Raw genomic sequence first — 72089 nt, 5'->3', positions numbered from 1 at the left:
ATATACAACACCTCCCCCCTACTACTAGCCAAATACTTAAGTGTGAAATCATTGGTCCAACCTAACTAATCACATCGATTAGGGATTCCTTGTGTTAGTTCCTACTTCGCCAACATTTACATTACATTCTGACAATAAACAGCATTGGCAGTAAGGAAACAATGTTTTTTTTATTTATTTTTTTATTTTTTTAAACTAGTGTCATATCTTCTCGTCACTGATTGGCCGGCACTTTTTGGGGTCAGATGGAAACGTTGGTGAGTTATGGTACGCTAGCCTCGTGAGACCATCCTGATCTCGCGAGCTTCAGGGTTTCACTCGCAATTCAGTCTGGATACTTTCCGTTAAAGAGAATTTGGAGCAGTTCACAAAACGAACGTCCAATCAGCGTTGGCTTTGAGGCGGGTTGAGGTGTGACGCAACGAACAACATGACGGCATCCACAGATGAGATGAGCATAGCTATCGCGCAAGTTTTATTCAAATTAGAAAGTATTCCTGGGTAAGCTGTGAAGCTATGAGTCTCAGCCATGCAGTTGGGAGGAATGAAAGACACAGACATCCTCCACGGCTGATTCCAGTTCACAATGGAGGAATATATTTTCTTCAGAAGTGTAGGGCCTACCGTGAAAACTTGATGGGAATTGTCGTTGATTAGGTTCATGTCACATACAAATGGTAAGTTAAAACATCTTAACGTTAGTCACGTTACCTAACTTATTTGTAGCCTATGTTAAACGAAGGCATTAGAAGAACACTTTGTTCATCTAATTGGTTGATTTGGCCCGTCGATAACCAACAAAGGTAGTGATAGACAGATGGTTTATCCAATCAGCTAACCAGTATTTCCGCCCCTTCCCAAAAGTTCTTCAATGAAAAGTTCCCAGATGGATATGCGGAGCAAATCCATCTGGCGGAGTCAGGTTAATGGTACGCTAGGCTAGTATCTGAAAGGAGATCTAGGTGGGCGTGGCCAGGCTAAGTCAGTTTGACAAGGAGCCCATTGACACGCATCTCGAAATCACAACACAACATAATGGAATTTGCATTTTGCATGAATTAATTGAACGTCACACACATGAGTGCTTCACACACACACACACACACACATGGTTGTGTGTCACACACACACACACATGATAGTGAAGCTTCACACACACACACGATTGTGCGTCACACACACACACACACGATTGTGCTTTACCTGTAGGCATAAGGCCCAACCTCAGTTACACGAGGCTTCTCCTCCCCACTCAGTACCCCCTGAGGGTTGGTGAGGTTGAAGAAGTAAATCATGAAAGTGGAGGAGGACGAGCTCTTCCTGATATCAAACAGCTCACTGTCTTCAGCCAAGGCCATTTTTATCTGCCCATATGGACAAAGGAATAAAAAAGGCAAAAATTAAATGACAAGTCATCGGATAACCTTGCGTTGCGCAAACTGTTATGTTTATTTGATAGACGCATTTGGAATCATTATCGCCTATACCTGAAAGGGAGCTATCGGCTAACTGCAATAACCCAGTTCCAGTTAAGAGAACTATTATACTAATCTAGGCTAACGGTGTCAAACTGGGTTATTGCACGCAGAGAGAAGAGAAGGGTATGTATCCTCTCATTTAACCCTGGGGATAATTCTTTTCAACGTTGTGAACACTTCTAAATGTTATGTTACGCTTTAGCGATTAATTATCAAAATAGACTAGCGGACCAATCTTTACTGCAGGGCAGGCCAGAATCTGTTGCTGACCTCTGGATGATGAATGTAACAGTAGCCAGCTGATGTGTTGGCAACAGACTCACCTGTTTCAACTTGCACTTGGTGACGTTGTCAATCTCCTCCTCCACCTGGCCGAGAGGAACAGCCAAAGACTTTATTACCATAGTCCTTAGTAGTATCAGATAGTATATTAGTATCAGGTTGGCTATAATAATTAGGGATGCACAGAATCCAAGATTCGGTTTCGGATTTGAATAAATCTTCAACTTTTTGATGGGATTATACAGTGACCCTGAGGTGCAAAACACAACCGCAAATAAAAAAACGTTTGTGTGGCTCGGTCTGGAGATACACACAAGCTAACATAATACATAAAAACATAAAAGGGCAGTAGTAATATTTAAAAAGTAATAATTATAACACATACAAATGGCAATACCAGTTTAAAAGTGTTTAGACAGTAATAATTAAAACACATAAAAATAGAATGATTATACTAGTCAAGCACCCAGTGAACAGCAGTGTGTGCAGTTCTGCCCGAAATAGATGCCCGATAATTGCCCAAGTGCATTGCGATATGGCCGCCGAGTGGAGGGACTTGCCTAACAGCACTTTGCTAATAGTTCTTTTTCGTAAGGGGTTACAGCTGACACACCGTCATCGCTGTATGATTTAAAAATACACGAGTGGACAGTGAATCTGTGGATATCAACTTTCTTTAGTGTATTGAAACCTACTGTATGGGAGTTTGTGAGACTATTTCCAGTTTTTGTAATGTCATTGTGATTTTGTTAATGTCATTGTGATTTGAAATTTGCAGTTGCGTTTTCTGATTTGCGGTTATGGTTTTCGATTTGCGGTTGTGATTTTGCACCTCAGGGCCGCCGTAGGTTAAGATGTGACATGTCAACAATAAAAATATCTACAAATTATCGTAAATCAGCTTTGTCAACAAATTTTACAACCCTAGCGATCAGATTATCATTATTCCATTTTGTGCACAGCCTGAACAATTTTGTGTGCAGGGACAGACTCACCTTTGACTCCACGACGGGCAGGAGCTGTTTCAGCTTTGCGGCTTTGTTCATCTCCTCCACCTTTGCGGCTTTGTTCATCTCCTCCACCTGAGAGAAAAAGGAAGAAAGGTCAAGGGTGAGAGGTCTGAGGTGAGAGGATAGTGAGCCCAAACACAAGACCCTCTCCAAAATGCCCTGATCTGTATGAGTATGGCCCAGCAGTCACATCCCATGGGAAAGCAATATTTGAAATGAGATCTCACCTGTTTTTCCTAATAAACCCTTAGGAGAAACAGGTGAGACCAGAATAGATTGATCGCGTGAGTATGGCCTAGTAGTCACATCCACATCTTTTTAATTTTTCATAATTAAAGGCACACTATGCAGGTTTTTTAGCTTAATATGCAAGTTTTTTAGCTTCATTTACCTTCATTTAACAACATTAGAGTCATTGGAATGGTTATATGACTTTTTTTGGGTTGAATGGTGGCCGTCTCGCTTCCCCCTAGCGCCTGTGAGCGGAAAAACCACCCTTGCAACTGTGGGCCGGCGGGCCGACGGCCTCAGAGTCAGGAAGTATAACGGGTGAAATGAATTGCTTTACTGCATTCAAATACACATACACGCCAGGCCCCGGCTAGAAAAAGGTAGCGATGGAGTTTCTCAGACATTCGTCATGACAGAACCAGCGAAAAAGAAGCAAAAACCGAGAAAACAGTAAGGAAATTGCCAATACTGCATAGTTTACCTTTAACACAAAACCAAACATAGAAAGAATAACGCTAGTCTTATATTTTACTGTTCTATTGCACTTAACACATTAGATAATCTGATAGCGTTCATCCTTGAGACCTTCTTTTCTGACGGGTAAACTAACATATAAACACTATTAGTCCATGAGCCACAGGGGGTCGTCACTACCACTTGGGGGGGCAAATTCTCACTATATTTTTCTGAAAGCTACATATCTCTGGAGTATAAAATGGTATGATAGCAAGTTGGATCTTGTAGCTTTGTGGCTGTACAGGCCTTCAAAGTTGACTTCTGATTTGAAAAAAAAGGAAATTCCGCCTATTGGCTTTTTTTTGTTAAACCACTCATAAGAGATATTCCAAGAGATCAAAACATCATGATTACCAATCACATATTACCTTTACATTCAAGGAATACCATATGAAAATTGTTCACATCACCACATGTACCCAGCTTAACATAAATGGGTGATTCTCCAACTACAGGCACTTTTGTGTCCTTGTGGTTGTTTTTGTGGAAAAATATAATATTTTTGTTTCAATCATGTCAATTTGCAAAGGCCAGATCACCAGCATCCTATAAAAAATTAATCATGCCTATATATTCTGATTTACTGCTCTTAGAGGGGCTTTTATCAGTGGATTTGGCTGTTTTGAGCTTGTCCCCAACCCAGACTTGTAACCTTTAAATGTTAAAATACACTAAAACAAATTAAACCTAGATGATTTTGTACCATGTTTGTTGCAAGAAAGAGTTAAATAAACACATACCATTTCAATTTCTAATGCAAATAATATATTTATACTATTTTTTAGGGAAAACATCAGTGTCCCTAGGTTTTCCGTCATTTCCACCACACAACCTATTTCCAGTAATATATACTTTTTTACCTAAAAATGTTTATTTGTTTACCAGGGGAAAACATAGTGTTACTAAAGAGGAAGGTTGATGGAAAATATCAGAGACATATGGTGATCAGAAACTGAAGAAAAATCATTGTAACCATCACTTGAGAATAGAATATTTTTATTCAACGTCATTTCCACCACAGCTGTAACTTTGTCAAAATATGCTAAATAAGTGAAAAAAAAGCATAGTTGTGTGTATTTTGGATACATTGTGCCCTATCTCCAAAAGTATCTGGGTATGGCAATGGAATGTGATTATATATGGCTGAAAACTGTGAGAATGTCATTTCCATCACAGTCATTTCCACCACAAATGAGGTCATTTCCACCACAAAGTCAGCAAGACAGTGATGCAATGTCATTTCCACTACAGTCCCCACAGTCATTTCCACCACAAAATGACCATCACAACATAGGTTTTAAGGGAATAAAACATAATTCCAGGTGACATAGACTTATACTATTTTCAGAAACTATAATCCATACTTCATTATTAATAGAAAAACATGGGAGTGACTTTAATAATGTATGTATACTTTAAATAAAGAGTATTTTTGATTATGAAAAACATAATTCATTGTACCGAGCAACTTCAAGCAATATACATTTAGTTCACAAAGTCTTAGGATTTGTTATGTGGTATGATTAGGTAGTCATAGACATGGTAACTGATATAATGTAACATAATAAATTATATTGTATAATCTGCAAATAAAGGACATAATTTGAGCTGTGGTGGAAATTACATTTTTCCTTTACGCTTTAGAAAACTGATGAAAAATAACAATATTCCATGTCATGCAATTGTGCCCAGTATCATACTTTGTTTCAAGACATATTAATGAGTGTATCAATGATTTTGAATGTGTGTTTGGAGATAATTAATTTTCTAAAAGTTAAAAGGCCAAAAGTGCCTGTAGTTGGAGAATCACCCAAATATTATAATTTTATAATAGTGAGAATTTGCCCCCCCAAGTGGTAGTGACACGCCCCTTTTTGGGCCTGTGGCTCATGGACTATATGATATAACATTGTATAACCAGTTGGCACAAAGCCATCAAAGCAAGTCATTGAAATAGTTAGTCGCTAAGGGACTGTACGATATTTACCGGGGGGGAGGGCCGGTCGTCAGGCGGGGGAGGGCCTAAGATAATTTTTTAAGCCTTAGGGGAAGGCCCAGGATAATTTTTTTGGCCTGGGGGGAGGGCCGAGGAAAATTATTTTTTCCTGATCCATGATATTTTTTCCCCCTGATCAATGATCCGTTTTCAATATTTTAAAAGGTTTGTAGGCCAAAACATGATTCACGTCTCTTTGACAGAGTGGGCGAGTCCAAAAAGTTGCAACGCTACCTGAATCTCCCACAACCCCCCTTGTAAGCTTACAGGTCACCCGCGGTTATGAGTCATAAATAAAATATTCGGGTCATTTGCGGGCGGGTCAGTTAAAATTAATTAAATATATTTTTTCTACAAATAGGCCTACTTAAAATATCACGAAAAGGCTAGCATCAATACAGTAAAGCATCAATACAGTAAAGTCAACAGTAAAGAAGCTGAAGACGCGAGTTAAAATAATAAAAACACCCCTTCAGGAAAAGCGATAGGCCTATAGGCTATGGGAAATATTGGGAAAAGTTCTTCATAAACCAGTTCTTACGCTAACGTTTTGACCAGCAATGTATCTCTCTTGCCTACCTTACCTCACCATTTCTGTTTTCGAAAGAAAGATGTATGTCCATGGCCTTCAAATCTTATCCTAGTGTTCTAATCCTTGGTGGTTGCGTGTGTGCTTGCGCTCTTATTTTCATTCTCTCTCCTGCGCAAACATTATGTGCATATACTGCGTGTAGTTCTACTGCATAAAGTTTCGCAAATAAATTAGTTTGTTTTACAGAAATGGCCTACTGTCACACTGCATGCAGGCTATAACCAAAAGCACACATTTTGTAAATAAGCGGGTCGGATTGCGGGTCGGGTATAATTTTGTCCTAATTAATATTCGCGGTCCGAGTTGCGGTCGGGTTGATTAAAATATCGGGCGACCGCGGGCCGCTTGTGACCAAACTCGCGCAACACTGTGTACCCGTGTGTGTGTAAGTGTGCTTATGACATTTGCTGGCCGTTTTAACCTTGTAAACGTCATTTTCCGACCAGATTGTGATTTGATTCACGTAGGGGGGAGGGCCTAGGAGAATGTTTTTGACCCGGGGGGAGGCCCCTGGAAAAAAAAAATTGACCAGGGGGGAGGGCCAGGCAGAACATTTTTAACCCGATCGTCTGGCGACCGGCCCTCCCCCCCCCCCGCTAAATATCGTACAGTCCCTAAACTGTACCCCTTAATGTTAGATCCCGGCTCTAGGGTGCTTACGTTAGAGATGTGCATGCTGTGAACACTGCTTTAGAGATGTGCATGCTGTGCACACTGCTTTAGAGACTCAACATGCAACTTTTTTCGCATTATTTTACTTAAATGTTCCCACACGTTCCCAGCTTCACTTCACCCTTTTCTTTTCACTCTTTTGTGCCATCATACTGTAACATACGTTCTTGAACATTTCGTTTGAGTAGCCAAAGACTTACCTAGTCCTTTCTGGTTAGCTATAATAATTAGGGCTGTCAAAATGAACGTTAATTGTCGCGATTAATTTTGAAATACATAACGTGTTACAAAATATTAACGCATTGTGTTTACCTATTTCCTTTGTGGGGGGCTGATGTCATGTAACGGAAGCCACAAAACCTGAAATCGCAAGCCTGAGTTTATTTTATTGTCTATAGGGTGAAGAAACCGAGGAACGTGAGGAGCTTGTAAGTGAAAAGTTTCATTTTAAAAAGTTGCGGAGGAACATTTCGCCAATAAATAGTAGTTTTACTGCAAACTGTTTTTTCACTCTTGTTAGAGAGTGTTTACAATGTCAAAATGCACCAACAGCATGTTACATAAAGATTATACTTTTTGGGTCCTCTCCATTAAGATCCAACTTGAACGTAGGCCTCAATTTAATTGAGAATGCGTCTGAGCGCGCATGAGAGGGAGAGAAAGTGGAGAGAGAGTGGCAGGATCCAGCTGGCGTGTCATTGTTGATGATAATTGATTTCTCCTTTTAAACATAAGAAACGTATAAAGGGAAATTATGAAGGCAACGAAGACGAGGTTAGAGGAGATTGCGGATTTACTGACCAGTGAAACAGTGAGAGCCAGGGCATTCCGACATAGGCTGCACTCACTGTGATTTGGAAAATGGATAAAAAGAGTTGTCTTTGTCTTTGTGTATTGGAACTGGTGAGTCTTGAAGACTTCAATAATTTGTTTACATCAAGCACATGATATGCCGATTGAAACGCATTCCACTCAGCTAGCTAGGTGGACTGGCCACCAGGCTCATAATTCACTTTTAATTGCAAACAGAACATATCTAGCTAGCATCATGTTGTTTACCAACTTAACATCATGCTTATCATTGTTAATATTGTGCTACATGTGGCACAAACAATGCTAGAGTTTGTGGACTAGCCATAGGCTATATTTGAATGGAGCTGATAAAAGATCATTATGAGAAGGTGTGGACACAATGGGTTTAAAGTGACAAACAAAATTACTGTGTCATTATTATGATTTAAATAATATAAAAGTGTTTTCCTTTACCTTTGTGGTTACTCATTCATTTTGTGATTTATGTTGTATTTAGTATGTGAAGGGAGAAGTGTTTTGTAATCGCGATTAATCTTGACTAGTTCATTTCAAAATATGAGATTAATTAGTTATTTTGTATAATTGTTTGACAGCCCTTATAATAATACAACGTGTCGACAGTGTAATCCTGCATCAAAAAAGCTTCATAATCAACGACTAATTATCAGATTAAAATTATTTCCTTTTTTGCGTGCCTTTAACAGTTTTAGGCTCACCTTTAACTTCATACGTGGCAGGAGCTGTTTCAGCTTGACCTCGGTGACATTGTCAATCTCCTCCACCTGGCCAAGAGGAACAGGGAGAAAGGTCAAAGGTCAAGAGGCCAGAGGTGACAGAGACAGTGAGCCTCAACACAAGACTGTCTCCAGAAGTATGGCCTCGCAGCCACATCCCATAGCAAAGCAACATTTGAAATGAGATCAATAAATGAGACTGGTAAGGGAAAAAAAGGAGTGCTTTGAGATGTTATGTTGAACAGGCCGAGACAAAAAATTGATTATTTTGCAGCTGAGAAAATAGCCCAAGAACGAGAGAACGCAAGAGAAAGTGTACGCCAACACAAGACTCTCTCCAAAAGACCCAATCAGCTTTGGCGGCCCGCAACGCACTTTAATCGGGACAGCTGACCATGTCATTAGGTTATCATTGGCAGCTCGCTATTTTTTTTCCTGCGATAGATGACGTTGCTGTTACAGACATCCCAAGTCTCCCGGAAGTTCCGGGAGTCTCCCGTATATTGATAGCGGCTCCCTGACGCCCGCAAATTAGATAAAATCTCCCGGAATCTAGAGTGAGCGATCAAGAGCGACCATTCGAGACCGCGTGTGCATCTGAGTGTAGCACGCACACGACGGGAGAGAGAGAGAGAGAGAGAGAGAGGTGGTGCGTGTGTGCCTGAGCGCATCCAAGAGAGAGAGAGCATCCTGATTGGCCTGTTTCGCTAAATCAACCAATCAGTTTTCAGTGTAGGCGGGCTTTAATTGATCTCTTTTCTCCCGAACTTAATTAATCAGTTCAGTGTATGAATAAGAGCGTCATAGCAGAGTCAGTGCCTCAAAAAAAACGAAAATGTAGGCTACCCTTGACTCATAAGAGTAAAAAATAATGATAGGCCTAGTCTTGTACGCTGCCCTGTTTGTAACAGTGACTTTAGCATTGCCCATGCCAGGTGAAATGATTGCAAAAGACATGTTGAGGTGAGTTTAAGTGCCAATTAATGTGCATATTATTCAGGCCTGTAGCCTAGATGGCTAGTTGCCAAGGCTACATGAAAACACCAAACTACCAAAATCTAAATATTTTATATCTATAGGCCTTCCTTATTTGGTGTAGGCCGACTGACTAGGCTAAAGTAGGCTAAAGGGGGGGGGGGGGGGGTCGTGATACCTCCCTGAAATGACTTTTTGCAGGTTGGGATGTCTGCTGTTAGCTTTACTGCAACTACTCTTTTTAGAGAATGTTTACAATGTCAGTGTCAAAACAGCAGGTTACATACGGATGATATGTTTGGGTCCTCTCCATTGCAGCGAATTTAACGTTATGCTACTCAATTTAACATTATGCTACTACATGTAACGTTATGCTACTCCATTATGCTACTACATTTAACATTATGCTACTCCATTATGCTACTACATTTAACGTTATGCTACTCCATTTAACATTATGCTACTCCGTTATGCTACTACGTTATGCTACTCCATTATGCTACTCCATTATGCTACTACATGTAATGTTATGCTACTCCATTTAACATTATTATTGTTGTAATATTGTAATAATGTTGTAATATTGTTGAGAATTGCTCTAAACTTAAACTGTTTACCATGTTGTTAGTCGCTTTGGCTAAAAATGTGTCAGCCAAATGTAATGTAATGTAATAATGTAATGTAATTATGCTACTCCATTATGCTACTCCATTTAATGTCATGCTACTACATGTAACGTTATGCTACTCCATTATGCTACTCCATTTAACATTATGCTACTCCATTATGCTACTACATTTAACGTTATGCTACTCCATTTAACATTATGCTACTCCATTCTGCTACTTCATTTAACGTTATGCTACTCCATTATGCTACTCCAATATGCTACTACATTTAACGTTATGCTACTCCATTATGCTACTTCATTTAACGTTATGCTACTCCATTATGCTACTCCAATATGCTACTACATTTAACGTTATGCTACTCCATTATGCTACTCCATTATGCTACTACATTTAACGTTATGCTACTCCATTTAACATTATGCTACTCCATTATGCTACTTCATTTAACGTTATGCTACTCCAATATGCTACTACATTTAACGTTATGCTACTCCATTATGCTACTTCATTTAACGTTATGCTACTCCATGATGCTACTCCAATATGCTACTACATTTAACGTTATGCTACTCCATTATGCTACTCCATTATGCTACTACATTTAACGTTATGCTACTCCATTTAACGTTATGCTACTCCATTCTGCTACTTCATTTAACGTTATGCTACTCCAATATGCTACTACATTTAACGTTATGCTACTCCATTATGCTACTTCATTTAACGTTATGCTACTCCATTATGCTACTCCAATATGCTACTACATTTAACGTTATGCTACTCCATTATGCTACTCCATTATGCTACTACATTTAACGTTATGCTACTCCATTTAACATTATGCTACTCCATTATGCTACTTCATTTAACGTTATGCTACTCCAATATGCTACTACATTTAACGTTATGCTACTCCATTATGCTACTTCATTTAACGTTATGCTACTCCATGATGCTACTCCAATATGCTACTACATTTAACGTTATGCTACTCCATTATGCTACTCCATTATGCTACTACATTTAACGTTATGCTACTCCATTTAACGTTATGCTACTCCATTCTGCTACTTCATTTAACGTTATGCTACTCCATTATGCTACTCCAATATGCTACTCCATTTAACGTTATGCTACTCCGTTATGCTACTACATTATGCTACTCCATTTAACGTTGTGCTACTACATTATGCTACTGCATTATGCTACTCCATTTAACATTATGCTACTCCATTATGCTACTACATGTAACGTTATGCTACTCCATTTAATGTTATGCTACTCCATTATGCTACTCCATTTAACGTTATGCTACTCCATTATGCTACTCCATTATGCTACTCTATTATGCTACTCCGTTATGCTACTACATGTAACGTTATGCTACTCCATTTAACATTATGCTACTCAATTTAACGTTATGCTACTCCATTTAATTGGGAATGCGTCTGAGCTCAGACGAGAGGGAGAGAGAGAGTGGCATGGTCCAGCTGGCTTGTCATTGTTGGTAATTGATATCTCCTTTTTAAAATAAGAAACTTTTAAAAGTAAATCATGAAGGCAACAGTAGTTCCACTACTGACAATTTATAAACTGTGTGTGTGTGTGTCCATCTTTGAAAGAATGAGAGTGTAGAATTCTGGGGTATTCTGAATGTATTCTGATTTGTTCATATGTTACTCCTGTGTGTGTGCCTGTGTCACAAGCACGTAGGATTACCATCAAACAATCGAAGGCCTGAAAATGAATGGCCCGAAAAAGATATTGTCTTGTTCTGTTCCAGGGTTGGTATTTTTCCATCTGATCAGAGCCGGTTTTGTGCAATTCTTGGTACCTTCCACGTTGGCATGATTTACGTTCGCATGTTTTAGCATAACAGGCTTTGTCTCAGGTTTGGACTTTGAGACAGATCGATGAAGCGGCTCGGGGAGCATCTTATGCCAAGACGCTCAGCACCAGCCTGCCTCTACTAACTACTGTTAGACTCTGCACAGTTTTACTGTTTGAGACTTATCCTGTGGTCTGTTGGTCATTGTTCTGCCATCTACAATAAATTCATCTGTCGAGCCTTATTGAGAGACCACCTTCAATACAGACATTTAGAACTGAAACACAACGCAATGATCGGGAATCCAACAGGATTCTATTTACAATAAGGGCAAAACAGTGTGCATTTATGAGCAAAATAGTGGCTGTGTGCATTGTGAGAGAAGGGGGGTGTGTGTGGGAGGAGAGAGAATGTGAGTGTTGTGGATGAGTGTATGTACCGTATTTTCCGGACTAAAAGTCACACTTTTTTTCATAGTTTGGCTGGTCCTGCGACTCAGGTGCAACATATATACAGTATATTTATATTAGGGCTGTCAATCGATTAAAAAAATTAATCTAATTAATTACATACTCTGTGATTAATTAATCTAAATTAATCGCATATATAATTTTTGCTGTGAAGGTATTTTAAATATTTAAATTCAAATGAATCATTGAATAATCAGCATTAGTGACATTAAAGTTCAAAAACTCTTTTATTATTATTTTCACTGTTCAAATAATTGCCATAATAATCTATGATATGACCTAATATGCTGAGGAAATAAATTCAAATGTGCTTCGGGAAGAAGTTTTTTTTTCACATACAAGGCATTTCAGGCCACAGATATAACCTAGGGGACACAATGAAAATTAATTAACACTCCCCTCAATGTCAACACTTATTTTTTTGCATTGATGTGCGACTATAGAGTTGATGAACTCCGGTGATATGCAAATTCCTTGCTGCAGACATTTTTTAAAAGTAAATGTTCCAATCAATGATCCAGGCAGCACATTTTCTTCTCTCTCCTTCATTTTACAGTCTAATTTTTACTGACTAGAACGGCTCGGGGTCAAAGGTCATACAGAATCGATTAATCTGCACTAATTTTTTTAATCAGTTATTTTTTCTCAAATTAATTAATCGAAATGAATCAGTTATTTTGACAGCCCTAATTTATATATATGTTTTTTTCCTCTTCATGACACATTTTTGGACTGGTGCAACTTATACTCTGGTGCGACTTATAGTCTGGAAAATACGGTACATTAGAAAAGTGTGTGTGTGTGTCTAGTGCCTCTCACCTCTCTGTGGTACATAACAGGTAGTAAGGTGGTCTTAAGATGTTCAGTGACACTATGGGTAAGTGGGAAAGAGGCGTCAACACTGACATTCATAATTCTGTTCTACCTTAAAAAGGTTTACCAGGAGACAAATGGAACTAGAAGAAGGAGAATGGGCGTAGGTCACATACCTCCCTACATAGGGTCCTCCTTACCGCTTATTTGCGGTATTTTACATACATTTTCAGAAAAAGATATTTTTTTAACTAGAAATAGCATATTTTAGCATATTTCTTTTTTGTAACAAAATATAAAAATAGTAGCTACATTTCAAATAAAAGCCTTTCGATTCTCTTTCCCTTCTGAACCCTGCATGCAATGTTTGTATACTTCTAATAAAAGTATTGAATACATTAAATTATGGTTGTTAAAGGTGCTCTACGCATTGTTACATATTTTTTGTCACATACTGCAAACATCACCTCACTGTCCGCTAGCTGCCCTGAGTGCCCTGAATACACTAACCTTTGGCCTTGTCGGGGCAGCCGTGGCCTACTGGTTAGCGCTTTAGACTTGTAGCCGGTTCGAACCCTGACCGACCAGTAGGAACAGCTGAAGCAAGCCCTTGAGAAAGGCACCTAACCCCTCACTGCTCCCCGAGCGCCGCTGTTGTAGCAGGTAGCTCACTGCACCGGGATTAGTGTGTGCTTCACCTCACTGTGTGTTCACTGTGTGCTGAGTTTGTTTCACTAATTCACCGATTGGGATAAATGCAGAGATCAAACGGGATCAAAAGAGTATATATACTTACTATACTTATACTAACAAAACTCATTGTCTATGGACAACCCAGGCTCCAAAAATGGCAACAAAAACAACTTGATCCAGCCTGGACCATAAAGACAGAAATAAATAAATGAAATAATACAAAATTGAACGAATTAATAAACGTTTCATGACAAAACTGTACATTCATCCAGGGGCGTCACTAGCCTGGAAAGTCTAGACCGTGGTAATCTAGAAAGATTGAGGCCCCTATTTTGTACCCTGGCGCATGGCGCAAAACTCATTTTCCACCTGGCGCAAAGTTTATTTTCTTATTTTGCACATCTATTTCTTAAACAATGTGCCCAGGGGTGTGGTAATCAACAACCTAGAGAGTGGCCTAGCGCATTGCCTAAAAATTGCTATTGTACACTAGCTAAAACACATTACGCCACTGACCAAGAGAAACCTGGTCAGAAGTCTATGGCGAGTTGTTTATATTAAGTTGTTATTTTAAGAGCACATTGTCAACAGTCATATTGGCGTCTGCACAACGCACCAGCCTTCTATCATCCATGAACGCGCACCGGCGCACGTCCATGAAAAACATTACAAATTACACAATTGCAATGGGAAACTGTGTTAATGGTAATTCACACATTATCGATCCATAGCTGACATTCATAGCTGTCAACCCTCCCGTTTTTTCTGGGTTTCTCACAGTTTAAAAACTTTTTTCCCGCTGTCTTCCTGTTTTAATATTTTTCCATAAAATATCCCGTATTTTAACAATCTCATAACATTAGCTCTACCATCGGACCTGTCAGTCTCTGTACTGGTGTCCTGTTCCTACCCCCTTGCCCTTCCAGCGAAATTTATGTTTTCAAAGCATCGTTTTGCTTGCTTGAAGGCGACAGAGACTAGTCGTGTCGTGAGAGCACGATTCACTGGCGCCTGCATAGTGTACGGCTGTAGCTGAAGGTATTAATTGAATGGTGTTACAAATTATTAATTAAATGGAGTCAGATTAAAAGAGTTTGTAATAATATCATTGCCATTTAACTCTTCACTCTATTTGTCCACACGTGACCAACAAGAGAGGTCCGACGTACTTCTCATCTACGTGAGAACCGCTGTGGGCCTGCTCTCTCTTTCAAGTGAGGATAGCTCGAATGTGTCTTAATGTTTCCGAGGCTATTTCTCGCTTTTCAAACTTCCCACAACTTCAAAATTTTACTACATATCATGAATGGTTCTCCCAAAAGGTGTTTAGATAGATTCTTGCTGGGCTATGTGCATGTCTGTTAACAACCCATTGCCATCATCGTGAAGCGTGTATGAAGCGGTTATTGAACTCTGCACTGTGAATGATTCTGCCATTTTTATAGCTAGAACAGAAGTTTTCCCATTTATATTATGTTTCTGTTGTGGAAAATGTTGTTTCACTAGGTTTTTATGTGGGTAAGGCCACTACACATCCGAATAAGTACCCTTAACGACCCACAGCCCACCAGTCTCCATAGGATAACATGGGGAAACTCGACCCCCTACCTGCTGGGCCAAATATATTTCATCTTTCTAAAACTGTTTTTTCATGTATAAGTATAAGTATAAGTATATATACTTTTTTGATCCCGTGAGGGAAATTTGGTCTCTGCATTTAACCCAATTGGTGAATTAGTGAAACACAAACAGCACACAGTGTACACACAGTGAGGTGAAGCACACACTAATCCCAGCGCAGTGAGCTGCCTGCAACAACAGCGGCGCTCGGGGAGCAGTGAGGGGTTAGGTGCCTTGCTCAAGGGCACTTCAGCCGCGGCCCACTGGTCGGGGTTCGAACCGGCAACCCTACGGTTACAAGTCCAGAGTGCTAACCAGTGGGCCACGGCTGCCCAAACAATCATGTGTCACCTCCATAAATTATTGTTTAAACACAGATATTTGTGTATTTACTTAAAATACATGGAGTTACAGTCTGGTCGGGACTGCCACTATAGCCTGTTTTGCTTTCCATGTAAACAAGCATGCAATATGAAAGTCTGGGATTGTGGAGAACACTAAATGGTCTAGGGCAATTCCACGGAAAATGGACTTTTTGTCACATCCATAACGCCAGTGAAATGCCTTGGCATTTGTATGATGTGAATGATAACATTCATGTTTTGTGCATTTTTTCTCATGTACATTCTTTAGTCAAAAATAGCAACTGCTCAAATTTCATGTAATCATTCATATCATACCATACCATCACATTTTATTGGCGTTATGGATGTTACAAAAAATGTAATTTTCCATGGAATTGCCCTCTACTGAATAAGCATGAAGTCGAACCTTTAAATGAAAAAAAATGTAACCGCTAACAAAGTTACTTTCGACCATCAAAACTTGTTTATCGCCTGTAATTAGTACTTTGGCTGCTTTAGCAGCTACCCAGCTAACTCGCGTCAGATAGCACTATGTTATTTCTGACCGACAGTATTTCGTGAACATGATGAACTGAGCTCCGTGTTAAAATTGGCCGGATTTCTCTTTTAAGTGTGTGCTATAAAAACGTCATCATGCAGTCTCTATAAAAGTAAAGAAACCAAGTGTCTCTCTAAACTAATGGCCCATTATTTCATCCAATCAACACATTGCTTCAAGAGTACAAAAATGAGCAGTATTATTTGGTGAATTGTACCTAATTGCAATGATCTGGAGATGAGCATGGATACTTACTACATATTTTCAATTCTCTTCATAATTATGTTCCACTGCAGAGTTCTACTGGATCGAAGGACAACTCCAGTTGTCTACACGAAGCCACCCATACATACACACAAACACAGAAATGGCCATCTTAAAAATAAGTACCAACACAAAAGCTTTCATTAAAACATTTAATCTCTGACATGAAAGGGCATCTTAAGTTAACTCTTAACACGTGCCACCTGACCCAAAACAGCACACAGCTGCTCCCCCTGGTCTGTTTCTGTATAATATAATTATATCCTGTAAAATTATATCCTGATTATTATAGCACTATTAGGCTCCTACCGGGTTCACGTCCACAAACATCTCATTCAGCTCATTCTTGGGCAACAACCCATCAACGGCTTCTGAGTATGTCTCATTGGCCAGGTAGAAGTGGGGAAGAGACACCACGTATTGTAAAACTGAAAGAGAGAGAGAGAGAGAGAGAGAGATAATCTACTAAGGGCAATGGATACTTAACAACATAAAAGCAAAAACAGAGACCACATGAACTGTCCATTTTGGCCTCAAGTGAAGAATGGGTGGGGTAGGTAGCAGGGCTAAACCAAGCCAAACTAAGCTTTTAAAGGGATATTCCACAGTAGCACTTTTAGCTCCAGCTCATTGAATCAGATTAGACCGTTAGCATCTCTCCTATAAGCTAACGGTCTAATCTGATTCAATGAGCTGGAGCTAAAAGTGTTACTGTCAGACTCAGAGAACGGCTGGATGAACTGGGGAAAGGTAAAACTCAACAGTTTAACTCAAGGGAAGGTGGAAAACGAGTGTATTTCCCCAAATGGTGGAATATCCCTTTAAAAGTGATTGCCAGCTTGGCAACCAGGCATGAGGTTTTGGTTGCCAAAACCAACCAAATGGTTGGTATTTAGCCTCCAATGCCTGCATGAAGCTTTTTCTTAGGGGTTGAGCTTCAAGCTCCGAGTCATCCTCACTTTCGTTTCATTTTGCACTTTAACGTTAGTGCAGCATATAGATGAAGTCTGATTAGTTCTAATGCCAAATCAAAATAATTGAACAACCGCAGGCACAAACTCAATACAACAAAGCAGACTTTGTGGGCTGTTAACTGTTTTCAAGCCATGCTCAAGGAACGAAAGCTAAATATTGATTTCAAGACCATCAATAAGGCTGAACGGGGTCTAGTACTTAGAGAGTTTTACGGCACGATCAGAACATCGAAAGGGGAGCTGTAGGGTATCAGCAGTCCCACTCCCACTCACATTATAGTCTATTAGGTGTGATGATTAGGTTGCCACTTGTCACAATTTGGTTGCCAAGGGCAACCGGGCAACCATTAATGTCAAGCCCTGGTAGGTAGGAGGTGGGTAGATAGGTATCTGGGAGGGTAGGAATGTGGGTAGGTAGGAAGGTGGGTAGGTAGGTGGGTAGGTAGGAAGGAGGGTGGGTAGCCAGGTAGGTGGGTAGGTAGATGGGTAGGTAGGTGGGTAGGTAGGAAGGTGGGTAGGTGGGTAGGTAGGAAGGTGAGTAGGTAGGTAGGTGGGTAGGTAGGAAAGTGGGTAGGTAGGTGGGTAGGTAGGTAGGTGGGTGGGTAGGTGGGCCCCAACACACTTATGTGACCAGATTGAGTACATACCATCTTGACACCATGGTGCAGTGTGTACACCAGAGCCCAGACCCTTGTCTGGGGTCAAGCAGAGGTGAGTTTTGTTAGGATTGTCCTGGGCGCTGGCCATCATTGAGCGAGGCAGTGTGAACCTGTAGGCGGCGATCCCCCTCACCTCCACGTCTCTCTCGTACTCCAAGTAGATGGACCTTCAGGTCAGCGACAGCAGGGATTCAGTGAAAACTGCCATTTGCAGGAGCAAAATTAGAGGTAGACCAATTAATCGGTCAGCCAAGAAACTGAAACTAACTCCCCACTGCCCCCATGGGTCTGCTTTAACCACCAGGCAGTGGGGTACGCGAGCTGCCACTAGGGGCGAGATGAAAAGGGCAATGTCGGAAAGGTGTTAAAAATTATTAATTAATTAATAATCAAATTAATTAATAAATAATTTCGAATCGGGTTATAATGATATGGAAACGTGAAATTAAAGGAAATCATTTGTAAACTCTATAGCAGCCTATGTTTTCATTAAAAAAATAAGCTACCGACAATGCATGTGATTTCCTGCTGGCAGCTAGAATATCTGGCGCATTAGTTTCGTGGAAGTAGAGGCTATGTGTAGAAGGCTACGCAAACATGGCAAACTGGCTAAAAACAGGGACACTGTCCAAAAGGACTAATTAAAGCGAAAGAAGAAGAGAAGTGAGAGAAACAGAGCAGGAGACAGGTAACAATGGGATGGGGGGCAGAATGATGCAGGTGGAAAACAGAAAGGCAGAGACAGAAAAGACTGCGCGAAGAAAACGAAAGTTCCCTATGATGAGGCATATAGGCCTAGGCTTCACGTGGATTGGGAGACAGACTACCCAAAGCCACAGTGCGTGGTTTGCAGTGAGGTGCTACAGTATCTCATCAGTCTAGTGTTGTTCTCCACACTGTTTGCTTAGTGTGAGAGTTCATAGACCAGTTGCACATTTTGATTTTGTTATTTGTTATCATGTAGGGCGGCTAGCCTAATTAAAAATGATGCCTGGAATGCGTCTGTGTTACTTTTCGGAGGGTGGGGGTACGCGAGCCAAGTCAGGATGTAGAAGGTGGTCCGCGGGGAAAAAAGTTTGGGAACCGCTGTGCTAAGGAATATAATAAAACACATTGTTAACCTACTACCCTATGTTACTTAGTAGAGCCCGACCAATTTATCGGCGGGCCGATATTATCGGCCAATATTAGGCATTTTCCAAACTATCAATATCACCATTTATTTTGAATATTGATCCTTTATTTAGATTTCCAGTATTGTTTTTACGTTGTTTGTCCACCAGTTGGTGAATCTTGAAGACACGAATTCGGCTTAGGTTCCACTTTCTAGCCTACACAACAGCTGCATGTCATCGTTTTCTGAAGTAGTTTGCGTGTTCATGGTAGGATGATTTTCACGTAAAATGTAATTCTTATTTCTTCTGAAATCCTAAATAACTAACTCTGAAAATGTTTATCGGACATGCTTAGTAGGCCAATGTTAATCTTAGAGCCATTAGTCACAAGCTTAATGTTACATCCAAAGGTAAAATATCTTTACTTTTCAATATAACGTTGGAGTGATGCAGGCTAATTTGATTGTTGTCATATTTGTAAAACATAAATGCGGTTATGCCGAGTATATTCATAACAGCACTGTAATTGTCTCTGTAATTTGTCATCCCATTCATTTTCTGATCATACTGTGAGAGGAGCTAAGTTAGTTAGCCACAGCTCTAACATTTAGCTATGCCATGGTTTGCCGGCGGAAGTAGATGCATCCTTAAAAACACTGGGACAGTTCAGTTTGCTAAAACTGTTTAGCTGCTGTTGACTCGTTCACCAACATTGTCACATCGCTCAGACTGTCCTTGGTGGTCCTGTCAATGAGTATAAGCTGTTACATTAAGTATAAGTATATATATTCTTTTGATCCCTTGAGGGAAATTTGGTCTCTACATTTATCCCAATCCGTGAATTAGTGAAACACATTCAGCACACAGTGAACACAGAGTGAGGTGAAGCACACACTAATCCCGGTGCAGTGAGCTGCCTGCAACAACAGCGGAGCTCGGGGAAATTAAGACATTAAAACATTAAGCTCACGAAGACTGCACATAAAATAAATGTGTGCATATGAAACAAGTCTTCTGAGCTAACGTTAATTCCCGGTAATTGTGTTTCAGTCTTCAGTGTTTCTAAAAATTGAAGACTGAAAACTAAACACTCACATATTTCTTAGTTTTCAGTCTTCAAATGTTTTTACATTTCAACAAAGGTGTTTACACCAAGTAAGGAAGCACATGGTTTAAAAGGCTAAAAGTAAACATTTTGCTTGCATAGCCCACCATGTAGATTGTGCAATGGGGGTTATCAAAGGTGAAAAGACCACTACTTATTTCATTTTAAAACATATTGTATAAGAGCCTTTCATTAGAAAACCAGATAGTTAGGCCTATTTAAACATAATGTCAACATTTTGTTATGGGAGAACGTTTTTAAATTGTTTTGGTTAAAAATGACCGATATCGGCCGATATATCGGTTATAGGCTTATTGAAATATTGAGGTCGGTATCGGCCTTTAAAATCCCATATTGGTCGGGCTCTATTACTACTCTATTACAAATGTCTAACGTTAGCCTATTAATACTTAGGCCTATTGGAAGATAGCGTTATAGCCTACTTTTTAGGTGTTTGAACATGTTTTTAGCCTGTTCAGTCTGCTTTTCTCTGCCAAAAGTTAACAATTTTCAAGCGCCTTGCATCTTTGTTTCAATGTCTTCGACGGTGGTTAGGGACCTTAAACCGGTCTATAGCATCATCCACTCTCGTCGCTGATCGGCCTGATCTTTCTGGGGGTCCAATGGAAACGTTACTGAATTGTCACGTCCCAGACAAGTATCTCCCCGAAAGGATAACTAAGTGGGCGTGGCCAGCAGGCTTAGACAATTGGAAGATGTAACAAACAATTTTCCAGCTTCGGTCAGATCAAATTGGATTTCTGGCAGGTGGTAATGTTTTATCACCAAGCTTACAGTGTGAGCACAGCAATAGTGTCCAAGAGTGTAAGTTAGCATATCATATGCTGAAAATGTTTTAAGAATACAATTTTTTTTAGTGGGTTTGAGAGGGTGTGTGTGTGTGTCCTCCTTCAGTACCTGCTCATAGTCGGGACAAAGAGATGCAGCGTCTCATTCCTGCTCAGGTTAGGATGGAAGACGCTTCCATCAGTCCCGTTGATCGCGTTGCTGTAGTCGGACGACCGACAGTTCATTGATCTGAGAACCACAGGGACACGTTTGAGTTAAAGCATTGACATGAATGACTAGATGCTGTGAATGCAGCTGTGCCAAACCACCCTTATTCTCTGTCATTACACGTTGCTTCAACAAGATTGATCATTGGAACTATTCTGGAACCATCAAATCCATGAAGGACGGTTCTAACTCTTGTTGTGACGAAGGTTAGCCAACAAGCTTTTTTTTCCCCTGTAAAAACTGAATCTGAAGAAAGCCTCACGGCCAAATTGTTAACCAATTGTTAACTAATAATATATAAATTTGGAGCCAGCGTGTGTGAAATTCTCTTCTTATTCTTAGGAAAAAATGTATTTGACCTCTGACCCTCCCAGGTGTATATGCGAGCGAAGTCCATGTAGTCTGCATCTCCTGTCAGGTACACATATTTTCCGCTGTGGCTGCCATTTCTCTGTGGGACAATAGAAGACAGTGATGGACAATGTGGACAATTTGGGAGCTACCCTGGAGGCACACCCCATATAAATAAACCTATAACAGCGAGTTAAAGCGGAACTCTCGCCAAAATGCAACCTAGGGTCTTTTTTGTGAATGTACCCGAGTCAAACTTTTGTTTAAAAGCATAATTATGTCGGAAGCGCCACTTTTAAGTTTGACCGTATTGTCGTTTTCGGGTCAAATGGCCTTTTGAATGGAATTGCTAGAGGCACTACTATTTTGATGCATGATCGCATAGGGTTGCAAAATTCCCGGAATTTTCAAAGTTGGAAACTTTCCATGGGAATTAACAGGAACTATTGGAATTAATGGGAATAAACTGGACATTATGGCAAGTTACAGTAGCCTATAACAGAGAGCATAAAAGTAGTTGATAGGCATACAGTAGGCTACTTGACCTATAAGAAACCTATGGTGCGTTCATGCACATGGGAAAATATACTGCTCAAAAAATTAAAGGAACACTGGATCAGTACTCTGGAATCATATCGGTACTCTGACACTGTTTCTGATCACAAGTAAAACTTTTGAGGCGAGTGTTTTATTTTGCAAGAACTGTCAGACATTCTGTGAATGTAGTTTGAGAATGGAGAAAAGGGTGGAAGGTTTCAACAATTGTGTGTTTTAACAATTGTGGAAAACCTAAGTGTTCCCTTATTTTTTTGAGCAGTATATTTTTCCCAGTGAAAACATCATTGTGAATGTCATCTCATGTGGGAATTACTTCTCAATGTATGCCGCACAATAGGAGTTCCTCTCTCTCTCAGAGGCTAAAAGTTGTGCGTCTCAGAAATGGCAGGTATTGGGGTACACTCATCTTCCCTCTAACTAACCTCCCGAATTCTGGCATGTTGGTCCAAATGTAGGCCTAAGCTCCATATGTTTTTGTATTACATCAGCATTGTTTTGTACGTATATGTAGGTATATGTATATTTTATTATTATTTAATTGTATTATTAATATTACTTTTACTGTATTTTTATTATTATTCTCAGTGTTATATGTCTAAATATGTGTAGATAACTCACAAGACTCTGGCTATGTGTAAATAGTTTCTGTCATGAGATTTTGTCATGTGATTTTGTCACGTCATGACTTTTTTTTTAATAAAAAGTTGATCACAAAAAAAAAAGAAATAGCAGGTATCACTTACACCACACAGGAGGCCAAAGAGAGGGTCCGAGTTCTTATGTCTGAAGGTGTTCCATTTCGCTATCACTGGATCCATGTAGCCCCAGAGAAGCTCGCCTGCAGTCCGAGGCCTGAAGATGTCCAGATGATGGCGAAGACTTATCATCGAAGATTTCATCATATAGACGCCAAAAAAAGACGATGAAAGAAACGACTTGAGCAGTTCAGGCATCACCTGTGGGAATGGGTGAGGAAAAGACAGATACACATATCATGGACATATTAGCAAGTGTCCTTTGCCCTATAGAAACAATACACATTTGAAGTAGGTGAATTGAGTATGTGAAAAGACTATATTTCCTTTTTTACAGTTCCTACAATTTGTGTATACCACACAGCAAGAATGAACCAAACTCGATCAATAGCAATTTCCATAGGACTGCCTAGCAACCTAGCAACATTCATAGCAACCTAACCTGTCCTTATTGTAAGAACACAGGAATTCATTTATTTCTACTACAGAGCTGCAACATCAGTATGACTATCAGGTCAACGTGGGAACCTGGAACAGATTATTTTGTCTTCTAGGCTTAAGCAGAGACTTTCTAATGAGGAGACACAGCACTCAAAAAACCCTCCATAGAAATGCATGGGGCTAGTTTGTAACGCCAATATGCCCGTTGTCTACACATATCCCACCCCTTCCTCGGCAAAACGTCGACATGTGAATACATTGAGCCAATCATGTGGTGTTATGTGAATACATTGAGCCAATCATATGGTGTGTTGTGAAGACATCTTCCTAATCATGTGTTGTGAACTCGCCGCTGGAGCCAGATTGGTGTTGTGAAGCCTTGTGCACGCGCATTTCTGCTGAATAGGATTCCCGACGAGTGCCCAGAAAGTGTTGCTATATGGCCGCCGAGTGGAGGGACTTGCCTAAAAGGATTTTGGCTTAAGTAGGCCACATCCACACCTCTCTCTAGCAACATTCATAGAAACCTATAATATCGATAGATAGATAGATACTTTATTGATCCCCAAGGGGAAATTCAAGGTCTCAGTAGCATATAATTGACAGACATATGTATGTCGCTTACACCGTGTTCCAAATTATTATGCAAATTGGATTTAGGTGTCAAACATTTATTTTTTTGTTTTTCCATTAAACTCATGGATGGTATTGTGTCTCAGGGCTCTTTGGATCAATGAAATCAATCTCAGACACCTGTGATAATTAGTTTGCCAGGTGAGCCCAATCAAAGGAAAACTACTTAAGAAGGATGTTCCACATTAATAAGCATGCCACGGGTTTCAAGCAATATGGGAAAGAAAAAGGATCTCTCTGCTGCTGAAAAGCGTAAAATTGTGCACTACCTTGGACAAGGTATGAAAACGTTGGATATTTCCCGAAAACTTATGCATGATCATCGCACTGTGAAGAAATTTGTTGCTGATTTAGACCACAGGCGGGTTCGTGCAGACAAATGCATAATAAGGAAGGTTTCTGCCAGACAAATTCATAGGATTAAGAGAGCAGCTGCTAAAATGCCATTGCAAAGCAGCAAACAGGTATTTGAAGCCGCTGGTGCCTTTGGAGTCCCGCGAACCTCAAGGTGTAGGATCCTCAAGAAGTTTGCAAGTGTGCATAAACCTACTATTCGGCCACCCCTAAACAATGCTCACAGAAGCGGTTGCAGTGGGCTCAGGAATACATGAAAACAGTTTTGTTTACGGATGAGTGCCATACAACCCTAGATGGTCTAGATGGATGGAGTAATGGATGGTTGGTGAATGGCCACCATATACTAACAAAAATTGCTGTGTTGAAATTGACACAAAATGTGTTGTCCCTGAGCACACACAGCATGTGTCATATTAATACATCACTTTTTAGAATGTAGGCATTGAACCTATGGCGAGGGGTGGTAATAGGCTCCAGAGATTTAATAAAAGGTAGTCCGGCAGCCGTGGCCTACTGGTTAGCACTCTGGACTTGTAACCGGAGGGTTGCCGGTTCAAACCCCGACCAGTAGGCAAGGCTGAAGTGCCCTTGAGCAAGGCACCCAACCCCTCACTGCTCCCAGAGCGCCGCTGTTGTTGCAGGCAGCTCACTGCGCCGGGATTAGTGTGTGCTTCACCTCACTGTGTGTTCACTGTGTGCTGAGTGTGTTTCACTAATTCACGGATTGGGATAAATGCAGAGACCAAATTTCCCTCACGGGATCAAAAGATATACTTATACATAAATTGATTGGACTTGATTGGAAGTATTTTGGATGCTGTGTCCTTGTGTTGTACTTTGAATTTATGGGACCTATTGAGCTACTCTATGGGGAAGAAGAATCGTGTATTGCGGTCACATGACCTGATGTCATTAGGTGAGGCCTATGCCCTCAGCCGTGAAAACTAAGCCCTGATGAAGACCTCTGCGCCTGGTCGAAACATGTTGGCGTTCTAATGAAGTAGCCAGTTACAATAAAGGCTTTTTAATTTCATCCATATCCCTTCCTCGTTGTCACCATATTTGGAGTGCCTGGATTAATATCTTTCTTATACAACATTTACATTCATTTAGCAGAAGCTTCTATTCAAAGCGACTTACATTATGTCAATTATATTATAGAAACTTGGGGTTAGGCGTAGGGCTCAAGGGCACAATGAGACTGGGAATTGATCCCACAACTTTTCAGGCTACTACATGCTAGCTCAGCTCCTTAACCACTACGCTACCACCGCCTAACCCTGTGCATTAATTCAAAGGGTCAATAGAACGCATGGTAATATTTCGGTCAACAACCAAAAAACTGTGGGACTTTGTTCATTTGTAAACTCCAATGGCTGAAGAGTAGAACAGTGGTTAGCGTCACTGGTGGTGGTTCACTGTAAAGCAGCGTTTCTCAAACTGTGGGTCGCGACACACTACTGGGTCGCGGAGACATGCCAGGTGGGGCGCGAACTGACGTGAAAATTTTTATTTTTTATTTGTAGCCTAGGCCCAGGTAGCACCCGATGCGCAATGGACGCACTGTGTTATTCATAGGGAAGCGCTCATGTCAAGGCAGCTTAGTTAGTTCCGACCTACATGAGATTTTGAACGATTGTGAGAGTGATGAATTTAATCAAAACCCGGCCCTTAAAAGCGCGTCTATTCTCCGCACTTTGCGAAGAGATGGTAGCTGACCAAAAGGCTGTACTGTTTCACAGCGAGGCAAGGTGGCTTTCCCAAAGTAAAGTGCTGTCGTGCGTGTTTGAGCTCCGAGTTGCCTCTTCTTGGAGGAAGAGCGCATGTTTGAATCTGCAAGCACGTTCACTAATGAACATTTCTTGACGAAGCTGGCCTATCTTAGCGATATATTTGATATATCTTAGCGATACATGAGTTAAATGTCCAGTTACAAGGCAAAGACAAGCACCTACCTCACCTAGCAAATAAGATTACTGCATTCACCAAATGGGACAGGCGCCTCGATCGCGACAGTATTATGCCTTTGAGATTTCTGAGCGAAATCGCTGAAACGTCTGATTCGGGAGCCTCTTGTGATTCCCATGTGTTAAACAGTAGGCCTACATCACATCCCTGCAAAGTTTATTTCAAAAATATTTCCCAACCAGCAGTGCTCAGTATGACTGGATTATGGATCCATTTAATGCAGCATGTTGGTATTTCATTGAATATATTGTACAATGCTGTAAAATGGCCTATGCTTCCTAATGTTGCTGGAAAACAGAAATATGTGTGTTATGTATGTATTTATTTATTTATTTATTATTATATCTGCAGCACCAGCTGATTTTAACTCTGTTGAAGAGGATATATTTAGAACTTGTCATTATTTCAATAAATTTGACACTTGACCACTTTTCTTAGAGCGATGAGGGACAGGTGGGGCTCGAGAATGCCCCCTTGATCAAAGTGGGGAATGAAAACGCTCTAAGGAGTGACTCAGAAAGTCACGCAGACTGTCTCACTCTCAAGACACTAACTTATAGCTGTCTCACTCCCAGGGTACTAAGCTACACAATAACATAATGGGAATTTGTTGTCTAGCTCATTGGTTCCTTATACCTTATATAGCTTAGGAAAGCTAACAGCTTTCTATAAGGATCTAGTTTGTTAACTACCACAGTCACGAGTTGGGTCGCGATAGTCTGTCATTTTTAAAAAGTGGGTCCCCAGAAAAAAAGTTTGAGAAACACTGCTGTAAAGCTTCCACTGTGACAACTAAATGTGTTGTTGTTGATGATGTTATGTTGTTGTTGATGGTTGTTGATGATGTTATGTTGTTGTTGATGATGTTATGTTGTTCATACCATAGTTGGGATGCTGACTGTTGTGATGAGGTCAACGTTAGGGTCCCCCACTGACTGGTCAGGCACAAACACAAAGGACTCACGGATCACGGCCTCCATTTTGGCACCATCTTCCAGGAATGTGACGTTCTCTTTTCGTCTGTAAGCCCTGGGGATGAGGAGGCCAGGGGACAACTCAGACAGACACGAAAAACAACACATAGACATAACTTTGTTAATGACAGTGCCCCGACTCCACGGCCATCTTGGTAACGTGTTTTGGGCAACACAATAATCTTGTGCACGCCAGTGTATAAGTATAAGTATATATACTCTTTTGATGCCGTGAGGGGAAATTTTGTTCTCTGCATTTATCCCAATCCGTGAATTAGTGACACACACACAGCACACAGTGAGCACACAGTGAGGTGAAGCACACACTAATCCCGGCGCAGTGAGCTGCCTGCAACAACAGCGGTGAGGGGTCAGGTACCTTGCTCAAGGGCACTTCAGCCGTGGCCTACTGGTCGGGGTTCAAACCAACAACCCTCCGGTTACAAGTCCGAAGCGCTAACCAGTAGGCCACGGCTGCCCCACAGTGCATGATTGGGCACAATGTATTCACATGTTGACCACCACATTACGTTTCTATTTTGTTACCATTCGCCTTATTCACCCGGTGGCCAGAACGAGGCTAAAGGGTACACTTGCCATCACACCAGAACGAGGCTAAAGGGTACACTTGCCATCACACCAGAACGAGGCTAAAGGGTACACTTGCCATCACACCAGAACGAGGCTAAAGGGTACACTTGCCATTACACCAGAACGAGGCTAAAGGGTACACTTGCCATTACACCTCAGTGCAGCAGATGGTGGAGGTAATGCACTCCGTTTGCAAACTGCCAAAAAAACTCACTGAAGAAGAAGAAGAACAGGCCAGCGAACCTGTCTTCTTTTTCGGTGAGCTTTTTTTTTGGCAGTTTGCAAACGGAGTGCATTACGCTGGACTGAGGTGTAATGGCACCATCTGCTGGACTGAGGTGTATAATGGCAAGTGTACCCTGTAGCCTCGCTCTGGCCACCGGGGTGAAATAGGTGAATTTCACATACATATGGTCATCTTTCGTTTGTTAGGCAGGCTGCATGCAGCAGCAGAAAACTCACACAGCCTCTCATTGTCCCGCTCTCACTCTCACACACGGGAGACTCTCCTCCATAGCCTAGCCCAGGGACGGGAGACTCTCCTCCAGAGCCTAGCCCAGGGACGGGAGACTCTCCTCCATAGCCTAGCCCAGGGACGGGAGACTCTCCTCCATAGCCTAGCCCAGGGACGGGAGACTCTCCTCCATAGCCTAGCCCAGGGATGGACAACTGGCATATATAAGTATATATACTCTTTTGATCCCGTGAGGGAAATTTGGTCTCTGCATTTATCCCAATCCGTGAATTAGTGAAACACACTCAGCACACAGTGAACACACAGTGAGGTGAAGCACACACTAATCCCGGCGCAGTGAGCTGCCTGCAACAACAGCGGCGCTCGGGGAGCAGTGAGGGGTTAGGTGCCTTGTTCAAGGGCACTTCAGCCTACTGGTCGGGGTTCGAACCGGCAACCCTCCGGTTACAAGTCCGAAGCGCTAACCGGTAGGCCACGACTGCCCCAGTCACTGGCGGCCCTCCACGTCACTCATTGCCGCCCGCGGATCAGTTTTGAAATGTCATTAAAATTTCACGTTTCACATGCTTTTTTTTACCACATCTGAGTCGAGCTTATAAAGGGTTTATAAAGAAAATTCAGAATCGTACATTTCAGACAAGGTGGGAAACAGATCTTATAATTCAAAGTCAACTTATGTGTTCAGTAGGATATGCTTAGAAATGAAAACAGCCGTGTAAGATTTCAACTTAAAGGGGAAATCCGGTGTTAAATTGCTTTAAGTATGAGTTAGAGTCGTGGACGAGGGGTGACCTTATCTACACCGAAGCATTCTGAACTTAGCCGTTTTTTACTGATTCCTCCATAGCACTATTAGCTATTTCTTTTCCAAAATGATTAATGTATTAGTTTAACTTTACGACTTTTTCAAGTGTCCCATGATGGTGGAGAACCAAGATGTTCCATGGACACACAAGACACAACCACACACACACGGCTACCTGTAATACTTGACCTGTGGGACACACACACACACACACACACACACACACACGGCTACTTGTAATACTTGACCTGTGGGACACACACACACACACACACACAGCTACTTGTAATACTTGACCTGTGGGACACACACACACACGGCTACTTGTAATACTTGACCTGTGGGACACATACACACACATGACTGTGCTTTACCTGTAGGCATACGGCCCAACCTCAGTTACACGAGGCTTCTCCTCCCCACTAAGGACCCCCTGAGGATTGGTGAGGTTGAATAAGTAAAACATGAAGATGGAGGAGGACGAGCTCTTCCAGATATCAAACAGCTCACTGTCTTCAGCCAAGGCCATTTTTATCTGACAAAGGAATAAAAAAAAGGCAAAAAAGAAATGACCAACCATCGGATAACCTTGCTTTGCATATATGGACAAAGGAATAAAAAAAAGACCATCGTATAACCTTGCTTTGCAAAAAATTATTATGTTTAATTGATAAACGGAATTTGAATCGTTATGGCCTATAGCTGAAAGGGAGCTATCGGCTAACTGAAATAGCCCAGTTCCAGTGAGTTATGCTAAGCTAATTGAAATAGCCCAGTTCCAGTGAGTTATGCTAAGCTAACTGAAATAGCCCAGTTCCAGTGAGTTATGCTAAGCTAACTGAAATAGCCCAGTTCCAGTGAGTTATGGTAAGCTAGGGTGACCAGATCTGAGTTTGGGAAAAAGAGGACACAGAGGAAAACTCTGCCTCAGAAGGCTATTTTGAACTAATTTGTGAATGACAGAGATAAACACATTGCAAATTTGCTGTAAACACATTTGAGGCTCAAGAACAGTGTTTCTCAAACTTTTTCAGACCAAGGACCACTTAATCAATACAAAAAGCCTCAAGGACCACCTAGCTAAAAAAAAGGACCTACAACAGTATATTACACAATAGACCTACTCACTGAACAACCTTGCTTATTGTCTTTGCACCTTGCTTATTGTGTCAGAGAATTCATATGATTTAAACTGGCATAGCTTAGGCAGTATTGCAGAACTGTTTGGATCTATATTATATTTTACGTCTGCTCGCGGACCAAAAAAAAGAGGACATCTGGTCACCCTAGCTAAGCTTAAAAAAGTTGCCATGTTCCTTTAAGAACAAACGTAGAATTTCACAATCATTGTAGAATCCAGTGGCTAATACAGCACAAGGTCCATATAAGGCCCAGGTATTCCACATCAACTGGCGCTTCTCCAAGAAAAGCTTACCTTCTGACTCGTAGCACTGGAGTTTGGCCCTGAGTCAATAGCATACTTTATGTAATCTGGGACGTTAGCCTAATGTTGAGGAAGAACAGAGCCTTTCCTCAAACTAACTACATTTTGGCCTGTGCTGCTGTTTGTGCATGTGTGTGTGTGTGTGTGTGTGTGTATGTGCAGGCGTACTGTATGTGAGGGTGTATACGTGCGTGCATGTTTGTGTGTATGTGTTTACGTATAAGTTTGTATGTGTGTGCGTCTGTGTGCATATTTATATGTGAGTGTGCATATGTGTTTGACAAAGCTCTTTGTATTACAATACACCACTTATTACAACTTAATAGACAATGAACCTCTGAGTATGTTATGCCAGACACACACACATACAGAGAAAGAGAGAGACAAACACAGACACACACACATACTGTACAGAGAGACACACAGACATACAGACACACACACAAACACACACACACACACACAGAGAAAGAGAGACAAACACAGACACACGCACACACATACAGAGAGACATACAGACACACACAGACACACTCACCTCCTGCTGTTTATCTGTTAGCACTGACGGCTGTATCGTCGTGATTATCAGGACACACACACACACTCACCTCCTCCTGTTCATCTGTTAGCGCTGACGGCCGTATCGTCGTGATGAGCAGGACACATAGCAAAGCCGCAGCGCAAACCCCCTCAGCTGGTTTCGGAGACATGACCCCAGTCAAGAAACAGCTGGGGGTCAACTTCCTTAACTCGACTTCAGATGGGCGATGATATGACAACTTTAAAATGAGTTGGATGATAATATGATATCACAGCTTTAAAATGTCAAAGTAAATTGAAGTCTTCTGTCATCAATATATTGCAGTCTTTTTTTTTTCTGCCTGCAACAGCGTTGAGTGTGCAGCGGGATCACGAGAGTCAACAGAGTGGGTGAAATGACATGCTACATGGGGGAGCAGATGGGAAGCCAATCATAGTGCAGCGAAATTAACCTGCGACTACCCACACATTTAACCTGCGACTACCCACACAGTTTACCTGAGTATCCACACAGTGCAGTTTACCTGAGTTGCCACACAGCGCAGTTAACCTGTCAGCAGCCACACAGTGCAGTTAACCCGTCAGCAGCCACACAGTGCAGTTTACCTGAGTTGCCACACAGTGCAGTTTACCTGAGTAGCCACACAGTGCAGTTTACCTGTGAGTAGCCACACAGTGCAGTTAACCTGAGTTGCCACACAGTGCAGTTAACCTGAGTAGCCACACAGTGCAGTTTACCTGATTAGTAGCCACACAGTGCAGTTTACCTGAGTAGCCACACAGTGCAGCTTACCTGAGTAGTAGCCACACAGTGCAGTTTACCTGAGTATAGCCACACAGTGCAGTTTACCTGATTAGTAGCCACACAGTGCAGTTTACCTGAGTAGACACACAGTGCAGTTTACCTGAGTATCCACACAGTGCAGTTAACCTGAGCAGTGGCGTAACTATAGTAGGTGCAGCAAGTGCAGTCGCACCAGGGCCCGTGACCTCCTGGGGCCCGCAATGCATTTGCTGGAAAATTCTATACAGGTCCTTTCTGACTACCGGCGTGCCTTTGACCAGGCCAAGGCTACAGCGCAGACGCTCGCAAATAATTGGGGGGTTCAGAGTACATTTGAAAATGTTAGAGCACGGAGAGTGAAGCGTCACTTTGACGAACAATCGGAAGATGAGCGCTTAACCGATGCAGAGAGATACTTCAAAGTGCAGGTATTTAATGCAACTCTGGACATTATAATCAGTCAGCTCTCCCAAAGATTTGCAAGTATGCGGGAAACTTGTCATGTGTTTGAGTCTTTACGTCCTATGACCCTTCAACTCGCAGGTGATGAACTGCTTGAAAAGGCAAGACGTTTGTCAGACCATTATAGCAGGGACATTGCACCGACATTCCCAACACAACTCCTCTCATTCAGGTCTTGCTTTAAAACAGAGATTTCACAGAAGTCATCTATTTTTCAACTTGCCAAAATGCTGGTGGTAGATTATGACAGTAACATCCACATTCGGGGAAGTGTGTACTGCTCTCATGTTGTTTCTGACATTGGCTGTGACTGTGGCAACAGCTGAGCGATCTTTTTCCAAACTCAAACTTATTAAGACCTACCTAAGGAGCAGCATGGGGCAGGAGAGGCTCAGTGGGTTAGCTATCCTGTCCATTAAAAATACGAGAGCCAGCGCATTAAATATTGGGAACATCCACTCTAAAAAATGCTGGGTTAAAAACAACCCAAACTGGGTTGTTTTCAACCCAGCCGCTGAGTAAAATGTGGTCCAACACAGCATTGGGTTATCTTAACCAAGCAAATTGGGTTACTAAATTTAACCCAACAACTGGGTTGACATTTAACCAATATGTTGGGTTATGTTGACACAACTGTTTAGTTAAAGTTACGTAAAGTTTGGGTTATGTAACCAAATCCCCCCAAAACTACTGGTTGATTTTTAAAATACTGTAGCGACCGTGCTATGCGTAACCCCGGGCACGCTCATGGTTGGCAGCCTGGCGAGAGGGGGGCGGGACCCCCCGAGGAATATAGGCTACGGTTCGAGGAAGTTCTGCCTCTTTTCGGTTCTGGGCCTGACACGGCCCGCTGTGTTCTATGCATTGGTGCTTTGTGTTAATAAACTCGTTAACCGAACTCTGGCTTTTGGTCGGATGCTACAATACTCTGCTTGTACAAACTTGTAATAACTCAAAGTTTGTATTTACTTACTTGAAAGTCACACCTTCTGTTAACAGCTTTAGGCCTGATATAGACAATCTATATTAAATGTCCATCAAAAGCCATGCAATGAAATAAAACAGTTAAACATAATTATTTATTTGATAGTTTTCTTTATTTTTGAATAGATAGCCTAGTATAAAATGCATGTGATACTTCCATGAAGGCAGGCAGATTCCAAAGTCCGTTTTGGGGGTCAGTCCTGTCAATCAAAGAAAAAAAGAGTGCATTTTAATCACGGTTAGCCTACAAAACTTTATATCAAGACGTGCATGAACCATTACCAGTGAATGATGTTGACAGATATAAAAATCCACCAGGAGACAAATTATTAGTGCAACACACTCGGAAACCATGACCACCTTATATTATGGAGTTGTAATACCGGTAATACAAAACGTGCGTTTATGTCAGATGAGCTTGATAACACTAGCAGGTAACATTACCATTAACGTTAGCCTAACATTAGGCTGACAGTCAGCAGTGCTAACGTTAGCTAGCTATGTTAACACATTCTTAGTGAATCCAAGTTAATGTTACCACCAAGAACCACCCAGTAAGTTACATGGCTATAATATGAAGCTACCCTGAATGATTTAATAATATGTTGTTTGGCATGATTATTATCGTAAGTTATGTGTGTTGTGAAGAGACTACTTCCACTGTGTTAGCTAGTTGACAAACGTTAGCCACGAAGCATATTTAATTAGCATAAAGTTTCCAAGTCTGCTAACGTTACCTACCAGCTGCTGGTATGCTAATTGTAGTTCGTTGTAAAAGTTTGTTTTGTTTCTGTTCAGCAGTTCCTACCCAGTGAATACAGAAATATGTTTTATGAGTCTGTCTTTGTGTAGATTTAACATTAACAGTAGCTAATATTAGCTGGAATGAATGACACCTGCTAACCTGCTTGAAGCTGAACGAAATGGCAGGCAGAATATTCCTTGATATCACGAAGGGTATGTCTCTGGGTGGACTTTTAAAATCCGTCTGGATAAAAATAAATAAATAAAAGCAGATACATACCTTCCGAAATCACCTGATTTCCATTGCATGTTGACAGCTGCTGGACTGGACGGTTGAAAGAATATGCCTACCTGCCGATTTTTTCTCTCTCAACCTTCAAATAACTATGCAGCTGTGTTGAAGTCACCCTGGTGCTGGGTAGTGTCAGAGAATGTCTAATAAGGAGAGAACTGCCACTCTCGGAAAACTTCCGGTTTCTGAACTGGTTGCAGTTCCTTCTGTGGTTCCACATGAGGGCGCTCGTCCACGAGTGCAGAATGCATGGAGGTCTATGGAGCTGTACCCCTCAAAATCCACTTTTCTCGGGATATAATTTTTTTTCAAGTAATTTGAATATTGTATTCGAAAGGGGAGGCAAAGAAAATACACTTGGTGGAGTATTATATTTTTTAAAGTCACTTAATTGTTCTAAAAAGCCTTTCAAACGTGTCAATGACGTCACTCATTAGCACAATGCTAGCGTGTTATGGGCAACAACAACCCAAACTGTAAGAAATCAAAAGGACATAAGTACTCGTTCATTCAACTTTTGACCTATAACCCATGTTGAAGTTATACAAACTACAATCAAATCTGAGATTTGTCAACGACAATCAGGTGAAAGAGACAAATTTAGCCGTCTAGCTCCATTGACTCCCATTCATTCTGCACTCATGGCGATCGCCCCCAGTGGAAATATGGTGGAACTGCAACCAAAATTCGGTACAATGGGACTTAATACGGAGTGGCAAGGCTCTCCGTAGACGGGCTCTGGTAGTGTACTCCACGTCAGGTGGGGGACAGGGGGGAGCACAGCCCTAAACTATCAACCCAGCAGTGATAAACTATCAACCCAGCAAGCTGGGTTACAGAAATGACCCAATATGAGTAAAAACAACCAAACAAAACGACCCAACAGCCTCAACCCAGCGTTTGGGTTGAAAAAATAACCCAGCATTTTTTAGAGTGTCGTTAACGATTTTGCACAACGAAAGGCTCGTAAGATGCCCTTCTTCTAATGGCCTAATTCATGCATATTGGGGATTGTATGCATATGAATGATTTTATTTGGTTTCTGCACGGTTAAATAAGTTAGGCTACATTAAGTTTTGTTTCTGCGCAGTGTGAGTTTATAAGCAAGCAATCTACGCTTGCAGTTTCAGCAGAGGGTTGAAGAGGCGCATTGAGTGTTCCCATAATTCCATGCGAGTTTATGTTAATGCAGTAATATTAGATTACCCTGGCCTGCAGGCTGTTAATAAAATTATTTTTAATGTTTTCACATGTAATGGATCTGTAGTCGTGTGTTACTACTATGTAGTCGTGTGTTACTACTACTTCGGTGCCTCAGGCCCTTTGCATTAAACAATTGAAGTTACCCTTAATGTGTATTGCATGTATCAGAGTTAATTCATCCTGGGCCATAAAATGCTGGTAATGGACCCGCGTAGCGTTCCCGCACCTGGGCCCATCATTGGATTGTTACGCCATTGAACCTAAGACTACTCAGTGCATTGAACCTGTGAGTAGCGACACAGTGCAGTTAACCTGTAAGTAATCAAGGTCTCAGAATAAGGGGCCATATTCACAAAGCCATTTTATCGTACCGCTAAGAGTAGGCTACTTCTAAATCATTGTTTAAACGTTTAATAATGACTACATGCAAAGACAGTCGCTGAGAGGCTATAGTGAGCGAGAGAAAACACCGGGCGGACTTGTTTCAAACAAACACCGGTAAAGTTTGGTTTATTGTCCAACATCAGTCCACTGACAGTCCATTCCAGAATTGTTCTGATGTCAGAGAGTCCATCATCCATTTTGGCACATTTGGCAGCTCGATTCCTGAGCTGATCTCTGGCAGGTGAACATGTGAACATGAGAAAATTATCTCTCCTTTTGACGGGATATTCTCCCTGTGGACATGCATGCTCTCCTGGCTGAAGGTGCTGGGCAGTTCACAGAATCTTTCACCATCCAAACCAGCCGCCTCAAGCCCTGAGACTGCATGGACCTTCTCTTGACCCATCGTTAACGTAAAACGTTCAATCCTCTGGGTTGGCTTGAAGACACAGCTATGCGCTGTGTCTATCATTACCATCATTACCATTGGACTGAGTTGGACTAAGTTAACACAGACTTTTTCTTTCTTTCATTTTTATTATTTATTTGTTTTATTATTTATTAATTGTTTGTTTGTTGTCTCTCTTGTATGTCAACTGTTATGTGTCTCGGGTACGCCGCTCCGTCCGGCATTTTTTGCCTTATGTGTTAGTGTGTGCTGATTATTATTATTATTATTATTATTATTATTATTATTATTATTACTGTGTTTACTCTGTAAAGCGACCTTGGGTGCTTTGAAAGGCGCTATGTAACAAATCAAATGTATTATTATTTATTATTATTATTGATGCCAGCTAGCTTAACTGTGCTTGTGGAACGTTGGTAAACCTCACTCCCCGGCGCCTCAAGAGTGCTGCTGGCATGCGAGCCAGTAGTCTGGGCTATTGGAAAAAAGAGGAAAAAAGGCACGTTTAGATGATGCCCCCAGACCTAGCATTGTAGCTCACTGGGAGCACTGGCCATTAGCTGCAGCTAGATTGGTTACACTGATTTTGCTCGTCCCCCCGTCCCCCCCATCAACAGTAGCCTACTTGGCGACGTCTAGCGATCAAGATTCATGTACAAATCGGCCGGATTTCTCCTTTAATTTGTATCTATTAAGTGTGGTTATCTTTTCATACTAAAACTGTCACAGTGGACATGCTATACAATTATGAAAAATATATTATATTGTTATTATAAGTAATCACAACAAATAATAAATTGGACTCTCTTGTTCCCAGGGGATAATTGTTTTAGATTTAAACATTGTCTGTTATTTTATATAAGTAGCAAATATCATAGTCTGATTTTGTCTTTTCTTCTGTCATAATTTAATTAGTTAGTTTAATTAATTTCCCTCTTTCACAGAGTGTGACACAGTGCACTGGCATTCCGATACCATTGAATTCCATTCCACAGCTTACAGTTAACAGTATTCCCCGCCCAATGAGTGACTAAAGAGTGGCGACCACCAATCACCAGCGCCAACGACACAGCCGGGGGCAGAGGCAGTTCAGGAAGTGTCCAAGATCTTATGGCCGAAGTTTACAGTGAAATTAAGTTCCGTCGCCGTATGGTATCTTCTACAGATTCACGAGTCTTGTCGATTAAAAAGTTGTCGTTATTGTTTCCGATTTTGCCACAGTCATTTGCTTTATGCATTCGCGTTTTCCTTTTGTACTTTTGTCCCAGATGTCCATTGCCATGTTGTCATTGCCTTAGTGTTTGACTTGTGTTTTTTTTGTGCCTCGTATAGGGTCGCTCCTTCGACCCTGCTCTTGTTAACGTTGCCATTTAACCGCTTTGTGAATCCAAATGGAGCGTTGGATAATTTAGTTTCCGCCTGGCGAGTCAGTAACGTTAGGCGTAAGGTTAGGCTACGTCTAGTAGTTATCATTAAAATCACTCCCAACCTCTCCTATCTTTGTTTCATTCGGGCACTACGCTCACCCGCATCGTGGGTGTGCATTGTTTGCCTCTCCTTCTCTCTATTTTTCTCTTTCTAGTTCTTTGTTTAGGCCTGCGTAGCCTACAACACTTTCAGACCCAGAACACAGAGACAAACAGACTTACGGAAGTAAACACGCTCAAGGGCAGGGAGGAGTGATGTCAGACCGTGTTCATGGAAAACGAGAATTAGTGTGGAAGCGAAACGGATACTGACGAGAATATCCAGATGTTTGGATGACACAGATATGACCTGTCAACTGGACAGGTAGGCTACAAGACACCAGGAACTGGCTGCAACATATGCTAGCCTGTCAACACGGTAAATTTGCTGGTTTTTGCACATAGCACACTTTCCGGTCTGAGGCAATTACGCAAAACATCCTAAATTCTGCTGACAGTTGTTACTACCATTGTTACATACTATATTCTGTGTTGTGTTGCCTTGGTCACGACGTGTCTGTGTTGTGATGGAACATAGAATCTAAATGATGTTCTATCTAGTCGACACATTGTAGGAAAGTGTAACAGCGCTGTAGCCTAATCGACATCTGCTACAAACATTTTTTTTCGCTTGAACTATAAATTAGTCTGACGGAAGCCTATATATTTGTATCTTTATTAAGTGGCAAGTGACCTGCCATCTAGTAGTCTCATCTTGAAGACAAGTCAAGCCTACTGTCAGACTTGTAACCTATCCTATGTAATTGATTGCTTGATTAATTGATTGCTTCAAATTGTCATTGTGGTATGTAAACTTTAAAAGACATAATACAGTACATAGTAAAGTTTAAGATGCATTGTTGTTCATACGGCAAATCTTTAGAAATAGCTTAGATCTTTAGAATAGCCAAGATTATGAAGGGCATGTGATTACTGATAGGTCGCTCATGGGTCGTTGAAGTCACTAAGATCACTATTCTGTGTGGATTACTCTGTCTCATCACACAGCCTGGTGACCCTAAAACACACACACACTCTCACTCTCTCTGGTGCCGCGTCATCTCTCTGAGTGTGTGTGTGTGTGTGTCTCTCTCTGGCCTTTGGTCTCTCTCAGGTGATTGGGGGGCGGCATGTTGGCGTCTCCCGGGAGCGTCGCGGCGGTTGCTGAGGCGATATCGGTGGCGGAGGAGGCGGCTGGGGGCGGCGATGGCGTGGAGGAGATGGACACCTCGGAGCCCAACTGGGCCTGGTTCTACCTGGCAGAGTGTGGCCACTGGCACATGTTTGGCGTGAGTGGAGGTTTTTGTTTGTTTTTGTGTTTGTTTGTTTGTTTGTTTGGTTTTGATGAATTTACCAGGAAGAATAAAGTATCTATCCATCTATTTATCTACCTATCTACTGTATCTATCTGTCTGTGTCCAGTTACATGTCTGCTGTTGACACAGTTTTTGCAGTGTAGCCTATTACTGCCTCATTTCCTGTGCCAATCGGACCTGTTGGTGTGTCTGCCTTTGAAAACCATATGACTCTGATCACGTGTGTTGTCACCTGTAGACTGATCCGTTTGCGGCGGCGTCTGTGAACAGCTACGTGATCGAACAGAGTTACAACCGGAATCGCCATGGCTGTGTGGAGTTCCACACTCACAAATACGCCTACAGAATAGATTTTAAAGGTTTGGATCTGTGGTCTAAAATTCCTTACTTACAGAATATATTTCACAGGTTTGGAGATACCATAAGACTGTACTATAAGGCGAGGATCACATCAGCCAGCGGCAGCGGCAAATGTAACGCAACGCTCTCAGACCATAATAAGTTTTATCTCTTTCCTAAGCAACACAAACGGTTTGTGAATTGAATACGCTCGCGTTGCGCTTTGAAAGTTCAATTCACAAAACCGTTTGTGTTGCTTAGGAAAGAGTTAACCAACTCTATTCACTGGTCAACCTGAGAGCGTTCCCTGCGTTACCATTCCTGCCACGCTTGCCGCTGGCTAATGTGAACCCCGCCTAAGACTGTACTATAAGGGGTAAGGACAGAGGGTAATGATATTACAGAGGTATTACTGAGGTATTACTGAACAGCATAGAATTGAACTACTGTAGAAATGTTGTAGTATTGCTATAGTTCTTTTGCACTAGGGGGCGCTGTCTCTAGTGATGGGCAAATTAAGCTTTGGTGAACCACTGAAAGACAGCGATGAAAAAAACGAATGAAAAACACTAATGAAAAAAAAATCCAATATGGTCACCACATTTAGATTTTTCAACATAAAAGTCCTTACCCAAATCAGTATATGCAACCAAAAATACTGGTTTACTTAAGGACTTTTATGTTGAAAAATGTATGTGTGGCGGCCATCTTTTTTTTTCAGCTAGTGTCACTAGCTTCACACTGCAGTGGTTCACAAAAGCTTCATTTGCCCATCACTAGTGTCACAAGGTCGGTTCGTTCGCCGCTCACGGGCCTCGAACCGCCACCTTGACACACACACACCGGCATGGAAGACGAACGCTCTAACCACTGAGCTAAAAGCCCAGGCTACCAACTCAGTGGGTAGAAGCGTTCTTAAGGTTAGGACTGTGAGGATTTACACGGGCAACTAGCACACTAGCTCAGTCTGCCTCCGTTACACTAGCTGTCTCCTTTGCCCATCACTAGCTGTCTCCTTTGTTACATCACTAGCTGTCTCCTTTGTTACATCACTAGCTGTCTCCTTTGTTTCCTCTGACACACAGACATGAAGCAGACAAACCTGTCCACAGGGAAGCAGCGCGCTGTCAAGAGGGCCCTGCAGTCTGTGACGAGCTTCAGGTGACGACGACCGCCGCCGCTACTACTGCTAATGCTAGCACCACTGCCACAGATAGCAATGCCAGAGCCCGTCTACGGACAGCCTGTTCACTTCCTATTACAGTTTTTCTCAGTTGCTAAAACACTAAAACCCATTGGCTGAAGAAAGTTCTCAGTTGCTAAAACACTAAAACCCATTGGCTGCAGAAAGTTCTCAGTTGCTAAAACACTAAAACCCATTGGCTGCAGAAAGTTCTCAGTTGCGAAAACACTAAAACCCATTGGCTGAAGAAAGTTCTCAGTTGCTTGAACTCCGTCAGCTAATTGTTGAGTCTGTTGTCAATACCTTAAACCATTTCACATGGTAAAACACAATTTGCAGAACTCACTTTGTTTAGCAAAACTTTGAACGCATTCTCATTCCCAAAACACATTCTGCACTCTGATGCACATGCATCCATACTGGTACACACAAATGGCAAAAATGAAATAGAAATAGACATACACATGTCATTGATTAAACACAACCACTCAAAATTGATTTCACTTGTTTCAAATGATGTGACAAAACCAGTAGTAGAGAGCAAACAGGTTGTTGAAGGTGGGAATGAGAATGGATAGAAGAAAATATGTGGGAGGACGAGTGCATATGCGAGGTGGGGGACGAGGAGGAAGGAGAGGATGGCAAGAAAGAGGATTTTTATTGGGCACTGTAGTACAGTACATTGTAGGCTGTATACTGTACAATACTGTAAACAAATTGTATGGCCCTGAACATTGTGCTTTCCATTTGTTTACAGTACTGACTGCTCAATAGATTTTGACTGGTTGCAAGTTCATATCAACAAAGAACAAGAATAAAAGGAGTAAAAATAGGGGTACAAGGAGGAGGAAGAACAAAAAAATGCAAAGAGCAAAGCAAAGTAGTAATTTCTACTTGATGTTTTCGTTCATCAAAAGACATTGATGGAAAACATTGAAGTTTGTTTTGAGATTAAAAATGCACTTCTCCCTGAGAACTGTATATTTTGAACAATGTGTTTTCTATTTTCTGGTGTATTGTTTACTGACTGCTTGATAGTCTATACCATTTGACCACTTTGTTTATGGTTTGAGAGCAGTGTTTGATTTTGAGCGCAGGTAAATCTGTTTTGAGGTGAAAGTTTCATTTTGAGCACAGGTGAAACTGTTTTGAGATGAAAGTTTGATTTTGCAAGAGGAGTCAGAGGTTTTGAAAATAGTGCTTGAAGCTGAGGTTTTGTGTTTAATGTTTTAAGAAAACGGAGCATAAGTTTCAGAAATTGTGTTTTAGCAATTGAGAAAAACTGTAAGCCCCTAGTACCGAATTTGGTTGCAGTTTCACCAGAGTTCCACTGGGGGTGATCGTGGGCGATTGCAAAATGAATGGGGCTCTATGGAGCTAGACGGCTAAATTTAAAGTTTGTCTCTTTCACCTGATTGTCGTTGAAAAATCACAGATTTTATTGTAGTTTCTGCAAGTTCAATATCGATTGAATGAACAAGTACTTATGTTCTTTCGATTTCTTACAGGTTGGGTCATGGTTGCCCATAACATGCTAGCATTCTTCTAATGAATGACGTCATTGACATTTTTGAAAGGCTTTTTAGAACAAATGAGCAACTTAAAAAAAAATAAAAAATACTCAGCAGTGTGTATTTTCTTTGACCCCCCCCCCCCCCCCCTTTTCGAATGCAACATACAAATTACTAGACAAAAAATGATATCCTGAGAAAAGTGTATTTTGAGGGGTGGAGCTCCGTAGACCTCCATTCATTCTGCACTCGCCTGTGAGCGCCCTCACGAGGAACTGCAGCCAGTTCAGAAACCTTCGGAAGTTTCCCGAGAGTGATATTAGACATTCTTTGGAATTACTGTTGCTACACCTGCTAATGTTAGTACCACTGCTTCAGATAAAATTACTGTTACTACACCTGCTGTTTTTTCTTTGGGCTTCATTCAGGTCCATCTGTGATACCCCTGCAGTACCTGTACCCAGCCACTGGGAGGCAGTAAACTCAACTGAGCCGTACCAGGTACATTTAACTGTGATTGATTGATTGACTCATTTTGCAATCACCTCCCATTACACATGTGCATTGCCATAACATTTAGATTTAACTGAAGCTTTTAGCCAAAAGGACTGACATAAAAGTTTTTTTTTACCAGTATTGTACTAACATAGGGAATGTTTTGAATGCAGCCTTTTGTGAACAGAGCTACATGTTTTCTTTTACCAGTATTGTACTAACATAGGGAATGTTTTGAATGCAGCCTTTTGTGAACAGAGCTACATGTTCACATATGTCACACACCATTAAAAGAAAAACTTTTTTTTAAACCATCACATACTGACCCAGATGTGACTGACCGTTGGTGTTGCTCTCCGGTTTGTCACCACCAGACATGCACCTTTATATTGTCTGACTCACTTAAAAACACTTAAACCCAATTCTAATCCTAAATCTAACAATATTGGTATCTTCTCTGTATGTAAACTGCTGAAAAAAATTAAGCGAACACTTCAATCATACACTGGATCGGTACTCTGACACTGTTTGGTTCTGAGCACAAGTAAAACTTTTGAGGCGAGTGTTTTATTTTGCAAGAACTGTCAGACATTCTGTGAATGTAATTTGAGAATGGAGAAAAGGGTGGAAGGTTTCAAAAAATGTGTTTTAACAATTGTGGAAAACTGTAAGTGTTCCCTTAATTTTTTTGAGCAGTATATATATACAGCATATATTGAACCATAAAAAACGTCGCCACTGACAGGTTGTTGCAGTAGCCTACTGTTGACCCAGGCCGGCCGGGTACCAGACGTCTTGAATGTCTTCCGGTCCTCCTGTTTCCCTTCATGGTCAAATCACTTACAGGCTCTGCGCATCATGGGCGCGAGTCTGAGGGGTATTTTGCCGCCAGTGCGCACACTGTGGCCAGAGCGAAGTCAGACGCACACAGTGGGCAGAGTCAGGCCGAAGTTAATTAATGATAGATAGATAGATAGATGGATAGATACAATAGATAGATAGATAGATAGATAGACAGATAGATAGATAGATAGATAGCAGGGTTGTGCACAATTCGAATCACAATTCTGCTTCCTGTTTGCTACCTCAATTGAAATGCAAGTGAAATTCATGAATTAAATTGGAATTTAAAGGCCTGAAGGAATTTTGCACAAGCCTGATAGATAGATAGATAGAAAGATCAGAATTTAACACTGGTTACATGTGATTGGTTTATTCAACTTCACTTCACCGGAGAGGTATCGTAATTTTCAGAGATCCCACCTTGACGTAGCTTTCCACTACCTATTCGTGGGTTTCATCAGGTCCCTTTCCACAGGTGTGTAAAATCAGGCACCTTGATTATCAATGCAGACTGAATGGTGCTTGATTAATACACCTGTGGAAAGGGACCTGATGAAACTCATTAATATTGCTACCGAACTAGGGCCCAGCATATTTAATGGTGAACTGGGGCCCAGCGTATTTAATGGTGAACTGGGGCCCAGCGTATTTAATGGTAAACTAGGGCCCAGCATATTTAATGGTGAACTGGGGCCCAGCGTATTTAATGGTGAACTAGGGCCCAGCATATTTAATGGTGAACTAGGGCCCAGCGTATTTATTGGTGAACTGGGGCCCAGCGTATTGGTGAACTATCAACCAGGAACATCGTCATTGGCAGATTCACTCCATCACATCAGCTACCGTTGATTGTTTCTTTGTTTGTTTGTTGTCCTGAAAATCCTTCTTCTTGGTGATGTTTTTTTTTGTTTTTGTTTGTTTTTCCAGCTCATCCCTCTCAGCCAAGACAGCCACGAGTTTAAGGAGGTTAAAGAGCTTTACGAGAGAACGATGAGCAACACCATCCGCTCCATCCACCGCATACAGAACAGCGACCTGTGGGAGTTCTTCTGCAGGTTGGACAGACTCTTACCACCTTAGTAAAACACTGGTATCAGATTGATACCTTACCCAGTGGTGTAGTCTATGTGATACGCAGGACTACGCAGTATGCCCACTTCAAACGCATCACCATCTCAATATTCCCACTTAAAATAGGCAAGGATACATATTAACATTGGGGGTTGATCACAGTTTACCCACTACAGCTAACTAGACTACATCTCAGTATACCCACTACAGCTAACTAGACTACACCACAGTATACCCACTACAGCTAACTAGACTACACCACAGTATACCCACTACAGCTAACTAGACTGCACCACAGTATACTGTACCCACTACAGCTAACTAGACTACACCACAGTATACCCACTACAGCTAACTAGACTACATCTCAGTATACCCACTACAGCTAACTAGACTACATCACAGTATACCCACTACAGCTAACTAGACTACATCTCAGTGTACCCACTACAGCTAACTAGACTATACCACAGTGTACCCACTACAGCTAACTAGACTGCTAACTAGACTACACCACAGTATACCCACTACAGCTAACTAGACTACATCTCAGTATACCAACTACAGCTAACTAGACTACATCACAGTATACCCACTACAGCTAACTAGACTACATCACAGTATACCCACTACAGCTAACTAGACTACATCTCAGTGTACCCACTACAGCTAACTAGACTACATCTCAGTGTACCCACTACAGCTAACTATACTACGCCACTGCTCTTACCACCTAAGTAAAACACTGGTATCAGATTGATACTTCTTCTGCAGCTTGGACAGACTTAAGTAAAACACTGGTATCGGGTGTGTTTTTTTTCTATGTATGTTTTTGCTGTTTTATGTTTGAATGTCTGTGGAAGACAAATAAGAACAAAGTAAAAAAAAACAAAAAAAAACACTGGTATTGGATCGATATTCAAGACTGATTCAGGACTGAAAAAGTTGAATTGGCGCATCAGTACTGGTTTCTGGTCTGGTCCGGTAGTTTGACCGCCTCATTAAAGTAACACAATGTAGGAATTCCGCGTCTCACCACTTTACTACATACTGTATACCTATTTAGTGGAAAGGGAGAACCCAGTCCCAATACCAGACATGCATCTTCATGAGCTCTTGATTTTATTCTTTGAAGGTGTTGGAACGACATTGTGCTCTATTGCTCTAACCCACTGCGCAAGAGACCTATTTTGGACGTCCAATTTCAGGTGCAGATTGTAACGCCAGATGACGTCTTTTTTCCCAACGTCCAGTATTGATATCCACATGACCTCTGTATAACTCTATAAAATAGGTTACATAGTCCTATTGACATCCAAATGGGGTCATGGTTAGACGTCAAAATAGCGGACCTAGTTTGCACGTCCTGCCGTCTTCCAGAATTGGTCTTGGACCGACGGGCGCAATAAAGACATGATCTGCATGTCCATCAGACGTCTAATGACATCTAATGTTTAGTGGGAAGGTAAAAGAGCTACATTGAGTGACTTTAAGGTAAAAGAGCTGTATTGTGTTGCTTTAATGTAAGAGAGCTATATTGTGGTACTTTATGGTAAAAGAGCTGTATTGTGTTACATTAAAGGAACACTTTGGGAAAACGAGCTTATTCACTGTCTCCCCCAGAGTTAGATAAGATGATGCGTAGGCTACCCTTTTTCGTCTCTGTGTGTGCAGTAACTCACCCACCGTTAGCCTAGCTTAGCATAGCTCATTGAAGTGGGCAGAACCGACTAGCCGTTAGCTCCCAAAAGTGACAGAAGAGCTCTGCCGTCGTTCCACAGGAAGCGGGCAGAACCGACTAGCCGTTAGCTCCCAAAAGTGACAGAAGAGCTCTGCCGTTGTTCCACAGGAAGCGGGCAGAACCGACTAGCCGTTAGCTCCCAAAAGTGACAAAAGAGCTCTGCCGTCGTTCCACAGGAAGCGGGCAGAACCGACTAGCCGTTAGCTCCCAAAAGTGACAAAAGAGCTCTGCCGTCGTTCCACAGGAAGCGGGCAGAACCGACTAGCCGTTAGCTCCCAAAAGTGACAGAAGAGCTCTGCCGTCGTTCCACAGGAAGCGGGCAGAACCGACTAGCCGTTAGCTCCCAAAAGTGACAGAAGAGCTCTGCCGTCGTTCCACAGGAAGCGGGCAGAACCGACTAGCCGTTAGCTCCCAAAAGTGACAGAAGAGCTCTGCCGTTGTTCCACAGGAAGCGGGAGCAGCTGCGGAGGATAAAGAGCGGCGCGGAGGTGCAGGAGAGGATGCTGTTCCACGGGACGTCCGCCCGCAACGTCCAGGCCATCTGCATGTTCAACTTCGACTGGCGGCTCGCCGGGAGTCACGGACACGTCTACGGCAAAGGTACGCACGGCACCTGAGAGAGAGCGAGAGTAGAGTAGACATCTTGCCCCCACCCCCCCCCCCCACCGAACACACACAAACACACTTTCCGTCACCCCATTATTAAAAAACTCCACATTGGACTTGCAGTTTCAGTTACAGTGCTATACCTCTTAAAGATGAAGTGTTATGTAAGATGCAGTTTCAGTTACAGTGCTATACCGCTTACGAGAGAGAGAGAGAGAGAGAGAGAGAGAGAGAGAGAGAGAGAGAGAGAGAGAGAGAGAGAGAGAGAGAGAGAGAGAGAGAGAGAGAGAGAGAGAGAGAGCCCAGTGTGTTTGTGAGATAGAGAGGGAACGATCCTTGTATGTTTATGAAAGAGAGAGAGAGAGAGGAGTAGAGTAGAGATCTTGCTGCCACCCCCCTACACACACACTTACTGTGTTATGCAAGATGCAGTTCACACATTGTCCAGATCAGGGTCGTGTGTTTTTGAGTAGAACAACACGTTACATTTCTGTATCTGCTTCTCATGGTACCCAAAGCACTTTACAGTGAAGGGGGCAACTTCACTAAAACATTAACCAACCTGTGTGATGCACGGCAGCCATTTTGTACCGAAACACTCGCCATGCACGTGATGTGTGTGAGGCAGAGAGTTCGGCGATGATTAGGTGGCCAGGTGGAAGAAGCCAGGTTAGGAATTTAGCCAAGACTCCGGGGAACCCCTTACTCTTCATTACAGTATATATGCCAGGGGATCTTTCATGATCTCAGTGAGGTCAGATAAGGCAGCGTAGCGTAGCGCAGCACAGCGCTCAGACCATAATAAGTTGGTCTGTATTACTGTATCTCATTCCTAAGTAACACAAATGGTTTGCCTAAACTGACAATAGGATACTCTCGAGTTGCGCTTTGAAAGTTGAATCAAATTCATCGCTCGGCTTGTTCAACGCTCTTACACACACACACACACACACACACACACAAACAGGTTTGTACTTTGCCAGAGACGCCAGGTATTCCAGAAAATTCTGCGAGGCCTATAATGTGATCGACTAACAATTTCACTCACTCACACACACACACACACACACACACACACACACACACACACAAGCAGGTTCTTACTTTGCCAGAGACGCCAGGTATTCCAAGTTCTGGTCCAAGTCCAGGTATTTCAAATTCTGCGAGGCCTAGACTAATGTGATCGACTTACAATTTCTCTCTTCCTCTCTCTCTCTCTCTCTCTCTCTCTCTCTCACACACACACACACACACACACACACACACACACACACAGGTTCATACTTTGCCAGAGACGCCAAGTATTCCAGCAAGTTCTGCGAGGTCTCCCAGACGCACCTCCTCAGCCTCCAGACGCACGGCCTGCTGACCGGTCCCCAGTCGTCGACGGCGGCAACCACACCCTACCGGTGCATGTTCCTGGCCCGCGTTCTGGTCGGCGAGTACGCCGTGGGCACGAGCGCGCTCTGCCGCCCGCCCTCCAAGGACGGCACGCTGACCAACGTCTACGACAGCTGCGTAGACGACGCCGGCCAGCCGAAGATCTTCGTCGTGTTCGACAGCAACCAGGTGTACCCCGAGTACCTCATCGAGTTTCACTGAGACGCGACTCGAATTCACACTCACACACGACCGTGCCTGTGACTGAGACTGAGACTACGAGACTCTGCAGAGGACTGGTAGTGTCCTACTCTCCTCCACTGGACAAGGACGATCTGCGTTATATAGACTATTGTATTTTGGACCTTCTTGGATAATTTATTAAAAAAGATATATGGTAAATAGGCTATAAATGTGTTTTTTTTTAGCTGTCAACAAAATGATGACTTTGACAAAACCCATTCAGAAGCTGGTGTTGAAATACTGTTTTTTTATTGGAAAAATAAAAAATAAATCATTATTTTAGGGGTTGGAAATTAGTCAACAACACACCGTCTGCTAAATTAATTCACATCCCCACTGACATGATTAAAATAAATCATAATAATAATTGATGTTGCATTCTGCCATAAATCCCCAGATTGTTTCCCAGAATTCCCAGATTGTTTGTGTGCATGTGGCGCATTTGCCACTGCCTCAAGCCAATTGTGCCGAGCTGTACACTCTCATCTCATCATGCTGGGTGTTGTGAAATAGGCAGGGGCGCAGGAGGCACGGGGGACGTGGGGGATATGTCCCACGCAGTGTTGGGCAAGTTACTTCAAAATCGTAATGTACTATGCATTACTTATTACTGTCATTTCAAAGTAATTTGTTACATTATAATATTACTGTCTCTGAATTGTAAGGCATTACACTACTATTGCATTACTTTTAAGTTACTTTCACCAAAATATCTAGAAATATGGATTTGCCATTCTAAATGCAGTTTATTACGCTCAATGCAGCTTGCTCTTCCAATGGAGGGAGATGTGGTATAGCATAATGACTGAGCTAGGCTTAAGGCAACAGTAGAATGCAATAGGTGCAGTGCTCATAATGCAATACAAGGAACAATCATAGTCAGAATTTTGTTAAAAACCGACAAAAGGTCAAAGTCTGGTAAATTGTGATAGAAATACTGTAACTTTAAGGCCTAGGCCTACTCATTAAAATCAATAGAGAGCCTACTATATTGTAAATCAAAGCTTAAAGGAAACGTATGTAAGATTGTGGCCAAAACGGGTACTACAATCACTTTCAAATTACTGTAGAGCGGTGTATCCCCTTCCCCTCCCCTCTGACTGGCAGAGTTGGCAACCGGATGACGAAACACTACTGACTTTGTGATTAGTAGATAGGTGGAGGGTGGCGCATTAGGCCAAAACACAACATGACAGCATCAACATCAGTTGAGGGCTGCAACTTCACTTTTTAAATGACAATATCCTGGCCAGACTACTGTTGTCAGTGATATAAGTATTTGAAATGAACATGATTTCTTAATGTCTAGTGACATATCAGGGCAATTTTATGATTAATTGAAATACATTTTTTACATACGGTTCCTTTAATAAAGACATGTCAAGATGGTGGCCTGCTGGCCATTTCGGTGCCGTAAGTGAGTGGCTTTGAGTGAGTGACATTTAAATGATAACTCAAACACCTAAAGTAAAATAAAAGGCCTATTATTTACAGACCATTACTGTGTATTTTTAAACATTAATTTCTGAAGAAATGCTGTTTTACTTATAAATGGTACACTGTCACTTTAAGAGCATTGATTTTTACGTTGTCATAATGCCCTTTTGCCAGCTCTTGTTTACAAGCCTTATTTGTTTGAGTTACATTGATAGCACAATATTAACAATAATATGCACAATGTTAAGTTGTTTTAAGCAACCTTCATTGCTTTGGAAATGGAAGTATGCAATGACATGTTGCTTCAAATTTCGTTTTGCGAATACAAGTGAATTATGAGCCTGGTATCCACCTAGCTATCTGAATGGAATGCGTTTCAGTCGACTCAGCATATCATGTGCTTCATGTAGCCTAAATGCTTGGAAAACGAATGATTGAAGACCCACCAATTCTAGTACTACGTGGTGATTGAGAGAACCCAAAAGGTATCAAACTTGCATGTAACATCGTGTTAGTGCATTTTGACATTGTAAACGTTATTGATGAAGAGTGAAACGCAGTTTGCAGTAAAGCTACTATTCATTGGTTACATTTGGGTGCCCCCTCTGTCCTGTGGTGCCCAACGCAAAGTGCGTGATGCGCGTGGTGGGAGCGGTGGCACTGCCAGGCTACACATTCTTTTTCTGCATTTCTATCCCTTTATTCTCTTCAATTCAAGTTCACAGCACAAAGCTGACATGCACAACAGCATAGTTTGTGTTTTATCAAGAATCAAAAAGATTAGCGTGGCACTACTTTAGATGTTTCATTAATTTACTTGTGCTATTTCGCGAGCGAGAGATCTTTCGGTTTCGCACACAAAGTGCACTAACTATTATGTTCTTCATAGCCTTGTCTCTGACAAGCTGAAAATAATGAGCGTAGGCTTATGTCCATCCAGCAAATAGAGTCCGCCTGCGAGTCTGCTGCAGCCACAGTCATATTCAACCAGTATCAGGAGATAACGTTCTACTATTTTGCGCGGATTTTTTCTCCTCTGTTGTTCTCGCTGGTGTTTGCGAATATGTATCAAAGCAAAATAAGCGCTTAATTTTGGGTTAAACTGCATTGTAACGCGCGTTACTGAAGTTTGTACCGAGTAAATATTACCCGATTTTTTTTGTAATGCCTTACATTACCGCGTTACCGCAAACAGCAATATATTACAGTAATTACATTACTTTTGTAACGCATTACTCCCAACACTGGTCCCACGCAGTGCTGAAGAGACGGCCGTCGTCCCCCTCACTTTTGATAAGGAAAAAAAGCCTTATAGGTACGTTAAATAAATAATAACATATAGGATTTGCGCTAACTATGTAAAACTCCCCATTAACAGTATCACATCACTAACCACAGCCATCTACAGTGTGACTGCACAAGCTCATATTCACTCTGTTGGATATCTGAAGCCAGTTTGTCTACTATCGTAAAATAATCCAGGCTACTTGCTTAGCATAAATCATTTATTATCATCTTTATTTGAGGCAGGCTGGTATTCAAGGCAGGCTTTTTTAAATATGTATAACCTGCATTTAGACATGCATTTCGTTTGGAGCGGCATGCATACCGGTAGGCTATCAAAAGCATTTTCGGTTTGGTTTGGGATTTAATTTACTTTTGGACTGTTTGATTATATTGCTAAATGTTGGGACTGATGGGCACTGAAATCTGGGAGATATTTGATGGTTCACTGTTAAGTTTCATGCAGTTGAAAAGGTGTCGGGATTTCCACTGCTGTTTATTGCGAGACAAGGCAGCCCTTCATTGAATAGGGGTTGTGCTGTAATGGACACCTTTTTGCGTTTAGTAGCCTAAATTGAGTTATTGTTTAATTATACGTGATTTAGTATTTTTTTTTAAATAAAATTTGTAGGCTGGAATGCCTTGAGTCGCAACAATTGTGTTTAATAGGCTTCAGCCTCTGACAATTAGCTCGAAAGGGGCGGCAAGAGAATGAGCATGAGAACGTGTGTTGGAGACCCATGGTAGGAAAACGACTTTTCTTTGCCAACCATAGGCTATTAATCCAACCAACATAATACAATACAATACAACAATAATAAAATATTAAGAAGAGGTTATTTCGAACAATGTCTTCTACTGGACTAATGGCAATTGTTGGTATGGTAGGCAATTGTTACCCCGTCTTGTATAGGAACCTGCCTTTATTTGTCCTGCTATAAATAGAATCAATCCCGGGCATAATTTGAGGATTTATGGTAGCCTAGTGCTCAACTTCTCCTGCTCAACATGACGTTAGCTGTTATGTTTATGATAACAAACTCAACTAGCCTATACTTATCAACTCGTTTCCACTAGCCTAAAATACAAGTCTATCAACGTTTTTGTTCTAAGACATTTATTTCAAACATAATTTCAGTTACCTTGGTGCATAAATGCCAGAGAGTAGGCTACGACACCCCAGAGTGATAGGCCTAGCGTTCTTATGCGTTCAGTGTGGGGTATAAACAAGCTGAGAATTTAGCGGTGTCACATCTGCCTGTCACAGATGTGGGGAGCTCTTTGAAGCTTGGGATAATGTGATACAGTCACTACAGTAACAGTATTTTATTTTACTTCTTATGTAATTTTTTCAATTTTATAAATGCTTTGTTTAAATGCTGTTGGAACAAATAGTTGATTATAAAGGCAACTTTCTGTTGCAATTTTCTGTGTGTTCTGGACTGGTAACTTGTTAAACCAACACTTGTTAAGTTCTAAAGTTGCTTAAATATTAACTGCAAACACACAGTGGAGAGTTGATTTGGTTTATACCAGACAATTTAAGTAGGCCTAAATAGGCTATTTGATCAGTGTCCCCCTCACTTTCAAAATATCTCCTGCGCCCCTGGAAATAGGCCTGGTTTGTTTTTTGACCGCTGTGAGAGATCCCCTACCTATAGCACAAGCAATCATATATATCTGAAACTGGAACACATTTATTGTACTGATTAGGTCAGTGGTTCAAACTGAGGACAGTGGTCCAGGGTGGAATTCCCGATATGTAAATATTGCCTTGATGGTCTTTTGGGCCCCCACCGTCGACTTCAAGGCAGTGCTGCCACCGTCGGCTTCAAGGCACCCAATCCTAACCCTAAGCCACAAGACCATATAACGAAATATTGCATATACATCAAAAAGATGCTTAGATTCTTCTAAGCTGATATTTACCCATAAAATTGCTGATGTCTTGACCAGGGGGTCGTTTCTAGAAAGCGTTGTTTGCTAACTTGCGTCGCAACCTTGGTAGTACGCTCCATCGTTCTTGGATTTGGTGTTTCTAGAAAGGGTAGTTCGAACTCTCAATCGCAAACAAGGACGCAAAGTTTGGTCGTTTGAACTACTGCCCCTAGGCAGTCGCACTTGTGTCGTTCCTTGTTCCTGTTGGTGTCCGGAGCGCCTAACCAAAAATCACAACCGCCTAACCAAAATTTGCTAAGTGGATGTTTATCTCGTGACTCAATGATTGATCTATCCTGTAGCTTCATTTTGATTAAGACACTGCTCCCCTACTTGGCTCATTCTTGCTATTTATGTTAATTAAAGTATTGCCTTGATTTTAGTATTATAATCTTCACAGTCCCTTACATCAGCAGTGATAAATAGTGTAGTGGCTAAAGCAGATGACTTATTATCCCAACGTTGTAGGTTCGATTTTCTTATGATGTGAGATTGTCCTCTTGCTTCTCGCTACCTGCAGGTGAACTAGTGTGACATTCAATTGTTTTTGACTGATGTATTGTAGGCCTACCTATGGTCTCTCGATGTAGATACATATACAGCGGGGAAAATAAGTATTGAACACGTCAACATTTTTTTCAGTAAGTATACTTCCAGTGAGGCTATTCGCATGACATTTTCACCAGACATTAGTATTAACTTAGGTAATCAACACATAGGGGAGACCGGGGCTGGTTGGAACAGGGGCAGGTTGAAACACTGTTAATATCCAGGCTACTAGAGGGAGCTGCAACAAAATTCCAACACTAAACTGACGGCCTTATTGAGTAGCGTAAACTCACGTATGTAACTGGTCTCCAGGTCATTAACCCTTTAGGTGAGAACAACTTTTTAATTTTGTAGTGTCAAAACTTAGAATATGCACCTCCCACTAAATACATCCTAGAAGGGTAATAGTTAGGGATATAAAAAAAATATTGATTATAATTGATTGCTAGGGGACTCATCTATAATTTAAAATGAAGTTTGAAAACCTGAGGTGACTGATATTAGCAGGCTAACAGCATTTGTGCAAAAAGGTTTGACCTAATGTGGGCGGGGCAGGTTGGCACACTGATTTTGGGGTTGGTTGGCACATACATTCCCTATGGCTATTTTGTGACAAATCTATAAACTTTGTATTTTATGCATAAAAACATCATCAATCTTTATTTTAACATTGTTATTGTAATTACTGAACATAGTTTTACATTTGGAAGCATTTCAGACATTTTTAAACATTTGAAGTTAAAAAAAATCGGTAGGGACCAAATTGGTCTTGACGGTGGGCCCTACTGAAGAAAAACACACAGGAAAGACATCAGCAAAGCCCTACAGGCAGTGATATAGATGAGCACTTCAAACAAAACCAAAAGGAGTACTGCAAAGGACTATAACATATGTGTTCCAACCAACCCCGACTACGTGTGCCAACCAACCCCGTGCATGGGGCAGGTTGGCACACGTGCACAACACCACTTTAATCATATATAACTCAAAACAAGGGATCATTTGTTGACATTGAAAATAACCATTTTGTAGCTGAGATCCCAAGCTTTCAGTTAATCACAATTTGACCATTTCAACGCATTGTAAGACGGAGAAATATAACCGAGAGTGAAAAGTGTTCCAACCAGCCCCGGTCTCCCCTATATAAAAATCCAAACATTAATGTCTAAAAGTAGAGTTATGAGTAAAAAAGTGGAATGGCACAGGGAAAAAGTATTGAACACGCTAAGAAAAAGCAGTACACAAAGGCAAGGAATGGCAAGGAACAAACTGGAATCTATAAGTATTTAGAGAAATTATCCCTCCTATCTGTGCAAATTGATATAAACTGGGTTAGTACATACTGGTGAGCTATAAAAAGGTTTTTTGTTACCAAGGTGTCACACAAGAAACATTTCATGATGGGTAAAAGCAAAGAGCCCTCCCAAGACCTTTGCAACCTTATTGTTGCAAAACATATCAATGGAACTGGTTACAGATGCACTTCAAAACTTCTGAATCATCCAGCAAGCAGTATTGGAGCCATTGTCTGCAAGTGGAAGGAACATCACTGCATCATCAACTGGCCATGCACAGGATCTCCTTGCAAGATTTCTGACCAGGAAGTCAGAAGGATAGTCAGAAGAGTAGCCCAAGATCCAAGGACCACTCAGAGAAAGCTCCAGAAAGACTTGGAGGCAGCAGGTACATTTGTTACAGAGAAAATCATAGGTAATGCACTCCACCGCCATGGCCTCTATGCACGCTCATCCAGCATGACTCTATTGCTGAAGAAAAAAATGTCAAACCTCGTTGAAGGTTTGCTACACAACATTTGGACAATCCTATGAAATACTGAGAGAATGTATTCTGGTCTGGTGAGAGCAAAATTGAACTTTTCGGATGTCATACTACACACCATATTTGGAGGAGAAATGGCACTGTGCATCACCCTAAAAATACCATACCAACAATGAGGTTTGGAGGTGGTGGCATCATGGTGTGGGCTGTTTTTCATCTCATGGTACTAGCAGACTTCATACAGTTGAAGGAATGATGAATGGAGTCATTTTATTCCGGGAGAATCTTTACATCCACCAGGATGATGAGGATAAGACATGGCTAGACCTTCCAGCAGGACAATGATCCAAACCATTCAGCAAAGGAAACTCTCAATTGGTTTCAGAGAAAGGAAATCAAGGCCCTGACTTCAATCCAATTGAACAGTTTTGGAAGTTAACTAAAGATCAGTATTCACAAGAGGGACCCCTGGAATCTTCAATATTAAAGGACTATATGTTTAAAAGAATGGGCCAAAATCACACCAGAATACTGTCACTGATTAGTTTTCGTCATACAGGAAATGCCTTGAAGCTGTCATTACGAATAAAGGCTTTTCCACAAAGTATTTAAGAAATTTCAGCAGGCGTGTTCAATACTTTTTTCCTGTATCATTCCACTTTATTACACATAACTCTACCTATGGACTTTAATGTTTGGATTTTTTTATATGGGTGGATTATCTGAGTTAATAGTAATATCTGGTGAAAATTTCATGCAAATAGCCTCATTGGAAGTATACTTACTGAAAAAAATGTTGACGTGTTCAATACTTATTTTCCCCGCTGTACATATACATATGTATGGTCAAAACCTATTGTTGTGTCTCGTAGGCCTACTCTTAGTCAGAGATGAAAAGAAGACATAGGACGCGAACTCCGGCCGAGTGCTCAGTGCACTGACGCGCTGCCGTTAAGCCACGAGACAGTTGATATGCTATGGGATACCCAGACATTTGACCAGGCTATATATTTTTTCCAACATAGATATTTAACACAAATAATGACTCATATTGGTCTGCTTAAATTAACTGTTTTATATGCTTGCAATAGGTTTAGGTTTTGGCTGATGGCAATGACAATGCCAGCATTAATCACTCGGTTTAGATTAGAAAAGTGTCGACATAGGCCGTGACAGAACATTTCTAGGGGGTGGGGTATTATACGTTGCCACTGTTTCCACCAATGATATGTATCGCTGCATCATCAACAACGTTGTTGGAACTACGGTGTTCGAACGTCGGAGGTAGTGAATTGCGACACAGGTACGATGCTTTCTGGAAACAGGTGTAACAGTGTCGTTGTTTGGTCGCAAGTTGCGTCGTACCATGGTGGTTGAGCAACGTCGTTGCTAACTTTTCTAGAAACGACCCCCAGGACTCCCTGGCAGGAGAGACAATATGCCTCAATGGGACCTTCCTGGTAAAATAAAGGTTAAATAAACCCATGAAATCTCTTGTTGATTATGGTTGTTAGAATAATTTGTTGATGTTGAATCAGCATGATTGGAATTTATTTATTGATTTGGCCATTGTTTCACATGCATCAAGAGGAATATTTTGGCATAAGTCATTCACTGTCCAGGGACGTTTTTGCTTCATATTTTCATTGAAAAGTAGGTGTCCTTCACCTGTTTCCGCTAGGGAGAGTGATGTCATAGACATAGGCTGTTTCGAGGATCCTCAAGGATTCATGCTTGGTAGAACTGTGCCCTGCCGAGTCAAATCTTTCAAAGACAAGGCAAGGCTTCTTCTTAGCATTCTTAAAACACACGTTGGAACAGACTAGCGAGTGTGCAGGAAGCTGCAGGTGAGCGTTATTGAACATCATGCCTCCTGCCCGCTTCTGTTTGAAAAACAATGAATGCACCACTGTCTTTCTCCCACGGCAATAAATGAAATTATACGTGTTCGATTAATTGGCCCAAATAAACCACAGAGCAGCAACCATTAAGCAAAAGTGTAAAGAGCAAAGTTTACCATTTAGCTCGCAATCACACTCATTAGAAAAGCTTTAAATACCCTTCCTAAATGCCTTCTTTACACGATTACGGTGTACGTAAGTTGTCAAAGTTGTCAAAATGAACTGAGCCCATACCTTATTTAGGCTACTTTACATAGTGACAATAAGACAATGTTTACATTTAACCCATTTAAGCCCAAATTTTTCCCAGACATGCAAATATGCAAATCATGTGTTATTAGCAACCCTTTGAAGTAATCAATAATTATTTTTTTTTTTAAATGTAGAAAAGTAGATGAAAAAGTGAGTTTTATTACCGGTCACAATTGTATAATATGCGGATAATATGCGTATACTCAATTAAAGGTTGCTCAAATTGCTTTTTTGTTAAAATAAAGGTATTCTGACAGGCTCATTAAAATAGAACCCTGAATGTGTATGTCTGTGTGTAGCAGTATATACGCACACACACACACACACACAGACCATATACACTAACTCTCACAACTACATGCAGACACACACGCACACACAGACATACACATTCAGGGTTCTATTTTAATGAGCCGAAGCTCCTGGTAAATAAACAAACATATTTTAAATAAATAAATTAAATAAATAAATTAACATATTTTTCATATTTATTATTGCCATTGGTATATATATATATATATATATATATATATATATATATATATATATTTGTGTGTGTGTGTGTGTGTGTGTGTATCTGCAGGTGGGTGTGTGAGAGCAGCAGGCAAAGCGCATGCCGTGTGCAATGTGAAGTCCCCTTGAGTGTGTATGTCTGTGTGTGTGTGTTTGTGTCTGTGTGTGTGTGAGTGTGTATGTCTGTGTGTGTGTCTGAGTGTGTATATCTGTGTGTGTGAGTGTATATCTGTGTGTGTGTGTGTATTTGTGTGTATGTCTGTGTGTATGCATGTGTGTGTATCTGTGTGTGTGTGAGTGTGTACAGTATATCTGTGTTAGGGATGTAACGGTATGAAAATGTAACCTCACGGTTATAGTGACCAAAATTGTCACGGTTTTCGGTATTATCACGGTATTTCTAAAAGTGTGTTCAATATGTTCAGAAAGCACTGATTGGCGTACACAAGCTGAAATAGTTTCAAAAAGTGTCCCGTTCACTTTTTTCTTCATGTTTAATTGGCTATGTGCTTATAGCTTAACTTACCATAACCTACCATAACCTAAAACCTACCATAAATTGGAGTTTGCTATTTCTGTTATTTGGATGCAATGAGTGAGACCAAAGTAAGCGTTCAAAATAAAACTTTAGGCTACTGTATTCTCCTGATAACGTGAGTGGAATGGATTTAATGTGGACGTGAACATAAAAAGAAGCAGAGTGGCTACATGATACAGTGCACATTTTGCGGTAAAAAAGTTCTGCCTTTTAAAATCAGGTGTAGCCTAATCCGAATCGTAGTTAAAACCATCAATTAGACAACAGAATCAGTAGGGTACCAGTTTTGTTCCATTGAACCAGGCCTACTGTATGTCAAAAGCAGGCTCGGATGAAGCTGGGAAGGATTAAACACACGGTTTCCACACCGCGGTAATCAACAGTGATAATCATGATGTTTGAATTGAAAACGGTAATTATTATCGTCAACATTTTTATCGTGGTTTACCATTATACCGGTAATCGTTACATCCCTAATGTGTGTGTGTGAGTGTGTATGTCTGTGTGTGGGTTTGTGTCTGTGTGTGTGTGAGTGTGTATATCTGAGTGTGTATATCTGTGTATGTGAGTGTATATCTGTGTGTGTGTGTATTTGTGTGTGTGTGTGTGTATGTGTGAGTGTGTATGTCTGTGTGTGTATCTGTGTGTGTGAGTGTGTATATTTGTGTGTGTGTGTGAGTGTGTGTGTATGTCTGTGTGTGTGAATATGTGTATGTGTGTGTGTGAGAGAATATGTGTGTGTGTGTGTGAATATGTGTGTGTGTGTGTGTGTGTATGTCTGTGAGTGTGTGTGTCTGTGTGTGTGAATATGTGTATGTGTGTGAGTGTATGTCTGTGTGTGTGTGTGTGTGTATATCTGTGTGTGTATGTCTGTGAGTGTGTGTGTCTGTGTGTGTGAATATGTGTATGTGTGTGAGTGTATGTCTGTGTGTGTGTGTGTGTATATCTGTGTGTATGTGTGTGTGAGTATGTATGTGTGTGTGTATCTGTGTGTGAGTGTGTGTATGTATGAGTATGTGTATGTGTGTGTGTTTGTAGGTGTAAAAGTATGTGTGCATCTAGATACAACATTCTATCCCACCGGTCACTATTGTGACCGTTAACATGTTTACTCATTCTGCAAACACACCAAAGACATTTGAATAATTATAAATGTATATATCATAACTAGACACCTTAAAGACCATGTGTACAAAAAATATTTGTCCTATGTTTATTTTAACATACTTTAAAAACCTTTTATTTGGGAGCTGTGAGGCCGTCATCCTCTTCTCAAGGTGCAACCAGGAAGTAAACAGCTCTGGTCATGTGACAATTTACTCAAAACATTTGACACTGCACACATTTAATTGAAACACTCTATTGTTTCAATATTTACTGAAAGAGTATTGGGATATTCCCCAGTTACAGTTTTAGAGGCTTATAAGTACATTTTTTTTTTCGGTCACAATTGTGACCGATGGGGTGAAATGGGTTAAATACATAGTGAATTGCCTTGTTTAGTACAGACTTTAAATCCTCCATAAATGTGCACACATTGTGGGTGTTCCAAGCACACACATGCAATTCGGGTAGAATTTGGTAGATTTTTAATGGATAATTGACATGGGATACAGTACTTTGGCTGGCCTTGATGATGTATGCCTGGAAGGGTGCACCTTGACTTTGAGAAACAGCCGTGGCCTATAGGTCAGTGAATAAAGTTTGTCCCAAAGCTGTGCCTATTATAGGCCTATACCCTATGAGCTATTCAAGGGAACTTCTTTTAACTTCATTAAACAGTTTGCACTCAATTTGTAGCCAAGGGGAAATGGGTAGGGATAGTTTTGGAAATGCCCTATGTTCACAACTTCTGTATCTGCAAGCGTGCACCATTTTCCACCATTTATTATGACCGCCGCGCAGCGAAGCGGCGGTCATATAGGTTTAGTCAGAATTTTTTCTTTTTTTTTTTTTTCTTTTTCGCATGCCCAAATTTCCGTCAAAGAGTCCCGGGACACTGAAAGACCGGGGTACACGAAACTTGGTGGGCATGTAACCCCACATGGATAGCATGGAACCATCGTTTTTCGTTTTGATCTGTAGCCTCCCCGCTGGACTGGACCCCCCGAAAGGAGGGTAGGGCAGACACAGTTTTCTGTGAATATCTCGAAAACCGTAGGGTTTAGGAGGACCATTTTTTTTTTTGTATGTTGATCTCAAGGGGCCATGTCAACGCATTCCATAACCACTCATTTCATGTATAGCACCACCTAGTTAAACACAAAAAAGTAAAAATGAGGTGTTGTAATTGAAGGTATCTGTGACCTAACATAGTCAAAACTGCACGAAATTGGAAGTGTAGGATCATTATGACACCCTCTGTATGCACGCCAAATTTTGTGGAATTCCGTTCATGGGGGGCCACACAATAAATTAATTTATGTTACTATACACCAACTGGCCTCTAGGTGGCCGGAGACAGTTTTCTGTGAATATCTCGAGAACCGTAGGGCCTAGGAGGTCCACCTTTTTTATGTATGTTGGTCTTAAGGGGGCATGTCAACCCATCCCATTACCACTTATTTCATGTATAGCGCCACCTAGTTAAAAATTAAAAAGCAAAAAATTAGGTGTTTTCCTCACAATATCTCTGGCTGACAAGGTCAAAACTGCACGAAATTAAAAGTGTAGGATCATTATGACACCCTCCGAATGCATGCCAAGTTTTGTGTACTTTCGTTCATGGGGGGCCTTACAATAAAATCATTTATGTGTACATTTAGTGACGTACACCAACAAGGATTCCCGGGACACTGAAAGACCGGGGTACACAAAACTTGGTGGGCATGTACCCCCACATGAATAGCATGGAACCGTCATTTTTCGTTTTGATCTGTAGCCCCCCCGCTGGACTGGAGCCCCCGAAAGGAGGGTAGGGCAGACACAGTTCTCTGTGAATATCTTGAGAACTGTAGGGCCTAGGATGACCATTTTTTTCCGTATGTTTGCCTCCAGGGGTCATGTTAACCCATTTCATGTGCACACATGTGCACAAACAGATACACACACACACACACACACACACATACATTCACAGTAATCATACGTATGACACATACTCACACAGTAGACATATGTACGCTTGCATGCACAGGCACACACACAAGCATGCACGCACACACACACACACACCCACACACACACACACACTCACACACACACACACCACACACATAACATAAACATAACACAAACAATCAAGAATTTCTCAGAATTATGAACAGGCAAGATGGAGGTGTGGTTGTATAAAATTAATTTTACATGTGAAATCTATGAACTAATCATGTTTTGGTACTTGTTGTCTAGCAGATACCAGTGAGAATTGAGTGTGGATAATGCAATTTAGTGAGACAGTTAGAATCATATAGGCCTTTCAGCGTGATTTATTTTTGTGGAAAAAATGTGCTGGACTGGGCGGCGGTCATATTTTGTACCGCTCTGCGGTACATCTAGTTTACATCTATAATGTGTGAAACCAACACCCCCAAGAGGCCAAAAAAGATATTACATGTCAAGTCAAGTGCTTTTATTTGTCACATACATTTTACATGTAGTGAAATGTAAGAGGGTCCTTTGCTCTGCATTTGAATAAAATAACATAACGCAAAAATATATATATATTTATACACAGTAAATTAAAGCAATATATAAATAAATAAATAAATAAATGCAAGTTAAAAACATATCTGTCTTTGGGAGAAGAAAAACTTATTTAAAATGCACTGAGTTGAGCAGTCTCACTGCCTGTGGATAAAAACTCAATCTCAGTCTCTCAGTCCTTGTGTTGAGACAACGCAGACGCCTGCCCGATTTAAGCAGGGAAACGAGACTGGAGTTGGGGTGAGAGGAGTCTTGCATGATCTTCTTCGCCCTTGCCCCCACCCTCATGGTATATATGTCTCTCAGGCTTGTGAGGGGGGCTTTTATGGTCAGAGCGCACCACTTTCTGCAGGACCTCCCCGTCTTGTGCTGTGCAGTTACCGTACCAGGCAGTGATGCAGCCTGTGAGAATGCTCTCCACCGCTGAGGAGTAGAAGGTCTTCAAGTTGGAGGGAGAGACCTTGAACTTTCTCAGTCGGCGGAGAAAGTACAATCGCTGCCTGGACTTCCCTGTCAGGTGTTGAGTGTGTGGTGACCCCAGGTACTTATAACTAGGAACCCTCTCCACAGGCTCCCCACTGATGCTAACTGGGATGTATTTGTTGCTGGACACCTTCCTGAAGTCCACCACCATTTCCTTAGTCTTCCTGACGTTCAGGGCCAGGTTATTGGACTGGCACCATAGTGCTAGGTCATCCACCTCCTTCAGGTAGGCCTGTTCGTTGTTATTTGAAATGAGACCCAGCACCACGGTGTCATCTGCAAACTCAATATGTTTTATGCACAGCAGGGATGGGCGGAAATACATAGATATGTTGCTTATTTTGAAGTAAAATTCATAATATCCTAATTCTTAGTGTATCAAAATGATCTACAAAATACAGTAGTCTTGCCTTTAAAATAAAAGTATTTTTTGTCTTACCATTTTTGTCAGGACCCTGAAAGATAAACTTTCCTTCTGTCTTCATGTGCTCCTTCACCAATACAGTGACCCTGTTGATAAAGTGGTGAAGGGCAACAGCTTGTCATATGAGATATGAGACTTTTTTTTTTTCATTTTAAAAAAAAAGAACAAATAACGACTGAGCCAAACCAAGAGGAGTAGAACCAGCTTTTCACATGAGACACACCACACATTGCATTGAGAATGAAGATGTCGTCACAACGACAGAACGTCCCGTCCCAGAGATCACGACATCCGTTATTTTGACAGGATACCCGCCAGAACACGTTTATTGTTTGTGTTGTTAGCAGGAGGAAGTCTGCCTCACCTTAGGCTTAGAGGAACATAACCCACGTGGGCTGCCATGTGATTAGCCTGTCAGCAAGAGGAGGTGATTGTGATTGGCCTGTCAGCAAGAGGAGGTGATTGTGATTGGTCGCTCGCTGTAGGAGGAGGAGGAAGTCTGCCTCACCCCATGGCCTCACCTTAGGCTTAGAGGAAGATAACCCACGTGGGCTGCCATGTGATTGGTCTGACCACTCAAGTTTGCGTCTGGTTTTGCATACACATACATACACGGTGTCACAATCAAACACATAGATCTCTCTGCGCTGCGGGTATATCTGGTTTAACAGGTTCGTGGAGGAGTGTCCAGCAAAGATAAATTTGTGATTTTTTTATTCCTTTTTTTAGTTACCTTTAGCATGGGTGTGCTAACTTTTTCACATGACTGCATGTATAGATGTAATGCATTGTTGTTGTTGTTAAAATGATACTTGATGGCGCCATTAAGTATCTGAACCCCAGATCTCAGCCCACTGTATCCTGTAACATACACACGTTCACAGGCGATACACAGGCCTAACTGTAATGATAGTTATGAAGGTTATGGCATTCACATGACTGACTATGTATCCTGTAACATACACACATTCACAGGCGATGCGTAATGGAAAATGTATAGAACACCATTATCTGAAAATAAGTCCTGACGTTGGGAAGGCACATCCAAGTGAATGGAGCATTCTGCAGTATTATGAAAAGCCGTGTAATAAACAGGTCTATCTGTAATGGCAGTTATTGAGGTCATGGCATTCACATGAATGATACAAAGGGAGTTTAACTGACGGTGGAAAGTAGTGCATGTTTGCTGTCATTGATTGACGTACATTTTACAATGATACACCAACTTTTATTTTACTCTGACCAAAGTACAATTCTAAATGTTTAGTTGCAAATACAGTTGATTCCTTGGGAAATACATTTAAAATCTCAATGGAAATTACCTGGTTAAAGAATACATAAATAAAGTTGTGAAAATGAAACCAAATGAGGCTTGGTGCACTGGAAGAATAACAACAACATAGTCAAACCCAGCTGAGTGTTTTTATTGGATTTAAACACTGAGGTACTTTAAACTCTTACACCATACAGCAACAATGCTTCACAAGAACAGTCAAATATTCCAGATGCCCATGGAGCCCTGGGTTCAATTGTAAGCCTCCTGACTCCCCATCTTTCTCTCTCTCCCATTTGTTTCCTGTCGTTCTTCACAGTCCTGTCTGAAGGTGTTGTCCCTGAAGTATCACCACTGATGCACCTCGACATTCCTGTTGAACCACCAGGAGAGGTCATGGACCACATTAAAGGCGTTGTCCCTTATATAGATCACCACTGATGCTCCTCGACATCACCATTGAACCACCAGGAAAGGTCATTAAAGGTATTGTCCCTTATATAGATCACCACTGATGCCCCTCGACATCACCATTGAACCACCAGGAGAGGTCATGGACTACATTAAAGGTGTTGTCCTTGGCGATGTGGTCACAGGCTGTGCAGATTGGCTGCATGTGGCGCTTGACCAGAAGGTGAGGCGTCGCTTTGAAGTGTTGCCTCCACGCAAAGTAACGCCTGTAGTCGGCATCGTTACGGTCCAACTCCAGCAGGTGCTCAGCCAGAGCCTTTGGATCCGGGAAGTCGTTGACGTGGATAAAGGAGTCTGCGGGCACATACTGCTCGTAGTTCTCTCGGGAGGTGCCCAATACCACCGGCACAGTTCCGGCGACCATTGGTCCGTTCAGCTTTTCGGTGATGTAGTCTTCGTGAATGGAGTTCTCGAAGGCCAGGTAGAACTTGCAACTGCCAATCGTCGAGTAGTAGTCTTCATCCCTCAGAGGAATTGCCCCAGCGGCGGCTTTTCCGTAGAGGGTCACCCTGATGTGTTTCCTGAGTTCGTGGTAGTACTTCAGTCGGGTGGAGGCACCAGTGCCAGCCATGCTGTTGCTCGAGATCCAGCAAACCAACTTGTCCTTCCGGGGAAGCGTGAACTGCTCCGACTGACCCCTCACGATGCTCAGCTCGTAGCGGGAGGTGATGTCCGAATCTCGCCTGGACGTCAGCGTGAGGTTGAACAGGCTGTCCAGCCCGGCCTTCTTGGCTGTGTTGGTGGGGGACTCCACGTTGTACCAGATCCACTTCTGGAACGGCGGCCGCGGAAGCGCCGTGGGGAGATTGCTGAGGTCCCGCGCGATGCTCTTGTGGAAGAACAGGATTGCGTCGGCCGCGCCGAACCGGGAGTGGTCGTCGGTGATGACGCAGCCGTCTATGCCGAAGTGGGTCAGGCAGTCGGCGGAGTCGAAGCGAATCCCCATGGGCCACCACCAGACCAGCAGGATGGGCTTCTCCGACGGAGCCGTCCGCCCCGACACAACGTCGCCCCCCGCAGCTGCAGGCGGATCTTGGCCGTCTGCTGGACAGAACCAAGGCGACCGAGAGGCCGTGAGGTTCAGAAGCCACGTCAGAAGTCCAGAAGTAAGGAAAAGCACTAACAGGAGCACTGTCATGCGTTTTGGGGTTTGAGGACCCATTGTGTCCTGCAAATAACTTGCAAAGAAATGTAGAGCGATGTATTAATACAGGATTTACATGTGTTCATTAAGCTGACACCTCTATCCAACGCGACTCACATACAGAATGTCAATGATATTACAAGGGCCATTGTCCCCAGAGCATCTTGGGAGCAACAAGTGCCTTGCTCAAGGACACAACGATGAAAGCCAAAAATTGAACGCACAACTTTTCAGGCTAATACACGCTCGCCAAGGTCCTTAATCGCTACGCTACCACCGCCCAGGATGCTGAAGTAAAGATCAATTGAAGACAAATACAATTTAGATTTTTAATATGACTGATATGTAAAGAAACCATGAAAGTTATATGAGATATAGATACTGTACAACCCCACATCAGAAAAAGTTGAGACGTTGTGTTATATCCAAATAAAAACAGAATGTGAAAATCTGCAAATCTCAAAATCCCATATTTAGCTGCAAAAAGGACATGGACAACATATAAAAAGTTGAAAATTGCAAATTTGATTATTTCATATTAATTTTGAATTTAATGCTAGCAACATTTTTCCAAAAAAATTGGGACGGGGTATATTTACCACTGTGCGGTTTAACCTCTCCATTTGACAAAATTCTGTAAATGTTTAGGAACTAAGGAGACCAGTTGACCAGTTGCTAGAGTATATTATGCTTCTTTCTCTCTCTTTCACTCTCTCTGTACACGTGTGCCCGTTTGTGTGGCAAACGACAAGAAAGTTAAAGCTTTATTGTCAGTGGAGGACACCTTCAACAATACATGGTAAACACAAGAGTAGTCTCGCTCACACACAAAGGACTCCATTTGACATTTTAACTCATTCCAGTGTTGACGGGCTCAGAGTTCAGTGAATGGTTGTGTTGGTATAAAGGCTTATCGCCCATTGTCAAGTACTGTTGTTCAGACTAACAGGCGTACCATAGACTGCTTGTATGTTGAAATAACCTACCTAAAAATGTGCATGACTTAAAGTGTAATTTTGGAGTAAAAACAACCTAGGGTCTATTTACTAACTTCAAACTTTTGGTTGAGAGCAAACTTGAGAGCATTGGTGCCATTTTGATCAAATCAGCACTGCACAGATCTGGCTAAACAAAAGGCATGTTTGTACTGAAGGATTCAGCCAGATCTGCGCAGTGCTGCAAGATCAAAGATTAAAATCATCTTAGATAAAATGTGATGCAATCTAAAAGAACAGTATAAGTGAATATGAGGAAAGTTGGACTCACGAGCGAGCGAGGGAGTGTGTGCGGTGCCTGTCCCAGCGTGTTCAACACATCGGGTGATAAGACAACGCCACACCTAGTGTTTCTTCCGCACCGTTTGTATGTGGGTGGGACAATATAAAGCACCCACTCACTCATACCTGGCTGCACACACACACACACACACACTCACTCACTCACTCACACAAGTATAAAGCATTCACTCACTCACGCCTGCACACACACACACACACACACCAGTCACACATTTTCATTCATTATTTGAATCCACTAGTCAAATTTCTTACAGAAAGGATTCAAATATTGTCAGTAATATAATAGGGGGGAAGCTCTGCCTAGTTCTCTGGCTGCAGCTGCAGCATCATCGCTGTTAAGCCTTAAAGTGGAAATGAAGCAGTGAGAACTGTGACCATTTTTTGGCTGCTTTTTCATTTTTGAAGATACATGGATTTTCATTAAACCTGAAATTCAAGTGGTTTCACTGGAAAATGACATGTCAATAACGACTTTCGCCACTAGGGCGCGGCCATGTTTTAAAAATGCAGGCGCTACGTCATCAGAATGGTTAGCGTTTGTTCGTGGATGTTTTATCCATTAGCGGACATTCACTTTATTTCAATATGCCAACGCAAATTCTGTTGATGTTTGTTTTTGTGTTTGTACCAGAACAAGGGCCGCTGTAATGTAGACTGTAGGCCTATCAGAGACAGTACTTAATTAGATTTAACTTCAGTCGCAATAATGTGTTTGGATGTTCTCGCACAACTTTGTGGATTACCGCGACCTGAAAATGCAGTTGCATCGTTGATGAATTGGTGAATAAACTCGGGGGAGCGAACTTCTCATGTGTGAGTAAGAGGTTTCTTTTTGTGATTGATTAGTATCAATGATTGCATTTGTTTCACTCAAGTAGTAGTGGAAACTATTTGCAGAGACTTTCTAACCTGGTGAGAACCTGTTGTGGGTACGCCAGCCTACAGTACGTCTGACTTGTGTAGGCTACTCTGCAGTAGCCTAGTTCTGTGATTGTGACAGGCATGGTTTTGTGGGTAGACGTTGTTTATGGACTGTAAGGCATCTGAGTTTTATTTGTTTATGTAAGCTAACATAAAATAACCTGCTGTTCGCTTTAAGTAAATAAATGCACGGATGTGCCGCTTGTAGCAAGATTTTAGGGTTAATGCTATGCTAGTTACAGTATGTGCTTGTTATGCTATGCTAGTACTGTATCGCAGCTTCTACCATGATAATACGTTGCAGAACAACTGAGTATGGGTGTAAAAATCAGTGTAGTCTCAGGCGATCAGTGTAGTCCCCTAGCCTACCTACCCCCTCTGCACAACCTATCAAGAGTGTGTTGGTTGGTTAACTGCTGTTTATTGGGCGTTCCAGTGTTTCGGCTCGGATGTCCCTCAGCGACCGCATTGCAACCTTCAACGTCTCGCTTTAATGACAGCATTTGGCACGTAGGATTGGACGTTATATATCTGTTATTTTGGATGAGATGTCCCAGGTTCATTTCCTGGCAGCAGACACTCTCCATGTGTGGCATGTCAGTGAACATAGGGACACAACCCCCACATAAGCACCACCGATTGTTTTCTGTGCGCTCAGATACACCTCTCTCTCTCTCGATCATCTATTTCTCCTCCATAGTCAGGCTCTGGGGGCACTAAAACTCCCACTGCTCTTACTGGCTCAAAAGCATAGGCAATTGGATGCCTGTCCTCATTGGTGGGTCTATCCCATTCGTCCATATCCATTTTGTTGAGGCAGTAAGCTAACTGAGCCTATGACAGCCGCTATGTAAACAGCATAGAATGTTGTACCAACCATTCTTGTGATGTCATCATTTTCTGAAAACAAAGATGGCGGCACACAGCTGAAATTAATGCAACTTGTTTGTTCTTTATTCTGAATAACGGGTCATATTTCTGACTTAATTTGTATTTAAGGTATATTTAAATATTTAACTAGTGCTATAGACATCTGTTTTATTTGACTGCTTCATTTCCACTTTAAAGGAGTACCGTCACGGAATGTTGAGAAATGAACGTTCTAAAGAATATCTGGGTTCATTGAATTCAACATAGAATTTTAGAACCTTCAATTGTTGCGGAACTTAGAATGTTCAAAAACCTACACCTTTAAGCATGCTGATGAGGTGTGTCAGCCTTGTAGTGATGTAGCCTATGTTCATTCTACATTTGGGACCCCCTTCTTTGTGCGTAAGGAATATTATGTCCCTGGTGGAATGAGAGTTCAGACCCAGCCATTTCCTGATGACCTCAACTGTTTCATTGTTCATGTCCCGTAAAACATTTAGTTGGGATGTGGATGTTTGCAAAGTTGTATCATTGCCAGGGCTACTTCTCTGATGGCCTCCAGGTTCATGACTACGAGGGGAGGAGGAGTCGGGCAGATCGATTCTGTTCTTAAAGGCACAGGGTAACTCGCATGCACACACACACACACACTCTCTCTCTCACTCAATCATGCACGCACACACTCACTCACTCACTCACTAGCTCACACAATCTATCTATCTATCTATCTATCTATCTATCTATCTATCTATCTATCTATCTGTCTTAATGCACCTGGGTCAGTGCCAGGGCTCTTGCAGTGTTCACTTTGAATAGCTAGCAGCAGCGAAAGTCAGAAGGCAGGACACTACAGGCAAAACATTCCGCACATAGGCTACTGGTCAATTTTAAAAGTTTAGTTTAGTTACTAGCGTAACCTATGTGTTTTTTCACTGTAATGGAAAGACTTTTCTTTTCTTTTCTTGTCTTTTACTTCCCTTTGTATCTGTAAATTTATCCTAAATTCATCAAACACACAAATGCTTATTTACACATACGATTTTAGGGGAAAATATTTTTTTCAGTAATGAAGTCTAGTGTTGATATGTTTAGGTTACTCTTTCTTTGCCGGCAGTGCCAGATAAAATCTGTGCAAAGAAAGTATTTGCGTATCAATATGGTGATGGTGTTATTAAATACAAATGTCACCACATTCATCTGTTGTATTTCCCTGTAAGTGCTGTCAATTAGCCGGTTTGCATGGTAAATGTGTTTTTCAGAACAGTAATTTTTTTTTTTAATAGTACTGAAGGAGTGAGAGAGTGAGCTGACGTATTACAAAACGTAAGCTTAACATTGTAGCTCATGTGTTTACCTTTATGGTAGCTTTTACAGTAGGTGCAGTTTATGTCCCAACTTTTTGGGACACTAACATTTGTGACTGGGTCGGGGTGAGGCCGAGAAACACAATTAGCAATGGCGTTTATCTAAAACTAAAACGGGAGTGTAATACTGTGTTTTGAGGAATTCCGTTCATAGGGGGCCATTTCAGCTACATACATTCACACTCAAACACACGCACGCACACACAAACACACACGCACACATAAACACACAGACAAAGACACAGGCACACACACACACATGCACATGCACACACACACATAAACGCACACACAGACACATAAACACACACCTTTTTTTCTCTTATCGGATCTGCATCTATCTCAAATATGGCATTTTATAAAATCAAATTGAGAACTTTAATCCCTGCATTCTGCAAAGTAGATGAAGATGCTTGCATTACAAGTATGCTGCCATTTGAAGGCTTCAGATCAGTTTATTAAATGAGGTTAAATGAGCTGAATGTCTAAAGAGTGTCTCTGGAGACAAACTCACATCTGCCCTCACTCATCTACCTGCAACCTACAGTATGGACATGTGACCTTAGTTATTATATTACTGCAGTACACTCATCTACCTGCAGGCTACAGTATGGACATGTGACCTTAGTTATTATACTACTGCAGTACACTCATCTACCTGCAGGCTACAGTATGGACATGTGACCTTAGTTATTATATTACTGCAGTACACTCATCTACCTGCAGGCTACAGTATGGACATGTGACCTTAGTTATTATACTACTGCAGTACACTCATCTACCTGCAGGCTACAGTATGGACCTTAGTTATTGCAGTACACTCATCTACCTGCAGGCTACAGTATGGACATGTGACCTTAGCATACTACTGCAGTACTCTCATCTACCTGCAGGCTACAGTATGGACATGTGACCTTAGCATACTACTGCAATACACTCATCTACCTGCAGGCTACAGTATGGACATGGGACCTTACACTCTAAAAAATGCTGTTTTATTTTCTCTACCCAAACACTGGGTTGAAACTGTTGGGTCATTGTGTGGGGTTGTTTTTACTCATGTTGGGTTATTTTCTGTAACCCAGCTTGTTGGGTTGATAGTTCAGGACAGCGCCCCTCCTTAGTTATTATACTGCTGCAGTGGTACAGTGTAGCACTGAGTGGAAAGGTGACCTTGGTGGGCAATGCATGTCATGACTAACTACAGAAAGAAGAGAAAGTAAAAAAAAATCACATACACACACTTTTGTTATGGCATAGAAAACAAT

At 41.6% G+C, this 72089-nt stretch overlaps 2 protein-coding genes across 4 annotated transcripts; one reads left to right on the top strand and one right to left on the bottom strand.

Annotated features, from left to right (window-relative positions):
* Nucleotides 1–37624: 37624 nt before the first annotated feature.
* Nucleotides 37625–48899, top strand: parp11 (poly(ADP-ribose) polymerase family member 11). Of its 2 annotated transcripts, none has more exons than XM_076283129.1 (8): nucleotides 37625–38337; nucleotides 39127–39301; nucleotides 39567–39687; nucleotides 40753–40828; nucleotides 42790–42862; nucleotides 44627–44754; nucleotides 46960–47111; nucleotides 48394–48899. In XM_076283129.1, the coding sequence occupies exons 2-8, from the start codon at nucleotides 39143–39145 to the stop codon at nucleotides 48717–48719; spliced, it is 1035 nt and encodes a 344-aa protein (XP_076139244.1). In that variant the 5' UTR covers nucleotides 37625–38337; nucleotides 39127–39142; the 3' UTR covers nucleotides 48720–48899. The 2 variants fall into 2 exon arrangements, with proteins under 2 accessions (XP_076139244.1, XP_076139241.1); XM_076283126.1 differs by having other exon boundaries at nucleotides 37625–38391.
* Nucleotides 48900–62484: 13585 nt separating this feature from the next.
* On the bottom strand, nucleotides 62485–67707 carry LOC143122263 (4-galactosyl-N-acetylglucosaminide 3-alpha-L-fucosyltransferase 9-like). 2 transcript variants are annotated; one of them, XM_076283125.1, is made up of 4 exons: nucleotides 67635–67707; nucleotides 63667–66402; nucleotides 63496–63566; nucleotides 62485–63332 (listed from the first exon to the last, which is right to left on the bottom strand). In XM_076283125.1, the coding sequence occupies exon 2, from the start codon at nucleotides 66384–66386 to the stop codon at nucleotides 65259–65261; it is 1128 nt and encodes a 375-aa protein (XP_076139240.1). In that variant the 5' UTR covers nucleotides 66387–66402; nucleotides 67635–67707; the 3' UTR covers nucleotides 62485–63332; nucleotides 63496–63566; nucleotides 63667–65258. The 2 variants fall into 2 exon arrangements, with proteins under 2 accessions (XP_076139240.1, XP_076139235.1); XM_076283120.1 differs by having other exon boundaries at nucleotides 63496–66402.
* Nucleotides 67708–72089: the final 4382 nt, after the last annotated feature.

This window comes from Alosa pseudoharengus, unplaced genomic scaffold (genome assembly GCF_046254945.1).
Source record: "Alosa pseudoharengus isolate Yale_2024_CS ecotype anadromous, Long Island Sound unplaced genomic scaffold, YU_APseudo_1.1 YU_APseudo_1.1_scf_1, whole genome shotgun sequence".
Classification (NCBI taxonomy): Eukaryota; Metazoa; Chordata; class Actinopteri; order Clupeiformes; family Clupeidae; genus Alosa; species Alosa pseudoharengus.
Note: the sequence above shows the minus strand (reverse complement) of the source record. Positions and strands in the feature narration are given on the sequence as shown.

Bases quoted from the DNA above. Each gene is read 5' to 3' on its own strand.
- parp11 (XM_076283129.1), top strand. From the start codon at position 39,143: ATGTTGGCGTCTCCCGGGAGCGTCGCGGCGGTTGCTGAGGCGATATCG. The intron at 40,829-42,789 runs GTGACGACGACC...GGCTTCATTCAG, and splicing joins CAGTCTGTGACGAGCTTCAG to GTCCATCTGTGATACCCCTG. The intron at 44,755-46,959 runs GTTGGACAGACT...GTTGTTCCACAG, and splicing joins CTGTGGGAGTTCTTCTGCAG to GAAGCGGGAGCAGCTGCGGA.
- LOC143122263 (XM_076283120.1), bottom strand. From the start codon at position 66,386: ATGGGTCCTCAAACCCCAAAACGCATGACAGTGCTCCTGTTAGTGCTT.